The 72,089-nt window shown below is 43.0% G+C and overlaps 3 protein-coding genes and 1 long non-coding RNA gene across 4 annotated transcripts; 1 reads left to right on the top strand and 3 right to left on the bottom strand.

The window, feature by feature from the left end:
* Positions 1 to 8,073: 8,073 nt before the first annotated feature.
* Positions 8,074 to 8,784, bottom strand: LOC137838004 (uncharacterized). The gene has a single exon (XM_068647205.1). The coding sequence runs from the start codon at positions 8,782 to 8,784 to the stop codon at positions 8,074 to 8,076; it is 711 nt and encodes a 236-aa protein (XP_068503306.1).
* A 20,091-nt stretch (positions 8,785 to 28,875) lies between these two features.
* On the top strand, positions 28,876 to 29,484 carry LOC137830966 (protein DMP7). The gene has a single exon (XM_068638409.1). The coding sequence runs from the start codon at positions 28,876 to 28,878 to the stop codon at positions 29,482 to 29,484; it is 609 nt and encodes a 202-aa protein (XP_068494510.1).
* Positions 29,485 to 55,867: 26,383 nt separating this feature from the next.
* Positions 55,868 to 56,566, bottom strand: LOC137837988 (uncharacterized). The gene has a single exon (XM_068647184.1). It carries the CDS (start codon positions 56,564 to 56,566, stop codon positions 55,868 to 55,870), a length of 699 nt encoding a protein of 232 aa, XP_068503285.1.
* Positions 56,567 to 63,300: 6,734 nt separating this feature from the next.
* Positions 63,301 to 63,730, bottom strand: LOC137823072 (uncharacterized). The gene is made up of 2 exons (XR_011083055.1): positions 63,617 to 63,730; positions 63,301 to 63,517 (listed from the first exon to the last, which is right to left on the bottom strand). It is a non-coding gene; the product is annotated as an uncharacterized lncRNA (long non-coding RNA).
* Between the last annotated feature and the right edge of the window lie 8,359 nt (positions 63,731 to 72,089).

Raw genomic sequence — 72,089 nt, 5'->3', positions numbered from 1 at the left:
CAAAACCTTCTTTATTGGGTGGCCTCATTAAAAAAACCCTCTTCGGGAAAAAGAGTGCCCCCTTGAAAATGTTTTAATTGTAATAAAACTTGAGATGGGTGGCGTTCCAAGTGCGGGGAATCGCCCCTCCTTCCAGTGTCTCTAGGCGGTAAGCGCCGTTTCCGAGTGCTTCGGTTATTCTTAATGGTCCTGTCCACTTGGGCGACAGCTTATTCTGCATCTCGTACTGGTGGGCCTTCCTCATCACCAGGTCGCCATCTCTGAATTGCCTCGATTTCATCCTGGAGTTGTACTTACGTTCAACTCTTCTTTTTACTGCTTCGGCCTTTACCCTTGCCTCCTCCCTGACCTCGTCCAGCAAATCCAAATTCATTCTCCTTTCGGCGTTTGAGTCTTCTGCCACGAAGTTCTGGAAGCTTGGCGAGCTTTATTGGATTTCGACTGGGATCATCGCATCGCACCCATACACCAAGCTGAACGGGGTTTCGTGAGTTCCCGATTGTTAGGTGGTATGATATGCCCATATTATGCGGGGGACTTCCTCAGCCCAAGACCCCTTGGCTTTCTCCAACCTCCTCTTCAGTCCTCTCAGCAAAACCCGATTGGCCGACTCTACTTGCCCATTCGTTTGTGGGTGCTCTACAGAAGCAAACACTTGTTGCGTCCCAATATCCTCGCACAGCTTCTTCAATAGGTGACTTGCAAACTGGGTCCCATTATCTGATACCAAACGCTTGGGCACGCCAAAACGACACACAATGTTCTTCCATACGAAACTCTGAATCTTGTGTGCGGTGATCTGGGCTACTGGTTCCACTTCAATCCATTTCGTGAAGTACTCGATCGCTACAACCAAGTACTTCATTTGCCTGATCGCCAATGGAAAAGGTCCCAGAATATCGATTCCCCACGTATGAAATGGCCAGGGGCTGTAGATTGACTTTAGCTCTTCTGGGGGCGCTTTGTGCCAATCGGCGTGTTGCTGGCTTTGTTTGCAACGCTGTGCGTATTCCTTGCAATCTTCCCTCATGGTTGGCCAATAATAGCCCGCGCGGAGAGTTCTTGTTGCCAGGGCTCGACCTCCGATGTGGCTCCCGCAAATCCCCTCGTGGAGCTCAGTCGTAACTCTTACGCACTTCTCTCCATGCACACATACTAACAGGGGGTGTGTGAATCCGAACCTATACAGCTCTCCATCGATTAAGGTGAACTTGTTGGAGCTTTTCTTTATCTTTCTGGCCTCTGTCGGATCTACTGGAGGACGCTGTCTGCTATGTACTGCTGGTATGGTGTTATCCATGTATCTGGTTGGTAAACGGCGCAAACCCGCGTTGTCTTCGCTTCCTCTACTGGGTGCGCCCTAACTCTCGGTGCTCTCAAGGTTTCTTGAGTTAACGATCGATGACTCCTTGCTGATGGAGATCAAGCTCAAGAGGACATGGAGGCCAATCAACAAGATCAAGACGAGGTGGAGGCACAAATAGAAGACGCCCATGGAGGTCAAAGTCCACCTCAAAGGATTACAAGAAGCATGTTCAAAACTTTGGGAGCTAGAGGACATTTATTTTCTCTTTTTGTAATTTCTTTAGTTGAAGGTGCTTAGAGGGAAACATTAGAAACCTCTTTTGTTTTAGCATCTTGTAGGCTTTAGTTAGGAGCTTTGGGGGGGTGTATTAGTAGATAGGTGTAGAAGTAGAATAGGAGGTGCCAAAGTGAAGGAAAGGGTCACACCTTCCTCATGCATAGAATAGGCGCCGGTTCTAGAATGATTTGGGAGGGAATTTTGAATTGTTTTAGCTTTCATTTTCAGCACCTTAGGCTATAAATAGAGGTGCTCTCTTTGTAAAATTCAGATTGGAATTAATCTAAGAAAACTCTACTCAAATTTTGAGTGACCTTTGGAGAGCTTTTGGAGCCTTCTTCTCTAGTCTTATCTTCATGGATCAATGGAGTCCTCAAGTGGCGGCATCACTCTCATCTAGGAGCATTCCACACTTCTAGTGGCGAGATCATCCATCCTCCTTCCATCTTCATGAGCATTCTCTTCTCCTTCCTTTCTTCTTCTTCAATTGTTCATGTTGCCTTGTGTTCTTGAGTGGTTTAGTTTCGGTTTTTCTATTTTCCAGCACTATGTTCTGTTTTGTTTTTAATTCTGTTCGGTTCATATGATTAGTTGCTTAATTCTGTTCGGTCATTCTAGCTTTCATTCTCTTTGTTGATTCAATTTGACAATATTTGGTTCATCCAAATGAGTTTGGGATTTGGTACTAGTTTTTGGTGAGTTCTTGTCTTAGAACAATGATCCAACTCTAAGAAAAGTGCCTCTATATTTTCCAGCTCAAGGTGATTCCTAAGAATGTCAAGAATCATTCTCTATATGGCTAGTGGAATCACATCATGTGGTATCATGAGTCTTAGGTTCTTCTTGTTTAATTGTTGAGTTGTGTGCACTTTAATTTCAAGAGCTCTTTAATTTTTTTCTTGCAATTTAAGTTTCTGTTTTAGAATTTTAATTGAGTATTCTTGCTGTTTTTCTTTTACACCAAGTGCTTGTGAAAAGGTTTATGGCACTCATAATTCTTATGAGTATGGTTGCTCTTTTGGAATGGCATTATCCTTCCTAGAGTTTACCTTAAGCTTCCTTTCACTTGTTAAAATTTGTGATGTGTCTTTTAATTTTGTAATCATGTCAAGTTTTGTCTTAGTCATGTTATTCCATATATGTCATTACTTCTAGTAGTACTTTTATTGCTTTGATTGTTTCTTGCTTTGGTGTCATATAATTTTCTGAATTGATGTTGATCCTTTGTGCATTTTCTTTTTAGAATTGAGTTCATACTTGTATTCTAGACCTATACAAGTTCCAATACATCATTTTCTATTATGTCTTTGCTAGTTCATCATTCTGTTTTTTATTCCTATTAGGATTCCTCTGTTTCTGAAAAAAAAGTGCTTACTGTTTTTTCTTATTGCAATTGATTTACGTACTGTAAAATCTGAAATTCTGAATTTGAGATATTCAAAGTGTTAGAAAAAAATAGAAAAAAGAATCATTCAAAAATATGAAGTACACAAAAAATGATAAATAAAATAAAAAAAGTGTACATTCCTGCCAAAAAAAATACGGTAATCTGGCAGCGATTTTGAAAAATTTATTTCTCTCAATTGGCTTACTGTTTTTAATTGATTCCAGTGCCATTATTGAGTGAACATCTTGAAGTTTCTGTGGTATAAATTTCATAATCCAGTTCGCTCTACAACGTTCCAGTTAAATCAGTGAATATCAAGCACAGTTTGCATTAAAAAAAAAAAAATTTCCAGTAGCTAAATTTTTGTTTTCTTCATCTACTCTAGTGCTTTTCCTTATGTATTCTTTTGTGTGCCTACTTTTCTCATTGAGTTCTTTATTTTCTTGATTGTATTTCATTCTTACTCTTTGAGTTTGTCTTGCATATAGTATTCCTTTTGCAATTACCTTTCCTTGCTTATACCTTTTCTTGTTTGTCTTTATTGTTTCTTTGGTTTTGTGGTGGTTTGCTCTTAAGATTGGTGTGCTTGCTTTGACATATTTCATTTGAGGATTCCAAGGCCTCAAGATCAGATTGGTGCAAGAACATTATTTCTTTGAGAGTGATCTCTTTTTTTTCAGCCTCTTTTCACTTCGGCAGTTTCATTGCCAAAAGCTCACTGTTTTTGCTACTTTTTAACTTGTTTGCTGTTTTTGTGTGTTTGCTGTTTTTAATTACAAATGGCTGGATTTTCAAGTGATGCATCCTACAAGCAGAATTCTCCTTCCAAAGCTTCAATTCTTGGTGAATTACATGAAGCTCAAAGAACAATTAGACGGTTGGAGGAGAAAATGCAAAAGATGGAGGTCCACCAAGCTAGACCATCTCCTTCTATCCATGATGGACATCATTCTCATAGACCATCTTCAAGAGCTTCTTCAAATGATGTTGGCCGTGAAGATGAGCATAGGAGAAGGAGACCTCCACCCCAAGTCCATCGACAAAGACATCATCACCAAGGGGAAAGAATTCACTACGGCAATGGCTTCTACCATGATGCAAAGTCCAAGCTTCCTTCGGTCAAGCTACCTTGTTTTAATGGTTCTAGTGATCCAAATGTATATTTAGATTGGGAGGCTAAGTGTGAACAAATTTTTGAGATCCATGAGATCCAAGATGAGCATAAGCTCAAGCTAGCCACCCTAGAGTTTAGTGATTATGCCATGAAATGGTGGCATGGAATTGTAAAGGACATTATCTATCACAAGGGTCCTCCCGTGGACTCTTGGAACTCTTTAAAGGATCATATGCGTGCTAGGTTTGTGCCCCCACATTTTAGGAAAGACCTCATGTTGAGACTCCAACGGTTTCAACAAGGCACGCTAAATGTGGATGAATATTATAAGGAGCTTGAGACGCTTGTGCTTAAAATTGAATTAGAAGAAAGTGAAGAAGCCATGGTTGCTAGGTTTGTGAGTGGTCTTAGGAAGGATATTCAAGACATTGTTGAGTTACAAGAGTATTCATCATTGGGCTCTTTAGTTCATCTTGCAATGAAGGTTGAAGCTCAACTTGCTAAGAAAAACTCTTTTAAAAATGCTTCCAATGATGGATACTACTCCAAGTCTTGGAGGAACAAAACTTCTTTTTCTAAACATCCTTCCAAAGATTCTTCTTTCAAACCCAAGGAATCTAAGCCATCTACTTCTAGACCTAAGTCTCCCACTAGAACATCTAACACTAAATGCTTTAAATGTATGGGTTATGGTCATATTGCTGCAAATTGTCCTTCCAAACGAAGTATGTACATGCATGAGGGCATTGTAGTTAGTGAGCATGATTCGGATTCTCCAAAGCATTCATTGCATTCTCATGCATCTAGTGAGGAAGAGAGCGAATGTCCACTTGAAGGGGACTTGTTAGTTGTGAGAAGACTTCTTGGACAAGTTTCACAACCTTTTGATGAAAGTCAAAGGGAAAATATTTTCCATACAAGATGTCTTATTCAAAACAACATTTGTTCCTTGATAGTGGATGGGGGTAGTTGTGCAAATGTGGCTAGTACAAGAGTAGTAGATAAGCTTGGATTGCCTACTATCTCTCATACAAAGCCCTACAAATTACAATGGCTTAGTGAAGTAGGAGAAATAATTGTTAATAAACAAGTCCTCATCCATTTCTCCATTGGAAAATACAAAGATGAGGTATTATGTGATGTTGTGCCCATGGAAGCCACTCATGTTCTTTTGGGAGGCCTTGGCAATTTGATAGAAAAGTTTTACATGATGGCTTTACCAACAAACTATCTTTTGAATTCCATGGTCACAAGGTTACTTTAAAATCTCTCTCTCCAAGAGAAGTCCATGAGGACCAAGTTATCATGAAGAAAAAGAGGGAGAGTGAAAAAGATAAAAAAGATAAGAGTTCTAAGCCTACACTCCTTGTGTCTAGGCGTGACATTGAAAGGGAAATAGTGGCTCATCATCCTCTTTTCTTAGCCATCCCTAGAACTCTTAGAGTAGAATCACTTGTTGATAGTCCTCATTGCTTGGAAAATTTGGTAGAAGAGTTCAAAGATGTGTTTCAAGATCCTCCAAATGGACTTCCACCTTTGAGAGGGATTGAGCACCAAATTGATTTGATACCGGGCTCTTCTTTACCAAATCGTCCAGCATATAGGACCAATCCAAGTGAAACCAAGGAAATTCGCCAACAAGTTGAGGCTTTGATTGAGAAAGGGTGGGTGCAAGATAACATGAGTCCTTGTGCTATGCCTATCATCTTAGTGCCAAAAAAGGATGGCACATGGCGAATGTGTTCGGATTGTAGGGCCATAAATAACATAACCATTAAGTATAGGCATCCCATACCTAGACTAGATGATTTGTTGGATGAATTACATGGTTCTAAAATCTTTTCAAAGATTGATCTTAAAAGCGGCTACAATCAAATCCGTATCAAACCGGGTGATGAATGGAAGACGGCTTTTAAGACCAACTTTGGTTTATACGAGTGGTTAGTTATGCCTTTTGGTTTAACTAATGCACCAAGTACCTTCATGCGCCTCATGCATCATGTTCTTAGACCTTTCATTGGTAAGTTTGTTGTGGTTTACTTTGATGACATTCTCATTTATAGCTTATCTTTGAATGACCATAGGTTGCATGTTAGGCAAGTTTTAGAAACCCTTAGGAAGGAACATTTGTATGCTAACCTTGCTAAATGTATGTTTGCTCTTGATCATATAGAATTCCTAGGGTTTGTTGTGAGTTGTAAAGGGGTCCATGTGGACAAAACAAAGGTGGTGGCCATTCAAAATTGGCCTACACCGAAATCTTTGAATGAGGTCCGAAGTTTTCATGGACTAGCTTCTTTCTATAGAAGATTTGTCCCAAACTTTGGTACCATTGCCGCACCACTCAATGACATAGTGAAAAAGGATGTGGTCTTTCATTGGGGAGAAGCACAACAAAATGCTTTTGATACTTTGAAAGCAAAATTGACTAATGCTCCCATCTTGGCCCTTCCTAATTTCACTAAGACATTTGAGATTGAGTGTGATGCTTCAAGTATAGGTATTGGGGCTGTTCTTCTTCAAGAGGGCCACCCCATAGCCTATTTTAGTGAGAAATTGAAGGGAAGTCATCTCAACTACTCCACCTATGATAAGGAATTATATGCACTTGTTAGGGCTTTGTTTACTTGGCAACACTATCTTTTTCCCAAAGAGTTTGTGATACATAGTGATCATGAATCTCTTAAATATTTGAAAAGCCAAAACAAACTTAACAAGAGGCATGCTAAGTGGGTGGAATTCATTGAGCAATTTCCTTATGTGATCAAACACAAACAAGGCAAAATAAATATTGTGGCGGATGCTCTTTCTAGAAGATACACCTTGCTAAATCTTTTAACCTCTCAATATCTTGGTTTTGATCACATTAAGGAACTCTATCATGATGACCTTGATTTTTCTCTCATCTATCAAGAGTGTCTTAAAGGAGGACACAAAGACTTTTTTATTCAAGATGGCTTTCTTTTTAAAGGAAAACGTCTTTGTGTTCCCCAATGCTCTATTAGATTATCTCTTGTTAGAGAAGCTCATGAGGGGGGTTTAATGGGACATTTTGGGGTTGCTAAAACTTTGGATGTGTTGCATGAACATTTCTTTTGGCCTCATATGCATAAACATGTTCATAGTTTGTGTGATAAATGCATAGCTTGCCGCAAAGCTAAGTCTAAAATGCATCCCCATGGTCTTTATACTCCTCTTCCTATCCCTTCAATGCCTTGGGTAGATATATCTATGGATTTCATCTTAGGCTTACCCAAGACATCAAAGGGAAAGGACTCCATTTTTGTGGTAGTGGATCGTTTTTCAAAGATGGCTCACTTTATTCCTTGCCACAAAGTGGATGATGCATGCCACATTGCAAACCTCTTCTTCCAAGAAGTGGTTCGCTTGCATGGGATTCCTAGGTCTATAGTGTCCGATAGAGATCCTAAGTTCTTGAGTCACTTTTGGAAGACCTTGTGGGGCAAGCTTGGAACTAAGCTTTTATTTTCTACCACTTGCCACCCACAAACTGATGGTCAAACCGAGGTGGTGAATAGAACTTTGGGACAACTATTGAGATGCTTTATTTCGGGGAATCCTAGAGTGTGGGAGAATTTACTACCCCATGTTGAGTTTGCATATAACCGAGTAGTAAATTCTACCACCTCCCATTCTCCTTTTGAGGTGGTCTATGGGTTTAATCCCCTAACACCTCTTGATCTTCTTCCTATTCCCCTTCTTGGAGATGTCTTGTGCAAAGATGGGGACGAAAAGGCTTCTTTTGTGAAAACTTTGCATAAAGACATCAAGAAGAGAATTGAGAAGAAGGTTGGCAAGTATGCTGAACTTGCCAATAAAAGGAGAAAAGCATTGTTGTTTGATGAGGGCGATTGGGTTTGGCTTCACTTGAGGAAGGATCGTTTTCCTACTCAAAGGAAGTCCAAACTAATGCCTCGAGGGGATGGACCTTTCCAAATCCTCAAGAGGATTAATGACAATGCTTATGAGTTAGATATGAGTTAACGATCGATGACTCCTTGCTATCCCTTCTGTCGACTTGCAAACTTGAAGAACCTGGTGGTCTGCTGCGAACGCCCGAGGTGTCTTTAGAGTTTCTTGTATAACAGTCCTCTGCCTGCCCCCCTTGCCTGAACTGGCGAGCTTGGCAAGCAAGTCAGCTCGGGCATTCTGCTCCCTTGGTACGTGCACCACTTCAAACAAGGCGAAAGAGCTTCTCAGCTCCTGTACATACTCTAGGTAAGCCGCCATTTGTGGATCCTTGGCCTGGAATTCGCCGGTCACCTGCCCAGTGATCAGCAAAGAGTCGCTCTTGGCCATCAGTACCTTCGCTCCCATTTCCTTTGCCAAAAGGATACCGACAATCAATGCCTCGTATTCCGCCTGATTATTGCTGGCTTTGAAGGCAAACCTCAGGGATTGTTCTATTAACACACCGTTGGGTCCTTCCAAAATAACTCCAGCCCTACTACCTAGGTGGTTGGACGACCCATCAACCGAGAGTACCCAACGATCATCACTTCCGGCATTATGCGTCGTTTCAGCGGACAACTCGACCACAAAGTCGGCGAAGATTTGCCCTTTAATCGGTCCTCGGGGTTCGTACTTGACGTCGAACTCTGACAACTCCACCGCCCATTTTACCATCCTTCCAGCTACATCCGGTTTCTTTAGAACCTTTTGGATGGGCAAGTCAGTCATCACCCATACCTCGAAGCTCTGGAAGTAATGTCATAGCCTTCTCGCTAAAAACACGACCGCCAGCGCCGCTTTCTCCAAGGCTTGGTATCTCACTTTCGGACCTTGTAACACCTTACTGACAAAATAGATAGGTTTCTGAATTTGATCTTGTTCTTGTACGAGCACCGCGCTCAACGCCCTTTCGGTAACGGCGAAGTATAACTTGAGGGGCGTTCCCACTTGGGGTTTGCACAGAACCGGCGGGCTCGCCAAGTACTCCTTGAGTTTTACAAAAGCCTCTTCACATTCTCTCGTCCAGACAAACCTGTTATTTCTATTCAAACACTGGAAATACAGGTGGCCCCTCTCCCCACTAGCAGATACGAACCGTGACAGAGCGGCCATCCGGCCTGTAAGCTGTTGTACCTCCTTGACAGTGGCAGGGCTTCTCATTGCCAGGATGGCAGCACTCTTATCAGGATTCGCCTCGATTCCTCTTTCAGTTAGGAGGAAACCCAAGAATTTTCCCGCTTCTACGCAGAAAATGCACTTCTCGGGGTTTAGCTTCAGCCTGTACTTGGCTATTGTAGCGAATAGTTCCTCTAGATTGGCAACGTGCCAATTCTTTTTCGGGGATGTCACGACCATGTCGTCGACATAAGCTTGTACGTTCCTTCCTAGCATGGGCGCGAGCACTTTATCCATTAGCCTCTGATACGTGGCTCCCACGTTCTTCAGCCCAAAGGGCATCACCCTGTAACAATAGCACGACCTTTCCGTCATGAAGGCATTTTTTTCCTCATCCATGGGGTGCATCTTTATCTGGTTGTACCCCGAGAAGGCATCTAGGAAACTTAACAGTTTGCACCCTGCTGCATTGTCTACCAGGGCATCTATGTTGGGCAAAGGGTAGGAATCCTTTGGACACGCCTTGTTCAGATCTGTGAAATCGAGCACATTCGCCATCTCCCGTTGCTCTTCTTTACCAACACAACATTAGCAAGCCACTCTGGATACTGCACTTCCTTGATGTGGCCTGCGGATAGGAGTTTCTGTGTTTCCTCCCTAATCGCCTGCCTTCTTTCTTCATTGAACTTCCTCCTTCTTTGACGGACTGGCTTGACTTGGGGGTCCATTGCCAAACGATGGGACAAGAGGTCGGGATCAATCCCCGGCATATCTGAGGCGGACCATGCGAACGCATCCAGATGTCTACTTATTACCTTGGCGATTTGGTCCCGCGTTTCGTCATCTAGGGTTTTTCCCAACTTGAATGTCTTTCCGCCGATCTCCTTCTCGAGCCACTCCTTGACCGGCTGGGGCCTCCTTTCACTGGCGATGACCACCCTTGCGATTCCCGACTCCCTGGTGGCCTCCGGGCGGTCGCCTTCTTCCTCTATCTCTGCGATGCTCGCCATATCTGGCAGCGCCGCATTCCCCTCAGCGATTACTTGAAGTGTTGTGCCTACTCGCTGGTCCTCCTGGCCGGGACCTGCACCAGGGGGTGGCGTTGTGCTTACATTGCACACTGATCGCCTGTTTCTGAGGCTGTTTTCATAGCACTTCTTTGCCTCCTTTTGATCAGAGCGGATGGTGATGACCACCCCTTCCATCGAAGGTAGTTTGACCTTCATATGCCTAGTGGAGGGCACAACTCCTATCCTGTTGAGCGTTGGCCTTCCTAACAGGACGTTGTATGCTGAGGGGGCATTCACGACCAGGTACCTGATCTTCTCTGTTCGCGACACCGCCCCATCTGTGAATGTCGTTCTTAACTCAATGTACCCCCTGACCTCCACTTGGTCACCAGCGAAGCCGTATAGGCAGCCTCCATACGGCCTCGGATGGTCTGGGGAACCTTGTAACTTTTCGAAAGTTTGCCAGAACATCACATCTGCCGAGCTCCCTTGATCAACCAGTGCTCGATGAACCATCCTTCCCGCCGTGACGAGTGAGATCACGATGGGATCGTTGTCGTGGGGCACAACGTCCCTGAGGTCTTCTTTGGTGAACGTGATGTCCACGTCGGGCGAATGATCCTCAAAAGCCTCTACTGACATTATGGACCTAGCATACTTCTTGCGCTGTGACGCAGTACACCCACCGCCCGAGAACCCACCCGCTATGGTATGGACCTCGCCGTGGATGGGCACCTCGTGCTGCTGTCCCTCGCCACTCGCCGGCTGTGAAACTGACGGTTCTCCGGTCTGCTTTTCCACCAAGTAGTCCTTCAGGAAGCCATTCTTTACGAGTTCATCCAATTGATGACCCAGCGCCAAGCAATTGTTAATATGATGCCCAAATGCCTCGTGGAATTCGCACCATGATTCCTTGTGGGGTCCCAGTGCCTTGTCAGACTTCATCGGTGGCCTCAACCTGTCGGCTATGTTGGGCACCGCGATCAGATCTTTAAGTTCCATCACAAAGTTGTGCCTCGGTGGCCTGTTTCCTTCTCTCCTTTCCTCTGCTCGACCCCTAGGTTGGGTCCTCCTTGGCTCGTAGGCGCGCTTCCTTTCTGAGTGTTTTCTCTCTGTGGCGGCTTGGTGAACCCGAACAGGTTGCGTACGTATCTGTGCCTTGGGCCATGCGGGCGTAGCGGTCATGCACTTCTCGTATGTCTCACCTTCTGAGGCAATATGCTCTATCGCTCGTCGCCTTATTTCGGCGAAAGTTTTGGGGCGACTGTAGTTAAGTGTTCTACTGAAAGATCCGGGACGTACCCCCTTCCTGAACGCATACACAATCATGGGCTCCTCCGTGGTGCCTACTTTCACCACTTGCGCCCCAAAACGACTTATGTATTCCTTTAGGGTTTCGCCTTAGAGCTGCTTGACGTCGAAAAGGTCGTACGAGACTGGGGCGGGAGTTCTGTTGGCTAGATACTGCTCTCTAAACAGTTGTGAAAGTTGGGCAAAGGACGTGACGTGGCCCTCTGGGAGGCTGATGAACCAATCCATAGCCATCCCCGTCAAGGTGCTCATGAAAAGCTTGCACTTCACGGCGTCTGAACCGCCTACCAGCAACATCTGTGTGTGGAACGCCGTGAGGTGTGCCTCGGGATCCTCTACCCCTGTGAAGGTCGCTTTGGGTCCTGTGAACGTATTGGGAATCGCTGTCTCCAGAATTTCCTGTGAAAACGCTGTTGTGAATTCCCTGGGTGGGGATGCAGCCTCAGGCTCGTCTCTGCCACGCCATCCACAGCGTAATTCCTCATTGGCGTGGTGGAGCTCGTCGTTTCTTGCTTGAGAGGCTGCCAAATCCGCCTGCATGCGCTCCTGCTCCACCTTTGAGGCTGCCATTGCGTCCTGCATGCGCTCCTGTTCCACCTTTGAGGCTGCCACTGCGTCCTGCAGCCCTTGCACCATACCCATGAGTTGTTGCAGGGTCATCTCTTCACTCCTGGCGCGTGCTGGTCAGTTGGTCATGGCTCTCTGGAGATCCTCTCGATTTATCTAGGTTTCGAAAACTGGAATTGAAAACTTGTGTGGTGGAACCGATGTTTATTTCGACCCCACGGTGGGCGCCTGATGTTCTAGCCGGTTGACCTGGGTCGTCTTTATGCGTGGCTTGTCCTAGCGAGCTAGGGCACCTTCGTTCTGCCTCGTCCGTGAGTACCTGAAAAAGAAGAACAAAGGGGCGCCCTCGCGGCCGTTTGCACTCCGACGATCAAGTCAGCTAGCGAGAAACACCAAAGTGACTAGAAACTGTATGATAATCTCAATGACTGGAACTGTGTGGCTAAAACTGTGTAACTGAAAAAACGTACCTTACTAGGGTTCTTCGTGCCCTTTATATAGGTGAAAACTAGGGTTTACCTTTGCGCTGCTGCTATTACCTAGGGTTCCTTGGAGAAGATCCTTGCGCCGCTATCCCTCGGCCCATGGACTTCCCTTATCTGGAGTGCCATGAATAACCTTGTGGCCGCTTGGGTTCTAACTTGAGCGCCGTATCTCTCGCGCCATCATACTTCGTGGGTGCCCTAATTAATCACGTGTCATGCATGCAGCCTTCCTTGGAGATCTTTAATGAGCACGTGGGCATTGTCACGTGCCCCTTTGACTTGATCGTTTATTTTATGCGGAGGGTCCCACAGCACCGCCACCCAACTTAGGGTTATTCCATCGTGTGGGCCCTCTTCTCTGCGAAATGCTTCTGTCACGCGGATTGACTCTTCGGGCGATGTCTTACTTGGGCGACGTCTCGCTTGGGCGACGTCTTGCTTAGGCGATGTCCTTCTCTTGGGCGATGACTCATCTTAGCGGTGACACATCTCGGCGATAACCGATTATGTATACTGCAAAACGCCGCTTCTACATACGGCGACTATGGATGCAGAAGAAACGCATGGAGGTGCAGAAAATAATTCTCACTATCAAAGAGGAAATGAGCCCAAAGATTATGACACCCTGAGGCAGCCCAGCATAAGAAGGGAATTTTGCACCTGAAAATGGGAACATGTAAGGGCCCAATTAAGTTGATTTAGCATGAAAGTGAAGCTGAACATGTTTTTTGCAATTAGGCTACAGTGTGCGTGTTGAATGGGAGACATGCATGGTATATAATTGTTATTTACACCTCTCAATTTTATTACTATATTTTTATATATTTTTTACAAATACTCCTTCATAAAGTGATTATTGTTAAAAATTTTATAATTTTTTCTGATCCTGCCTGTTGACCAGAACGTTGGAACCTGCCTCGTCAAAGGATCGACTTGTGCACCGCTTCGAACCTCCGTCCTTCTTCAAGATCCACCTCAAGAACCTGCAAAAGAACAGATCGGCGCCGCTGCGGCCGATCGCACTCCAACGCCCAAGTCAGTGACCGAACCACCAAATACCAAGAGCAAGAACACTCAAGAAATCTCAAGGAACCGTGCAATGTTCTCTCTCACAGTCAGCTCTAGAACTCGCAAGCGTAAAGAGTATAATCTGAACGTGCGTACCTCAGAAAGTTCGTTGAGAACTCTTATATACCTGGTCACTTTCTCTCTCCTGGCAGTTACAGGCCTGGACACGTGGCTCGCATCCAGTCGTACACGTGCCATCATCTGGAGCCTCCTTGACTTGGGCGCTGCTCCTGACTCTCTTTTTGGCTAAGTTATTTATGCATGGTACTGCCCAGTCCATAGCTAACTTGGGAGTGCAATCTCTACTGGAACTGGCGAGTTAGGGTGCTCTCGTACACCTTCCCTGTGGTCTCGCCGGCCGCCTTCATAATCTGCGCCACCTTCATCTCTGGCGATGTGCTTGCTCTGGCGATCTCCAATCACTTGGTCGCCTGGGTTTACATCTGACGACTTCATCTTTAACCCGGTGATCGCTGGTTCTGGTATGCTGGAGATCGGAACACGCCAACTTAATAACTGGCGACTTCACGAGCCCCCCGACTTCTTTCCCTTCTGCCAACCTGGCGCCTTGTCTACATGCCTATACTGTAGCTGGATGCCACGTCACAACCTTCTTCTGCAAAAAAGCTCTCGACGTTCTTCAACTTCCCGAATCACCAACATTCTTCATCGCCTTTCTGATCATAAAAAGGTACTTCCTTTCCTTCTTCTGCTGGTTTTTCCTGCATTTTAACTGATTCGCATCTTCCTGTAACCGTCTGGTGCATACGTTGTGGGTTGCTTTTTCCATTTCTCCTTCTACGTAACTTAGGGTTTCGTCAATCGTCGTAGCGAACCTATGTTCGTTCGTTTTTCACCCTTCTCCCATGATCGAGTCAACCTCTGCGAGCCCTGATCATTTTTCCTTTTCTTCTTCCTTTGCAGCTTCCATCATGGCTCGCTCCAAGATTACCCCGAATCCTCCTCCTTCATCGCGAAACCCTCCTTCTCAAGCACTCAACCCACCGCGAGCACGCGGTGCTTCATCTTCCCAGGCTGAGAGGCCTGCACCTTCCTGCCCCAACCTTGCCCAGGCTACTCCGCCTGTCGCCGGAGGAGCCTCTGTCCCGCCACCAGACTTCAAAAAACTGTATCCCTGGGCCAACTCGACCCTGTTGAGGGAAACGTCTTCTGTGAACACTGCTGGAGCAGTTCTGCGGTTGACGAAGGGGGATGAACCTCATCAATCATTCCACAAGGAGCACGATGAGAAGATGACAGTGCTACCTTGCCCCTCCGATTTGCCAGTTTGCGCCGACGACAAGGCGAGCAACGATGGGCCCTTCTGCTTTGTCTACACAACTGATGTGAATGTAACTACAAGAACACATGATTCTTGACATTCTTAGGAACAACTTGAGCTGGATTTGAAAGGCACTTTACTTTAGAATTGGATCAATGTTCTAAATTCAAGAACTCACCAAAACTAAGCACCAACCATGACTCATATGGAAGTCCATGTATTGTCAAATTGAATCAAAACAAAAGGAAAGAAGAACAAGAATTAAAACTGGACAGAATTTAAAAGATAGCTACTGAACCAAAACAGAATTAAGAACACAATGCTGGAAACACAAAATTAAACGGTAGAAAAAGAAGTAAACTCTAGGAATCAAAACTACCAAATGGAAAATTGAAGAAAAGGGAAGAAGAACACTTATAGAATAAGATGCTTGCTGGATTTTGAGAATTGGAAGAAGCCATTCACGCCACTTGGAACCTTGAACCAAGATAAGTGATGGAGTGCCGCCACTTGAAGCTCACCATAGCTCACAAGATAAGGCAAAGGAAAAAGAAAACTCAAGACTCACAATTTCTCTCCAAATTTGAGTATAGTCTCTCTACCATAAAATTCCAATCTCAAAATTACAAAGGAAAGCACCTTATTTATAGCCTAGAGGTGCTGAAAAATAGGTGGGAAATTTCAAATAAAACTCATTTGAAATTCCCACCAAAAACAAGTCACATGGGAGGTGTGACCTTTTTCTACTATGACACCTCCTAAAAGACTACACCTACACCCCCTACTAAGTCACATGGACAATGTGACTCTCTCTAATACATTCACACCTATTTATTTAATATCCACACCTCCTACAAGAGTCATTCAAATGATGCTCTTTTATTTAATGCTTGGCCTTGCCCCTCATGGTTTGGACTTGGGCTTCTTGGACTTGGGCCTTCTTGGGCTTGGGCTTTGGGCTTGGGCCTCATCTTTTGCAAAGACTAATAAGAAGAACTTTAAATGCTTTGGCCCTTGTCCATTTCTTCTATTGATAACATCTTTCTGATTCTCATCAACAACTTTATTCAAAAAGGTGAAACTCAGGTTTCCCTTCACCCGCTTTGAGAGGGAGCTTCTTACTGAGCTCAACATCGCCGCCGCCCAGCTTCATCCCAACAGCTGGGCGTTCGTGCGAGCGTTCCAAGTGATGTGCGACCATCTGGGGTTGCCAGCATCTGTAGATGTATTTTTGTTTCTCTTCGAAGCCAAGCACCCAGAAGACCGCCTGTGGGTAAGCTTGAATGGGATTGCTGGGAGATCAATCCTCTCCATCTTCCAGCAATCCTATAAAGACTGGAAGGGAAAGTTCGTCCAAGTGCGCCCCAACGACAAGGACACTTCCCTACTCGACGGCTTCCCCTTGTACTGGGTGAACAAGGGGAGCAAAGAGTCCAAGAGCTGCTTCAGGAGACCCAGAAGTCCTGATAGCATGGGCGCATTGGATCGAGATCTCTGCTTCTTTTGGAAGAGTGTGGCAGATGCCAACATCACCTTTCTCACCACCACACTCATATGCTTCGAGTTCTTCGAGGACCAGCTCGAAATTCGAATAGGTTAGAACATTCAAGTTCTTCCTCTAACACTGCTTCTGTTAACTGTTTCTGGGCGTCTTGCGCGTTGCGCGCAAGACTTTGGTTTTATTTTTCTGCACTATTTGTCTGCTTTGTTGCATACTGTCTTATGCATTTATCTTCTTTCTTGGCTAACCCATGCATTTTGGCTCTATGCAGATAACATGTTGGGCCAGGGCAAACTTGCTGAATTAAGGACGCTCGCCCGACTCCACGGGTTCGCAGCGGGTTCCCAAACAGTGCCAAATTCTGTGGTGGAGATCGCCGCCGCACAGGGCCGATCGCCACCCAAGGGCCCAGCTCCTTCCGATGTCCAACCTGCCGCCCAACGCAAAAAACTTGTCCTCAAAAGGCCCAAGAGGAAGGCCCCCCAGGTGATTCACGAGGAGCCACCTGCACCACCCCCTCTTCCCACATCAACGCCGCCATCTACGCCTGCTCCACCTCCATCATCACCACCCCCACAAGCTCCTGTTTCGCCAGTCCAAGCCATTCCATTGGCAACTGCACCACCTACGGTTGAGGCCGCCGAAACCAATTTCTTGGAGGACCCCCCGAGCGCCTCCACACCGTATGTATCAGCTGGAGGGGGTCCTCCTTCAAATACCTCAGCCGCAGACATCGCTCCAATCGGGGATGAGGTTGCCCATACTTCTCCAATCCTGATTACCGAATCCCCGACGTCGCCACCACGCCCAGAAGTGCCTACTGAAGAGCCAACTAAAGAAGGTGGCGACGAAAACCAGCAACAGGCCCACCCAGCGCCTCTACAAGCAGCAAACCTCCCTCTCGAGGTCACGAGGATGTGGGAGCCTTTATCTGCTAAGCTAAAGACGATAGCAGAAGACATCCCTGCCATCATAACCAGAGCTGTGGAGAGCTCCACCAGGAAGCTCCAGGACGACCTCTTGATGAGAATCAACTAAAGGTGGCTTTTTATAATGAAGAACAAGATCATTCGCCTTCACATTTAAAGTTTTTCTTGTTAATCTTTGCAAAAGATAAAGCCCAAGCCCAAGCCCAAGCCCAAGCCCAAGAAGGCCAAAGCCCACAAAAGCCCAAAGACCATCCCATGAAGGGCAAGGCCAAGTTTTAAATAAATATTGTTTAGAAAGGTGCTTAGAGGGAAACATTAGAAACCTCTATTGTTAAAGCATCTTTTAGTCTTTAGTTAAGAGTCTTATGGGGGGTGTATTAGTAGATAGGTGTAGGAGTAAATAAGGAGGTGCCAAAGTGAGAGAAAGGATCACACCTTCCTCATGCCTTGTTTTAGGCGCAAATTCTAGAAGCTTTTTGGGAGGGAGTTTTTTTGAATTTGTGTAGCTTACATTTCAGCACCTTAGGCTATAAATAGAGGTTCTCTCTTTGTAAAATTCAGATTGGAATTAATCTAAGAAAACTCTACTCAAATTTTGAGTGACCTTTGGAGAGCTTTTGGAGCCTTCTTCTCTAGTCTTATCTTGATGGATCAATGGAGTCCTCAAGTGGCGGCATCACTCTCATCTAGGAGCATTCCACACTTCTAGTGGCGAGATCATCCATCCTCCTTCCATCTTCATGAGCATTCTCTTCTCCTTCCTTTCTTCTTCTTCAATTGTTCATGTTGCCTTGTGTTCTTGAGTTGTTTAGTTTCGGTTTTTCTATTTTCCAGCACTATGTTCTGTTTTTGTTTTTAATTTCTGTTTTGGTTCGGTTCATTTGTTCAATTGTTCAATTCTGTTCGATCAATTCCAGTTTTAATCTCTTTGTTGATTCAATTTGACAATATTTGGTTCATCCAAATGAGTTTGGGATTTGGTACTAGTTATTGGTGAGTTCTTGTCTTAGAACAATGATCCAACTCTAAGAAAAGTGCCTCTATATTTTCCAGCTCAAGGTGATTCCTAAGAATGTCAAGAATCTTGTTCTATGTGGCTATTGGAATCACATCACCTCTTCAACCTTAAAACTGAGAACAGCACCATGAGGGTTGAGGTGGAGAAGTTGTCCTTCAATCTGACACTGGCGGAGATTGAGCACTCCCGAGTAGAAGATGCGATGAGCACCGAGCTCCGGTTGGCGCGCAAGGAGGCCACTGAACTCCGCCATAAGGTGCAGCAACTGGCTCAAGAAAAGATCGAACTAGAGAGCAAGATTGTGCCTTATCGGGTTAAGGTGGCTGACCTAGAAGCCTTGATAAAAACTGACGCCGCCAAAGTGAAGAAACTGGAGCAGAGGTCCGCTGATCGGGAGATCTTCCTGGGTAAGGTGGAGAAGGCGAGGGATGACACCATGGCTGAGCTTGTCGAGGCCAACAAAGAGAAGGGGAAGATCGCTGCCGAACTGGGCCAAGTGCAAGCGAAATCCAAGAAGGTTGCAGAAGACCTTCTCCAGGCTCAAGAGATCAACGAAAAACTCAAAAAGCAAGTCGAGGAGCTGGAGCAGCAGAATAAGGGGCTGAAGGAACAAACTGAAGAACTCCAGAAACAGATTGAAGCACTTAACATGAGTTCTGCCCAAATTCTGGCTGCTGGATTCGCGGCTGCACGGGAACAGTTTGCATGCTTGTTCCCCGATCTGGATCTCAGCATGGTGTCCCTAAACAACGAGGTGGTGGATGGGAAGGTGGTTCCCGTCGAAGACTGATCAATTTCCCCTCATCCACCATCTTTATGCCTTTCCTTTGCATTTTGTAATAGACTTCATATTTTCCTGTACATGCTCTTTGAACTGTCATTTACTTTAATGAAATTGCCTCTGTATTTCTTTCTGTAACTTCCTTGCCTGCTTCAACTTCCTTTGCGCGATTTTCTCCAGAGAAATGACTTAGTGATTTCGTAGGCACGATCTCGTACTTAACTGTTTCGAACCATTTCGACTTCAAATAATAATCACTTTAACGACTTGTAATCTTAAAGTAATTAACCTTAGCACGAAATCACTCTTCAAGCAACGAACTTTAACTCAACCCCTGGCTTAAAACATTTCTTCACCCGATCTGCTTCATCAAAACGGGTCTTTAACTTTCTCGCCACTGTTTGAACTTTTCGTGGTCGCCAAAGGCTCTTGGCGATATCAGCTTCTTCCTGTCTCCATGCCTTGGCCATTGTGCTTTTATCTGGGGGGTAGAGGCGCCTTTGGGATCCTTCTCTACCTTCCTGAACTTCAGAACAAAAGACCGGGTGGCTGGGCGTTCTCTTCGAACCTACCTTAGCCACCTTCCCAACTTCGTCCACCCTTAACACCATACCTGAACTCGTTCGAGACGAGAAGGATTTTACCTTGCCTGAACTCGCTCATAGGCGAGAAGGTCTTTTACTTGCCTGAACTCGCTCATAGGCGAGAAGGTCTTTTTCTTGCCTCTACATTGCCCCGGGGGTTACATCTTCTCGTCCCCAGAAACACTGAGGACTTTTCACTGGTGCCTCTACATTGCTCCAGGGGTTACATCTCCTCGCCCCCAGAAACACTGAGGACTTTTCGCTCTTCCTCGCCTGCACTCGCTCGACGGCGAGGAGGTCTTTAACTCGCCTCAGGACGCGCGAGGGCGTTGAGGCCTTTTAGCTGGTGCCTCCGATCGCTGAAAGACGATGAGGGCTTAAAACTTTAACTGGTGCCTCCGATCGCCGAAAGACGATGAGGACTTAAAACTTTAACTGGTGCCTCCGATCGCCGAAAGACGATGAGGACTTAAAACTTTAACTGGTGCCTCCGATCGCCGAAAGACGATGAGGACTTAAAACTTTAACTGGTGCCTCCGATCGCCAAAAGACGATGAGGACTTAAAACTTTTTAGAAAGCATGCAATATATCTTTAACTTGCCTTAAGCCACATACAAGTGACAAGGTCTTTCTTCAAAACTTTCTGAAAACAACAGGCACGCAATCTCAAACAACTTGTACTCTGAAAACTTCTCTTTATTGGGTGGCCTCATTAAAAGCCCTCCTTAGGGAAAAAAGAGTGCCCCCTTCAAACTGTTTTAACAGAGACATTGTAATATAACTTCGTGTTTGTCTTTACTTACAAGGCTTCTTAACTGTAATACAACTTCAAGTGCGTGGCGTTCCAAGTACGAGGAATCGCCCCTCCTTCCAATGTCTCTAAGCGGTAGGCGTCGTTCCCGAGCGCCTCGGTTATTCTGAACGGCCCTGTCCACTTGGGCGACAGTTTATTCTCCATCTCGTACTGGTGGGCTTTCCTCATCACCAGGTCGCCTTCTCTAAACTGTCTCGGCATCACCTTCGAGTTGTATCTTCGTTCAATCCTTCTCTTCACCGCCTCAGCCTTCAGTCTCGCCTCTTCCCTGACCTCATCCAGTAGATCCAGGTTCAGCCTTCTCTCTTCGTTCGAGTCTTCCTCTAGAAAGTTCTGGAATCTCGGCGAGCTCTCCTGGATTTCTACTGGAATCATTGCATCACACCCGTAGACCAAGCTGAACGGGGTCTCATGGGTTCCTGACTGCTCAGTGGTGTGGTACGCCCAGACTATACGGGGTACCTCCTCAGCCCAGCTTCCTTTGGCTTTCTCTAGCCTTCTCTTCAAACCTCTCAGCAGCACCCGATTAGCCGACTCCACCTGGCCATTCGTCTGAGGGTGCTCGACGGATGCAAACACTTGTTGAATTCCCACCCCCTCGCACAGCTTCTTCAACAAGTGGCTTGCAAACTGAGTCCCATTGTCTGACACTAGGCGCTTGGGCACCCCAAACCGGCACACAATATTCTTCCACACGAAACCTTCGATCTTGTGTGCGGTGATCTGGGCCACTGGCTCTGCTTCGATCCACTTGGTGAAATACTCAATCGCCACCACCAAGTACTTCATCTGCCTGATCGCTAGCGGGAATGGTCCCAGGATGTCGATTCCCCAGGTATGAAACGGCCAAGGGCTGTAGATCGACTTCAACTCCTCGGGAGGCGCCTTGTGCCAATCGGCGTGCTGTTGGCATTGTTTGCAACATTGGGCATACTTCTTGCAATCTTCTCTCATCGATGGCCAGTAGTACCCTGCACGGAGAGTCCTTGCGGCCAGAGCTCGACCCCCGACGTGGCTTCCGCATATACCTTCGTGGAGCTCTGCCATGATTCTCGTGCACTTCTCGCCGTGTACGCATTCCAGGAGTGGGTGAGTGAACACAAACCTGTACAGATCGCCATCAATCAATGTGTACTTGCTAGAATTCTTCTTTACCTTTCTAGCCTCTGTCGAATCCATTGGGAGAAGGCCATCTGCCAGGCACCTTGTATTGTGTTATCCAAGTGTCTGGCTCATGGATAGCGCAGACCTGCGTCATGTTCACCTTCTCTCCTCGACATGCTCTAATTCTCGGCGATCTCAATGTTTCTTGCGTCAGGGACTTATGACTTCTCGCTGCTTTCTCCGTCGACTTGCTTATTTGAAGGACCAGGTGATCTGCTACAAATGTTCTCAGCGTCTTCAGAGTTTCTTGAATTACTGTCCTCTGCCTACCCCCCTTGCCTGAACTGGCGAGCTTAGCTAGCAAGTCAGCTCGGGCATTCTGCTCTCTGGGCACATGCACTACTTCAAAGGAGGCAAAGGAACTCTTCAATTCCTGCACATACTCCAAGTAAGCCGCCATTTGTGGATCCTTAGCCTGGAACTCACCTGTTACTTGCCCTGTGACTAGCAGCGAGTCACTCTTAGCCATTAACACCCTGGCTCCCATCTCTTTGGCCAGCAAAATCCCGGCGATCAGCGCCTCATATTCTGCTTGATTGTTGCTGGCTTTGAAGGCAAATCTCAAAGATTGTTCGATCAGCACGCCGTTGGGTCCTTCCAAAATGACTCCAGCACCGCTACCCTGCTGGTTCGACGATCCATCCACCGAGAGTACCCAACGGAAGTCGTCCCCTCCAACTCGTGTCGCCTCAGATGAGAGCTCGACCACGAAATCCGCGAAGATTTGCCCCTTGATCGGGCCTCGGGGCTCATACTTAATATCAAACTCTGACAATTCTACTGCCCACTTCACCATCCTTCCTGCAACGTCAGGCTTCTTCAAGACCTTCTGGATGGGCAGGTCAGTCATCACCAGGATGGTGAAGCTATGGAAATAGTGGCGCAACCTCATCGCCGAAAATACCACAGCCAACGCAGCCTTTTCCAGGGCCTGGTATCTCGTTTCGGGGCCCTGCAACACCTTACTCACAAAATAAATAGGCTTCTGGGCCTGATCTTGATCCTGGGCGAGCACCGCACTCACCGCCCTCTCAGTTACAGCAAAATACAACCTGAGAGGGGTTCCTACCAGCGGTTTACACAAAACCGGCGGGCTCGCCAGATATTCCTTCAGCTTGACGAAGGCTTCCTCGCACTCCTTCGTCCAAGCAAACTTGTTATTGCGCCTCAAGCACTGAAAATAGGGATGGCCCTTTTCTCCGCTAGCTGACACGAAGCGAGACAGGGCTGCCATCCGACCTGTTAGCTGTTGAACTTCCTTCACCGTAGCTGGGCTCCTCATCGCCAAGATGGCGGCACACTTATCAGGGTTGGCCTCTATGCCTCTTTCAGTTAAGAGGAAACCCAAAAACTTTCCAGCCTCAATGCATTTCTCTGGATTCAGCTTTAGTCTGAACTTGGCGATCGTCGTGAACAATTCTTCCAAGTCTGCAACGTGCTTGCTCTTTTCTGGCGAGGTCACGACCATGTCATCGACATACGCTTGCACGTTCCTTCCCAGCATTGGTGCAAGTACTCGATCCATCAGCCTCTGGTACGTGGCCCCCGCGTTCTTCAGCCCAAACGGCATCACCTTATAGCAATAGCACGATCTCTCCGTCATGAAGGCTGTCTTCTCTTCATCCATGGGATGCATCTTGATCTGATTATACCCCGAGAAGGCATCCAGGAAGCTCAGCAACTTACACCCTGCAGCGCTATCTACCAGGGCGTCTATGCTTGGTAAAGGATACGAATCCTTTGGGCAAGCTTTGTTCAGGTCAGTGAAATCGACGCACATGCGCCATTTCCCGTTACTCTTCTTCACCAGCACGACATTTGCCAGCCATTCAGGGTACTGGACTTCCCTGATGTGGCCTGCAGCGAGGAGTTTCTGTGTTTCGTCCCTGATCGCCTGCCTCCTCTCTTCGTTGAACTTTCTTCTTCTTTGTCGCACTGGTCTCACCAAGTTGTCCATCGCCAGATGATGGCACAAGAAGTCGGGATCAATCCCGGGCATGTCCGAAGCGGACCATGCAAACGCGTCCAGATGCCGCTCAATCACCTTGGCGATCTGGTCCTAGAGCTCAACCTCCAGGGATCTTCCCAGCTTGAAGATCTTTCCCCCGATTTCTCTCTCAAGCCACTGCTCGATGGGTTTTGGTCTGGTTTCTCTGGCGATCACCGCCCTGGCAATTCCCAGCTCTCTCGCTTCCTCAGGGCGATTCCTTGCCTCTTCCTCCTCCAGACCAGCGTTCCCCTCCCCCAGCTCAGCGTCCACCATCTCCACGTCCCTTCCGGCGATTTCTTCTGTTACCGTCGATCTGGGCTTCACACCAGGAGGCGGGGTGGTTGTTACATAACTCACCGATCTCTTGTTTTTCAGGCTATTCTCATAGCACTTCTTCGCTTCCTTCTGATCGGACTTGATGGTGATGACCACCCCCTCCATAGACGGCAACTTCACCTTCATGTGTCGGGTCGACGGTATGGCACCTATCCTGTTGAGCGTGGGTCTTCCCAACAGGATGTTGTATGCTGAAGGAGCGTTCACAACGAGGTATTTCATTTTCTCTGTTCTTGAACCCGCCACGTCTGTAAACGTTGTCCTCAATTCTATGTACCCCCTGACCTCCACTTGGTCACCAGCGAAACCATACAAACACCCTCCTTAGGGCCTCAGCTGGTCAAGGGGCAACTCCAACTGCGTGAAAGTCGGCCAAAACATCACGTCAACGAAATTACTATGGGATAGTTGTCATGAGGCACAACATCCCGGAGATCTTGCTTGGTGAATGTAATATCCACTTCTGGCGAGTGGTCTTCAAACATATCCACCGTCATCACAGACCTTGCGTACTTCTTCCTCTGTGACGCGGTGCATCCACCTCCTGAGAAACCCCCTGCAATGGTGTGGATTTCTCTGTGCGTGGGCATCTCGTGCTGCTGAGCCTCAGCACCTGCTGGTTGGGAGCTCGACGCGCCCCCCGTCCTTCTGTCCAGCAAATAGTCATTTAGGAACCCGCTCTTTACCAGATCGTCGAGCTGGTATCCTAATGCTAAGCACGAGTCCACTGTATGGCCAAAGCCCTGGAGAAACTCACACCAGGCGTCTGGCTTTGGTCCCAGCACCTTGTCGCCCACCTTCTCTGGCGCCTTCAACCTAGCGGATATGTTGGGAATGGCGATCAGATCCGCCAATCCCATGACAAACTTGTGTTTAGGCGGGCGAATGTATTCCCGGCGTGCTGGTTGCTGGCGTCCTTGGCCCCTACCCTGGTTCTTCCTCGGATCGTAAGGGTGGCGAGTCCTCTGATCCCTTCTGGCCGTCGCTGCCTCCAGCACCCTCTGTGGCTGGATCCTGGTCTGGGCGCGTGGCCTAGCGGGAGCCACGCTTCCCCTCTTCTCGGCGACTTCGCTCTCATCGGCGATGTGGGCCACCGCAAGTCGCCTAACCTCAGCAAACGTGGCGGGGTGTGCCCTGATCAACGCCTCGCAGAATGGTCCCGGCAACACGCCCTTCTTAAATGCATAGACTAGCATTTCTTCATCTTTGGCCGGCGACCTGACCATCTGCGCCCCAAAGCGATTCAGGTAGTCTCGGAGGGACTCTCCCTGATACTGCCTTATATCAAACAAATCATAAGACACCCTGGGCGGTGCCTTATTCACAATATACTACTCGACGAAAATCTTCGAGAACTGTTGGAAACTGGTTATGTGACCGTTAGGCAGGCTCACAAACCATTCCAGCGCCGTTCCCTGGAGCGTGCTCACGAACATCTTGCAATACACGGCGTCTGATCCCCCTGACAGCATCATCTGCGTATGGAACGTGGTGAGGTGAGCTTCAGGATCCTCCACATCGGTGAAAACAGCCTTAACCGGAACCACGCTCGCAGGAATAGGCGTGTCCGTAATCGCCTGAACAAAAGGCATAGGAAAAACACGAGGTGGCGACGACGGCGCAACCTCTTCAGCAGTAGAACGCCCTTGCTGCTCCTGAAGGGCTTAACGCAGCTCCTCAGTCACCTTGCTGAGCTCATCATTCCTGGCGCGAGAGGCGACCAGGTCCTCATGCATTCTCGCCTGTTCTATGCGCGAGGCTTCCACAGTTGCCTGCAACGAACGCATCATCTCTGCCATCTGCGCCATGGTCATGGCGGCGGCGCCTTCAGCAGCGACGGGCGCAACCGGACTTGAACGATTGCTTCTCATTTTTCTCATGAAACTTAGCGAATCACAGAATGCAGTGAACAACACTTACTTCAGCTACGATCGATTCAACGATCAATCGGAAAAAGCTGCGCGAAACTCTTCAAGAAACTCAAGAACACCGCGAACCTCCAAAGAAACCTGCAACTCCACCAGAAACCACCGCTTCTCTCACAGATAACCAAACGAGCGAAGGAACTCAAACTCCACCGAACAAGTCGTGCGTAAACAACAGAAAACCTCACTTCACCGAACAAAAATCCAAACGAACGGCGCGAAACGCGAAAACACCGACAAATCTCAAGCGAACAGCAAACTACGGTTTCACCAGCACACAACCACACAGAAAATCACGAAAACCTCCAAGAACTCACGCTGTGGATGGGAACAGGTTTTACACGGCCCCACGGTGGGCGCCTGATGATCCTGCCTGTTGACCAGAACGTTGGAACCTGCCTCGTCAAAGGATCGACTTGTGCACCGCTTTGAACCTCCGTCCTTCTTCAAGATCCACCTCAAGAACCTGCAAAAGAACAGATCGGCGCCGCTGCGGCCGATCGCACTCCAACGCCCAAGTCAGTGACCGAACCACCAAATACCAAGAGCAAGAACACTCAAGAAATCTCAAGGAACCGTGCAATGTTCTCTCTCACAGTCAGCTCTAGAACTCGCAAGCGTAAAGAGTATAATCTGAACGTGCGTACCTCAGAAAGTTCGTTGAGAACTCTTATATACCTGGTCACTTTCTCTCTCCTGGCAGTTACAGGCCTGGACACGTGGCTCGCATCCAGTCGTACACGTGCCATCATCTGGAGCCTCCTTGACTTGGGCGCTGCTCCTGACTCTCTTTTTGGCTAAGTTATTTATGCATGGTACTGCCCAGTGCATAGCTAACTTGGGAGTGCAATCTCTACTGGAACTGGCGAGTTAGGGTGCTCTCGTACACCTTCCCTGTGGTCTCGCCGGCCGCCTTCATAATCTACGCCACCTTCATCTCTGGCGATGTGCTTGCTCTGGCGATCTCCAATCACTTGGTCGCCTGGGTTTACATCTGGCGACTTCATCTTTAACCCGGTGATCGCCGGTTCTGGTATGCTGGAGATCGGAACACGCCAACTTAATAACTGGCGACTTCACGAGCCCCCCGACTTCTTTCCCTTCTGCCAACCTGGCGCCTTGTCTACACGCCTATACTGTAGCTGGATGCCACGTCACACGCCTATACTGTAGCTGGATGCCACGTCATCACTTCCGACTACCAGGGCGGTACATTTTCTATTAGTGCTAAATACAGCTCGGAAGTAATTTTTAAAAATATATATCAATTAATAAAAAAATGTTTAAATTCGTCCATGTGGTGGTGGATATATTTATTTTTCTCATATTCCAATTTTTGTTTTTGGTGAAATCACTATTAGGTTGAAAAGTAAAATTTCCAATGAATGCAAAAAGTTAAGTGTATTTATTTCGAAGATGGAAATGAGTAAACATACTGTTTATAAAGAATTAAAGAGAAAGTTTCCAGAACCAGATAGAATAAATATGTAAAATTAAAAAAATATTACTTTGCAAACTTTCTATTAAAAATTGAGAAGATTTAAAGAAAAAATAAGCATACAATCAATTAGGTTAATATTATATATTTAATATTTATTAATAATTACATTAATCAGATAAGTAATTAAAATAAAAAAATACTTAAATAATAAATAAAATAAAATAAAATAATTTAAATTTTAATAATTTGTGAAGTAAATTATTTTAATATATTATTATTTTAAGTTATCATTTTTATTTGTTAAATTCTATAATAATTTTATAATATAAATTTTATTTTAATTCTAATTTATAATTATTTAAAATTATTTTTACATCAAAATATTTTTAAAATTTATTTTTTATGAAAAAATATTTTTAATTTTCTTTTTAAGCTTATTAATAGAAAAAATATTTTATTACATTAGTTAAAACAACTACAATCTCTTTACCACTCAACGTTTCACTTTCTTTTTCTTAAATAATCCAAACAACACATCTTACACTCTCTCTTTTTTCCTTTACTTCATTTTCCTCTCTCCTCTATTCCAACCAAAACTTATATAGATTTTTATTTATTAATTGCTTATATATAACATATTTTCCAGAAAATGTGTTCCAACTCCAGCATTTTAAAAAGCACTTTCCAGAGTTTTAAAATATTTAACATCTAAAAAATTTCGTCAAGAAGTATTAAAAATTTAACGCATTCCATATTTTTAATAATGTTTTGAAATTTGAAGATATTGGAAAGTAAAAGTGGTATTTTTAGAAGAATAAATATAAAAATACATATACCGGTAAAAATAAGAAATGTGAATAGCAATTATCCCATTGTATCAATTTCGTGGAAGCCTGTTGAGTAATCAATTTAGTAATTTACACATTCTAATTTTCTTTGCTTTTATTTGGTTAAAGTTAGTTACGCGTATGCTAAAAATAGTAATTTATTTTTTTGTATCTTAGCATTATGGAATTCAAATAAGAAAGAAAATAACAAATTAACCGTTTTCAAGTATATGTGAAAATCCTTACCAGAACAATTTCACTATACAAATGAAAGGGAACCTGTAAACACTTCCAATAAAAGAAAATCCATTTCACCAAAACGAAACAAAACCATATATAAGCTTCTTAATTACTTATTTATATAACCTCTTCTTTCATGGGAAAACATATAACCTATTTCTTCACCATAAATAGCACAATAATAACAATATAACATCTAGTTCCATGTACCAGTTACTGAACCAAAGATACATCCAAAAAGTGTATCAGTTCAGGTTGTAACAAACCACGTTGCCACAACCTCAGACGAAACTGAACCAACATTTTCCATTGGTCACGTAAATGTTTTTCTGTTTCTTGCTTGGGGCTGCATGCACTTATATTTAACAAAGGCAAATTTCAATCCTAAACTGACAAACACTTTGAACTAGGTTCAAGAAAAACCAAAGAGATGGATTTTGATGTGAGTACTCTACAACCACTTTTGGAAAACGTACTACCACACAAAACAACCAAAACCCCAGCACAAAAAACCATGAGAAAGGCTTTCAAAGGCACAGCACATTTGTCCAAGCTTCTTCCAACTGGAACAGTGCTAATATTCCAAACCCTATCACCCCTTCTCACACACCAAGGCCAATGCCAAACCATAACAAACAAAGCCATGACCATTGGCCTCTTGACCCTTTGCAGCATCTCATGCTTTCTTCTCTCCTTCACTGACAGCTTCAGGGATGAGAGGGGGAAGGTGAGATATGGGGTGGCATCAATGAATGGAATCTGGGTTATGGATGCATCAGTGAGGCTTCCTGCCGATGAGGCAGAAAAGTATAGGCTAAGGTTCATTGATTTCATCCATGCATTCATGTCAATATTGGTTTTCATGGCAATTGCACTCTTTGATGGAAGTGTGGTGAGTTGTTTTGTTCCAAAGCCTTCTGAGGACGCCAAGGAGCTTCTCATGGTTTTGCCTGTTGGGATTGGCCTTGTCTGTAGCCTTCTTTTTGTTGCATTCCCTGGCCAAAGACATGGGATTGGCTTTCCTCTCTCTCGTGATTAGTACCATGTTCTTTATTCTTTATACCATGCTTTTTCTGTATTTCTGACACAATGTTCTGACAATAACAGTAACAAAATTTCTCTCTTCAGTTACAAGAATCACTTAATGTGTAATTGATGACTTAAAACCCAAAATAAATAGAGTTTAAATCAATGGAAGCACATGTGGAGTCACGAATGATTCAAGCATTGAAATAGTTAGGCATCTTAGTTGTTGACCAAGAACATGTCTGAACTCTTGTTTAGGGTGTTGTGAACTCAATTTGAAAAATAGATTTAGTTCTATTGCTTATATTTTTCTAATTAGAGTTATTAAAACAGCAAGAAAATATATATTTTTTATTGGTAAAAAATGAATTAAATAAAATAGATTCGAAAGATACTTCAACCCTATACAATAACACAATAAGTTTGAGACTGAATCTGTCATAACCTCCAATACTAACTAAAAACTACAACCTGCACAACGAACCAAACGTATCTTTGTGTAGCATGTATACATATTCTAGAAAACCACAACGTATCTTTGTGTAGCATGTATACATATTCTAGAAAACTTTTGAGGTTGGGGGTTTTTACTAGTACAAACCTGCTCCCTACTATGCTCAGGTGTGTTGCTGATGTCCTCCTCTAATGGATCTGTAAAGGGTTGGGACACCCTTAAGTGTCCCCTCATAATTTTATTAATTCATTGCTGTTCAAAAAAAAAAAAAAAAAAAAAAAAACATATTCTAGAAAACCACAACGTATCTTTGTGTAGCATGTATGCATATTCTAGTAGGAGAGTAATTTACCTTATTAGAAGTTGCATGCTTAGCTTAACTTACCTCCACTCCAATTGCCGGTGGTTTATGTTTTTGTTTTTATTTCCCTCTTAATATTCACTAGGAGTCTCTTTGACTTATTTCTAGAGACAATTAAACTTTCTATTTCTATTAGACTTCATTATTTTTGTAGTTTTCTTTTCTATTGGGCTTGATTTTTTTTTTACTTTTTAGGCCCTTTTTACTTAGGCTTCTTTCTTTACAAATAGCCCTTTGTATTTCTTTTCCAGCACATGAATAATAAATTAAAAATTGTTCTTCTTTCTCTGTTCTGTTTATCGTTTGTTCCTCTTGGTGCGTGTCTCTTGGTCTTCCCCTGTCTTCTGCACACCATGGACGAATGACAACATGGTATTAGAGCGGGTTGATCCGCTTTGTTCTTCTTTCATATTTTTTTTTTATTTCTTTCTTTATCCTTTTTGTTATATTTTTTTTCCTCTTTGTGGTCTTTTTTCTCTCAAGATTCATGGATCCATCACAAAATCTATCTAGCCTGTATTATTTGCATCCTGGAGAGAATCTAGGAATGATTCTTGTTACAGCTATTTTAGATGGTGTTAACTATCCTACCTGGAGTCGTGGAATGGAACATGCTTTACTATCAAAGAATAAAATAAAATTCATCAATAGAGATTACATGCTTCATACAAATGTTAAAACTCAAATATTACATGAAACCATTGTCTAACATTAATAAAGTTTTTTCTCTTGTACAACAACAAGAACGACAACCTAATGGAAATAATCCAGTAGAATCCAAGGGTTTCATCAACAATAGCAACACATAAGAATGGAAGTTTCAGAATGGAATTGGCAATTACCAGAATAATAGTTGGAAAATGCAAGGAAGTGGAAGATCAAGAAATCAATTGAAGCAGTGTAGTTACTAACACAAGATGAATCACATGGTAGATGTGTGTTACTCGAAACATAGATTTCCTCCATGGATGAAGCAAAGATACGAGAACAATGTTAATCAAATGGAATCAGAAAATCAATCTCAATTTACTATGGAAGAGGGACAACTAAATCATGTTGAGAATTAGCAAGTTGTTGAGTCGTTAACTTCATAATAGATACAACAATTGCTGAAAATTTTACAAAATTCATAAAGCAAAATTCAACAGATTAACTCCCTTTGTGAGTCATCTACTGTACAACCGAATGAAAAAGGTAAAAATTCTTCTTGAATTCTTGATACGGGTGCCACATATCATGTAACATGCATGAAAAATATTTGCAGGTACATACGTCTTTGCAAATTATGCAGGTACTGTCCAGATAACAAAATGACTTACCATTTATAATGTTCTATACATTCCCGAATTCACATTAAACATCATTTTTGTTCAAAATCTTATTTCTTGTTCTAGTTTGCAATGTCTTTTTGCCCATCAAAATTGTCAGATACAGGATACCCATACGTCCTCACGGTAGGGAAAGTTAATATCATTGATGGCTTATATCATATTGCTTCTGACATGGATTTTATCAGTTCTCATAAGAATCATATCAATAATGTTACCAACTTTGAAACTCAGAATTTTGATATTTGTCATTTCAAACTTGGCCACCCTTCTAATAAAATCTTAGACCATATTTGTAAATACAACTATGATGTTCAGTACAACAATAAAAATATATGTGATTCATGTTATTTTGCCAAACAACACAGGCTTAGCTTTCTTGATAGTAAATATGTTACTTCTGATGTGTTTGATCTTATCCACATAGATATTCGGGGTCCCTTTGGCATAACTTCTATACACGGACATATGTATTTTCTTACTATTGTTGATGATTTCTCTAGACCATATTTGTAAATACAACTATGATGTTCAGTACAACAATAAAAATATATGTGATTCATGTTATTTTGCCAAACAACACAGGCTTAGCTTTCTTGATAGTAAATATGTTACTTCTGATGTGTTTGATCTTATCCACATAGATATTCGGGGTCCCTTTGGCATAACTTCTATACACGGACATATGTATTTTCTTACTATTGTTGATGATTTCTCTAGACATACTTGGATATACCTAATGAAAAATAAAAGTGAAACTAGATCTCTTCTTAATACTTTTGTTATGTATGCTCAAAATCAGTTTAATAAATGCATCAAGATTATAAGAATTGATAATAGTTTGGAATTTGATTACAAAACTTTTTATGATGATTTTGGCATATTACATCAAACCTCTTGTGTTGAAACCCCCTTAGCAAAATGTTGTAGTGGAAAGGAAACATCAACATATCCTTAATGTGGCTAGAAGCATCATGTTTCATTCTAATTTACCGAAGTAGTTTGGTCTTATGCTATATGTCATGTTGTGTATATAAATTAGGGTTTAGGGTTTAATACCTTCTTCTATTATTGATTTTAGAATTCCTCATGAATTACTTTACAAATGTATCCATGTTTTATCTGTCTTAAGAGTTTTTGGATGTTTGTGCTTTTCCTCTACCATAACAAATAACAGAGACAAATTTGACTTTAGAAGTAGAAAATGTACTTTTTTTTGGGGTTTAAATCTAGTGTTAAAGGCTACATTGTTATTGATATTAAGATCAGGGAGATATTCATTTTCAGAGATGTTTCTTTTCATGAAGAAACTTTTATTCATCTATGTAATAATAATACCAAACAATCTTATGGAAACTCTCAGGAAATTTCTTTCAATTTACAAAGCTTTCCTGCATATGAATGTGTCAATGAGAATACGCAGTTGGAGGAGCATGTTGGAAATATTCAAGAGGATGGCAATTTGAGAAGATCCACCACAACTCGTAAGGCACCAATATAATTACAGGATTTACCATCATCAAATATCTCAACCTTCTCAAAATGATTATGATAACAATCAAGTTAAGTTTCTTATAAGCTTTGTTCTTCCATACAATTTTCTATCTCAAACGTTTTATTTCTTTTGTTTCATCTCACACTAAGCCTCGTAATTTTTAGGAAGCTATCAATATACCAGAATGGAGGGATGCCTTGAATGTCGAGATTGATGCCTTAAAAGCCAATCAGACTTGCTTCATCACTGATCTTTCTGCAAGAAAAACTCCCATAGGTTGCAAATGGATCTATAAGTTGAAGAATAATTAAAACAATAAGTTTTGTCATATATTGGTTGTTAGTTAAACATATATATTAATAGATAAGTGTATGCGTCAAGATATTTGTAATTGTTAACTGAATAAACATATGCATAAAGCTATTAAATGAAAAGATAAAGTTGTAAATAAATAGAGAGCACCCGAGAATAAAGATGCAGAAGATTCTTTTCTGTTGTAGCACAATGAGTGAAGGTGCCCATGAATAGAATGTTTTTTTGTTACGTATGCTTTCGGTTGAGATTAGATTCTCATGAATGAAAGTTGTTAAATGAATAAGCTATAAAAGGGGCTTGAGACCCCAGGTAAAAGGACATTGTTTCTGAATATTAGACTAAAACTAAATACTTATCTATTTTAGTAAACTTTCACTGACTTGATCGTGGGAGTGTGATCAATAGGTAGAGCCCCTTATGTCCCAACCGAGCCACGTTCCAGAGACGAGAAGACGCAAAACAGAATCTAAAGGAGACAGGTTAGAAGCAGAACTTTCCACTCAAGTCAACCGGCAAGAAAGTCAACCGGTGAGAACATTTGGCGCCTACCGTGGGGCCCGATAAAACTCAATCCCCCCACATTCATGTTTAAAGCCTCCCAACATGATGAAGAACACTAGACATGGACCGTTGGGATCCGAAGGAAGTGACACCCCCATTTTACAGCAACTCATGTCGACCATGAGGGCTCTCCAGGAAGCCAATGAGTAGTACAAACGAGAGTCATAATGGATCGCGAAAGCTGAAGTCGCCAACAAAAGGTGACCTAGACTTGTTGGTGAGGTTCAGGAATGGGAGATAGAAGGAAAGAAGTTCAAGCTCGACACCTCAATATGCAAGGAGTTGCAAGATAAGATAGTCGAGGTCATATCAAAGCACATAGATGCTTTCGCGTGGTCATCCACGGACATGCCTTGGATAGACCCAGACTCTTTATGCCATAGGCTTACTATGGATGAAAAGGTGAGGCCAGTGGTTCATAGGAGGAGAAAGTTCAACGAGGATAAGCGCTTCATCATTAGAAAAGAGACTCAAAAGCTCCTAAAGGCTGACCACATAAGGGAAATCCAATACCTTGAGTGGTTGGCAAATGTCGTGTTGGTGCAGAATGCCAACAGGAAGTGAAGGATGTGCATCAACTTCGCCGACCTGAACAAAGCTTGTCCGAAGGATTCTTATCCGCTTCCAAGCATAGACTCCTTAGTGTACAATGTCTCGGGTTGTCGGTTGTTGAGCTTCCTAGATGCATTCTTGGGGTATAACCAGATTCGTATGCACGCGAGGGGCGAGAGGAAGACTGCCCTTATGACTGAGTTCACCAGCTACTGTTACTGTTGAACCAAGTTCTGTTCAAGCTTTGAAGAATCCAAACCCTTTGAAGGATGTTGAAGGCTTGACTGTGCTTGTTGTTGCTGAGCTGTCTTAGATAGGATCTGGGATAGATTGTTTATGTAATCCACTCTTGATTGAATCCAAAGCATAAACATTCTCAATCTTTTTAATAGAAAAATGTTTTTCAAACTAAGTGAAAAACAACCGATTGTTTTGTCGAAATAACCTATTGTTTTATACTTAGGAGTTTTCAGAAAAGGTTGAAAACTGTTTTTCAAATGGTTGAGCTGTTAAAAACAAAACTACCGATTGATTCGTGGAAATAACTAATTGTTTGTTTTGGTACCATAACAGAAAAATGGTTTACTCTTTGACTGAGCATTAAATGTTTTTCTAATTGTTTACGCTTCAGTCTTTAATGCTTTGACCAATCCTTCAATGTAATGAATAAAGTTTGTTAAGATTTGATAACAAGCAACATCTTTGAATATATTCAGAAAAACAGATTTGAATTAAGAAGTTTTTTTTCACACAAGTGTTTTGAGTTTTTCAAAGAGTTGAGATTGCTTAGAGATTGAGATTGATCAAAGAGTGTGAGATAGGATTTTTGCTTGTATTGATTTCAGATTTGCTTATGTAACAAGTGTAATCCTTGTATTTTGTTGAACAAGAATCTTTGTGTGTTTGCTGAGAAGTGTTGTGTGTTCTTGAGGGGATCAAGATCAACATTCTTAGTGTTGGTGTGTTGGCCAAGAGAAGTGTGTGTCTTGAGGGGATCAAGGTTACTTTCTTGGTTGTGTTGTAAGTGATCTAGGTTTGATTGCTTAGTGGTGTTCGTCAGTGGTTTCTGAGAAGACTGGATGTAGCTCTGGGTTTAGAGTGAACCAGTATAAACATCTGTGTGCATTCTCTCTCTCCCTAATCTCTTTAAATTCAGTTTTGATATTTGCAAACTGGTATAAACAACCGATTGTTTTTGCGAAACAACCGATTGTTTTTCTGGTGCTGTTGCTTTTATTTTAAGTTTTTGGCAAACTGAATTCTTTATCATTTGTTTCTTGAGATAATTTCATTCTTGACTTAAAAGTTTGCGAAAACCCTCTTTAAACAATTCATCCCCCCCTCTAGTTTAAAACCATCCTTTCTAAAAATTGACATTAAGAGCTTGGTTCTTGAAAGTTATTCAAGTGTGATCCTAAAAATTGTTTTTGATGGCTGATAGACTACCTTTTGGGGAAGGTGCTTCAATCAACAGACCACCTTTGTTTTGTGTTTTGAACTACCAATTTTGGAAAGTGAGAATGAAAATCTTTATGGAATCACTTGACAAAGGAATTTGGGATGCAATTGAAAATGGTCCTTTTGTCCCAAAGTTTGAAAAAGATGGATCTTTTATTGAAAAGCCTTGGACTCAATGGACTGATTTAGAAAGCAAGACACTACAAAAAAAAATGTATATTGTGGCGGTTATTTTCGTATAAACTGGCGTTTATAACCGCCACAATATACGCTTGTGGCGGTTTCCCAAACTGCCATAGAACTGGCCGCCACAAAGTGTAATGTGGCGGTTTTACGTTACCCACCGCAACACCCGCCACTTTAAACATAGTGTAAGTAGTGTCAGTTATAACTGTCGCAATTTACATTCATTGAAGAAGATTCTGGCGCCACAATATACGTAAGTAGTGTCAGTTATAACTGTCGCAATTTGCATTCATTGAAGAAGATTATGGTGCCATAATATACGTAAGTAGTGTCAGTTATAACTGTCGCAATTTACATTCATTGAAGAAGATTCTGACGCCATAATATGTATAAGTAGTGACGTTTTTAACTGACGTAATTTCAATTCTGAATAAATAAAATTTAACCACCACTTTTTTATAATTTGTTTTATACAATTATAAAATTTAACCACCACTTTTTCATAATAAAATAAAATAATGTATAAAGTTATAATCACCCATTCATTTCATTGAAAATTAAAACACACGTAATAATGTTCAAAAGTTTATATGTAATTGAAAATTAAAACACATAAAAAGTTCATTCATCCCTAATCAAGTTTGAAATTACAACACATAATTGTTCAAAAGTTCATACATCCTTAATCTAGTTTAAAATTAAAACACATATCCCTAATAACTTTTGCTTCTAGCACTTGATCTTATTACTTGGTTAGGTGATGGAGCACCACTTCCATAATCTAATACCTGAAATAAATAATTTAAAAAGTGTTAATAATCCAAAAATTGTAATCATATATAGGATTTACACATTCACACAAAAGTTGTAGAAAGAGGAAGATGAAAAAAATCTGGGATGTTATTTTGGATATGCTTAAAATACTGCGAATCAACCTTCTTTTTATTTAAGCTATGAGATCTCTTTCTAAGAGAGAGATTTCAAATAGAGACCATTTTCTCTTATTGAAAAGTGCACTATAAGAATTAAAAAAATAGTTAGTAATATTAAAATTGTTATACATTTTATTTTCAAACTTAATTATCCTTAACATTAGCTAATCATACACTTTTGTGTATTGTTTCAATTTTATTACTTTTTAAATGTCTTTATTAATGTAAGAGATATTATAGTTTGGCTTTTAGTAAAAAGACCAAATCAAACCTCTAATTAATCTAAGTAAAAAGAATTTGTTGCTACGCATACCTTGGTATAAATAAAGCTTTTCAACTGTCGTGTTGGCATCACCATATTGCATCACATGTGAACCCATCTCATAATCTTTAAGATTTGAAGTTCGTTGTTTTACCTGCACAAGAAAAACTATGTTTTCAATTTTTGTTTTCCCCAATCCTAATATTGAAAATACAAAGCATTGCAATTCATTCAAATTTTCTTACCGATTGGTATTGTTGTTCCTAAAATAAAATTAAAAATCACATCCCATCAAAGTGTCAAATTCAATTAACAGAGTAGCACAAAAGAAGCAATTTTCTAATACTATAGGTAAAAAATACTTTTCTATTTACACAAAAAACAATAACAACAGGTAACAATTTGTTTTCTAATTCTCACTATAATGACTAATTTGTTTCGACAATGGAGCCAGTACCTTATGAAATGACCATTAAAATATCATCAGTACGAAGCGAAACACTTTACACATCTAATTTCTATCAACAACCCAATGATTGTGTTTACCAGTGTTCTCTCCTAATTTATCAAATCATTTGTTCTAATTTACTCTAAAGACTAATACAACACTATTTCATAGAGGGGGAAAAAAGACCAACATAACACTATCTGAAGAATATGTACAAGCTGCATCCATCCTTCTCGATAATCTATCCTTAAAACAAGACCAAAGAATAAAAATGAATGTATTTGGAAGCATTTATATCCCCTCTCTCAACTAATGCTATATCACGAAGTCTATCTTCACTACTACTATGGCAATAAGTTCATTGAAATAACACTACACTTTAAATAACCAAGTTGGTAGTTTATGCTGACCAAACCGCTAAAGAAATCATACAGAAATGGAACACGGGCTAGAATCAGATACCTTGAGATACATGCTGATAGCTTTTGCCATTTGGAAACATGTTGGGAAGAACTACATTTCTATGAAACTTGGGAACATCTTTGCTAGAGATAAAACCACTTGCCTTTGTCGCATACTTGTAGATCCAAACTATCTTTAGATGCATTTCAATGCATACAGTTGCATAACAACCTTAAATCCTTCTATTCTAGACTACTGCACTTGAATTAAATACACATTAATCAAACATCTTCTGCTAGAAATGCAAGCTTCATTTGGAAAAACATAATAATTTTCTATTCAGAAAGTTTGAAATTTAATGTTTTACCAGGAATGTGAACATGGGTACTAGTTCATGGGACATCCCAATAATCAATTACAGAGAATTAACAACCAAAACACAATTAAAAAATAAGTTAACCAGAACAATAACGGCCCATGACACAACACCATTGAAATAGTTGAATTCATAATCATTCTTGGAAAGATTTGTAGTAATAACAAAAGACTGGACATCAATTAGAAAACAAGAGGAATGAACCCCGTGCCAACAGAAGATACGTGTGATACGAGTGAACTATTAATAAGATAAGCTAGATAACACAGCTGGCACCAAATATAATTTCAGAGATTTCAGGATTGATTACCTCTTCAACAATCGCTTCATTCTTAATAGGATTCATTGAGCAGGTTGAATAAACACTCTTCCACCAACTTTAAGTAAAGATACACCTAATAACATTATAGAGTGATTGAGTTTGCGAAAATCGTCTCGGTATGCGGAAAAAAAAGATTAAACCAGAGCTGAAATGAAACCAAAGCTGAAATGAAACCAGAGCATCAATGTAACTTGGAACTGAAACGAATGAGTCTAGATTCAAACTTAAATGTGCGTGAAGTTGCTTGCGGAAGTCGGCGCAAATCTGAACCACCACGACCGCAACAGGAGTCTCGCGGCGTTGCACATGACGGTGGGGTACGTGAGGCTCGGCGTGACGAAGTTGCTGCTGGATCTTGGTGTGGATCTTGAGGTGGCGGATGACCATGGAAGAACAACTTTAGATCTCGTGCGAGAGATTCTAAAGACGACGCTGAAGGGGAATCGTCTCGGTTGGGGTTTAAGAAGTGGAGGTGTAGGAGATTCTTGAACGAAGAGGTTTGTAGAGAGAGAGAAGAGTGGTAGAGTTTTTGTGAATGTATGTGAGAGAGAAGGAGGGAAGAGAGGTTTTTCAAAAAAATTGGAAATATGAGGAATGGTGAATGGAGCGAAGGGGAACACGAGATTCTATTTTGAATGAAAATTGTGACAGTTCAAAATGACACATTTTGAACGATAATTGCGATGTTTCTTAAAATGTCGTATTATACGAAAATTTGTGATGATTATTAATAATTGCCGTATTAAAACCGCCACTTTTTACATGATTTTTTGTAGTGAGAAGGCCAAATTCTTTGTTCAGTATAACTTCTTTGTTTGGCAAGCTTAGGGAACATGAGTTAGAGATGAATCAACTCAATGTTCAAGAAAGCGAAGACAAGCACGTAAGGAGCATAGCCTTAAAAGCTTCCAAGCACAAAGGCAAACAAGAATCCAGTGATGAGAAAAACCTTAGCTTGCTGTTAAGAAAGTTTAGCAAATTCTTGAAGAGGAACCGTGTACCGATCGGGTAGTCGGAAGTGATGACGTGGCAGCAAGCGATAACATAGGCGTGTTGAGCGGAACACCTGGCTGACAGAAGGGAAGCACATCGGGAAGTCTATGTAGTCGCCAAATTGTTAACTTGGCATTCTCCGATCTCTAGTATGTATAACCGGCGATCACCAAGCTTTTGTCATAGTCGCCGTATGTGAGTCCTAGGAGATCAGATGGTTAGGGACCGCCGAGTGAGGCACATCGCCGTGAGATCAGGAAGGCTTGCTTAAGGCTTTCAAGAGGTACAGGCACGAAGGATGAGGTTATCAGATGATCATTCCCTAGCCAGAGGTCGAGGCAAGGGAACAGTTTCCCAGAACATGCATGATGCGCAAGTGAAGCAGATCGTGATAGCGGCAGGCGAGACCACAGAGAAGGTGTGCATGGTGACACCCCGTACTCGCCACTTAGAAGAGATCGCGCTCCAAGGAAGCTACGCACCGAGTTACTCCTTGCATGGGTAACTTAGTCAAATAGCTTGAAGAGTAGAGGTGACGCTCAAGTAGAAGGGGGCTCCAGATGGTGACACGTGTACAACTGGATGCGAGCCACGTGTCCAGAGGTGTAACCGTCAGGAGAGAGAAAGTGCTTAGGTATATAAGGAACTCTAACGAACTTCTGAGGTACGCGCATTTAGAACACTTCTTTACGCTTTTGAGAACACTTGAGTACGCTTAGAGAATACTTGCACGGTTCCTTGAGTTTAGCTTTTCTCTCTTAGTATTTGGTGATTCCGTCACTGACTTGAGCGTCGGAGCGCGATCGGCCGTAGCGGCGCCATTCTGTGTCTTTGTTTTCTTCAGGTTCTTGAGAGGATTTGAGACGTGGAGATCGAAGGCTAGCATGGTGCGAAGCTGATTGAGGGAAAATACCTTTGACGTGGCAAGACTCTTGCACTCGAGTCAACCGACAAGATCATCAGGCGCCCACCGTGGGGCCGTGTAAAGCGTGTTTCCCATCCACAGCATGAGTTCTTGAAGTTTCTGAGATTCTTGTGTGGTTGTGTGCTGGTGCAACCATTTTCGGCGTTTTCCACCGTTCGTTCGAGTTTTCATTCGGTGTATCGGCGTTTTTCACCGTTCGTTCGAAGTTTTGATCGGTAGTTTGAAGTTTTCCACCGCTTGTTTGAGCTTTCGATCGGTGGATTGAGGTTTCTTACCGCTTGCGTGAGTTTCAATCGGTGAATTGAAGTTTTTACCGTTCGTTCGTCTTTCTGACCGGTGAATCGGGAGTTCTGGAGGAGAAGCGGTAGTTTCGTGTCAAGGTTGCAAGTTTCTGTGGAGGTTTTTGCTGTTGTGGTTGCGTTCTTGGAAGTTCTTTGGAGTTTGAGAGTTTTGGACCGATTGATTGCTGGATCGATCGTTTCGCTGGTGAAGGTTTTGTTCGCTGGAGCTTGATCTGTTGATTTTTCATGAGAAAGATGAGAAGTACGCGTTCCAGTCCCGTTGTGCCAACTGCTGCAGAAGGCGCCATGACCATGGCGCAAATGATGGAGATCATGCGCGCGTTGCAAGAAAATGTGGAGGCATCGCGCATAGAGCAGGCGAAGATGCATGAAGACCTGGTCGCCTCTCAGGCCAGGAATGAGGAGCTCAGCAAGGTCACGGAGGAATTGCGTCAAGCTCTTCAGTAGCAGAGAGGACGCACAATTGTTGAAGAAGTTGCGCCGTCATCGCCACCGCGCGTTTTCCCAATGCCGTTTGCTCAGGCGATCACAGACACGCCGATCCCTGCGAGCGTGGTACCTGTGAAAGCCTCTTTCTCCAGCGTGGAGGATCCTAAAGCACATCTCACTACGTTCCACACGCAGATGATGCTGTCAGGAGGCTCAGATGTTGTATATTGCAAGATGTTTGTGAGCACGCTCCAGGGAACAACGCTGGAATAGTTTGTTAGCCTGCATACAGGTCACATAACCAATTTCCAGCAGTTTTCGAAGCTTTTCGTCGACTAGTACATTGTGAACAAGGCGCCACCTAGGGTGTCTCAGGATTTGTTCGACGTAAGGCAGTATCAGGGAGAGTCCCTCAGGGACTATCTGAATCGTTTTGGGGCACAGATGGTCCGCTCGCCTGCCGAAGACGAAGAGATGTTGGTATACGCCTTCAAAAAGGGCGTGCTGCCAGGACCTTTCTGTGAGGCGCTGATTAGGGCCCACCCCGCCACGTTTGCTGAGGTTCGGCGACTTGCTGTGGCCCACATCGCCGACGAGAGTGAGGTCGCCGAGAAGAGAGGGAGCGTGGCTCCTGCTAGGCCACGAGCCCATACTAGAATCCAGCCGCAGAGGGTGCTGGAGACGGCGGCAGCTAAGAAGAATCAGAGTACTCGCCATCCTTATGATCCAAAGGAAAATAAGGGAAGGGGCCCAGGGCGCCCCAGGGAGTTCAATCGCCCACCAAGGTATAAGTTTTCATGGGGTTGGCGGATCTAATCGCCATTCCCAACATAGCAGCCAGGCTTAAGGCGCTTGAGAAAGTTGGTGACAAGGTGTTAGGACCAAAGCCAAACGCCTGGTGTGAGTTCCACCAGAGTCTTGGTCACACCCTTGATTCGTGTTTGGCCCTGGGTTACCAGCTCGACGACCTGGTCAAGAGCGGCTTCTTGAATGATTACCTGCTGGACAAGAGGACGGGGGGTGCGCCGAGCTCTCAGCCGGCGAGTGGTGAGGGTCAGCAGCATGAGATGCCCACTCATGGCGAGATCCACACCATCGCCAGAGGTTTCTCAGGTGGTGGGTGCACTGCATCACAGCGGAAGAAGTATGCAAGGTCTGTGATGGCAGTAGATGTGTTTGAAGATCACTCGCCAGATGTGGACATTACGTTCACAAAGGAGGATCTCAGGGACGTTGTGCCTCACGACAACGATCCCATAGTTGTCTCGCTAGTCACGGCGGGAAGGAAGGTCCATCGGGTGCTGGTGGACCAAGGAAGCTCGGCAGATGTGATGTTCTGGCCGACTTTCACCAAGTTGCAACTACCAATTGGATCATGATGGAAGAGGGCCAAGCACATCTAACCATGAAAGCCAAAGCCCAACACTAGACCATGAAGAGCGTCTAGACCATGATGAGCGTCTAGCTAGAAGGATGGAGCGTCTAGGACGTGAAGAGGAAAAGCTACCCATGGAGCGTCTAGGAGGAGACCTAGACCGTCTAGGACCTATCACAAGGTCAATGGCTAAGCATATTCAAGCCCAATTGAATGAAGCCACGGATGGAAGAGAGAATAGCAGATTCAAAGCAATTAAAGATACCCAAAATGTCGCACTGGTGCCTTTTTAGTTTTAGTTTGAGTTCATATTGTGTTTAGATCCTACACAATTCTATTTCACAAATTTCCATTGTGTTTAAACTTTGGTATCTTGCTGTTTTTGTTTCCAGTTTCCAGAATCCCCTGTTTCAAATTTTCTGTGCTGGCTGTTTTGATCCAGAAAAATATTTTCACTCATAGGAAAATTTTGATTCTCTAGAATTTGCAAGTTTGAAGTGTTATAGAAAGGAAAAAAAAAAGAATTAGTCCAAAAGAATCAACAGAAAAAAAAGATAAATCTTTTAAAATCAGTGTGCAAATCTGAGGCGCTACAGCTGGCGTAACTGAACACCAAAATTGCAAAATTTATTAAAAAAAATTGGTGCATGCGTTTTGAGTGATTCCAAAGCCAGAATTTAGCTAAGATCTTGAATATCTTGCATATCAAATTTCAGAATCATATCTTAAAAACACAGCTCAGCATAAATTGGGGAAAAAACACGTTTCTGGCCCACAACATTTTCCAGTGGTGCTGTTTTTTTATTTGGTCATCTAATTCTAGTGCCATTCTTAGGATTCTTTTGTGTGCCTACCTTTATTTTGGTACCTTTTATTTGCTTGCTTAATATTTCTTGGACCTCTTTCTAGTTGTCATAATCTAACTCCTATTGGTGGTACTGTTTTATTCAATTAAATTGTTTCTTGCTTTTGTTCTTTGACCTCTAATTTGGTGCTGGAATTTATTTCTCCTTTGGTGCTTAATTGAATGGAAACTTGTCTTGGGTAAGGTCTAGTCTTTTGATAGGTGCTGGAATTGGAGAATTAAAACCTTCATTCTAAGGGGAAACAAAGCCAAGGTCGAAACAAGCATTCTTGAAAAGCACTACAAACACTTGGAGGATCAACAAGCAAAGACAACAAGGAAGTGCACTTAGCAAAAAGAGGATCAACAAAGGGAGTTTTTCTTAATTTCCTTACAACTTAATTTGTGTTAATTACCTCTTAATTACGTTTTAGACGGTGAGTGTGTCTTCAAGGGCTCAAAGTGTCCAAGAAGCCTCACCTAGGGCCGACTAGTATAGAATTCTTAATTAGCAATTGTTAATTGTTTGTAATTGTCTCTCTTTTTGCTTAGTAGTGACGGTTTGCATGCTTATTTTTGTGTAAACCGACTAGCTTTGTTAAATTAGTAGCATACATTTGTTTTCTTATTGCATTTGTTTTCTCAACTTACTTGTGTTCTAAGTGCTTTACTAAGAGAAAGTTTTGTGTAAAGACATTGGGGGATAGTTTTTGGCAAGGAAAAGGCTTGGTACTTAAGTGGTCCTTTGTGACTCACCTCCCTTACCTGGAAAACTACCTTCTTTAACTTTCCTAAACTTTCTCAAGGTCAAACACCTATATACACAAAGTTTTAGCCATGTCTTCTTCTTCTCACTCTCCAAAGTCTATTGAAAGTGAAGTAAAATCTTTGAAAACTCTTTTGAAAGAAGTATCACAAGCGGTACAATTGATTTCTTTTAGACAATTGGAGAATGAAAACAAAATCAATGAGATGGCTAAAGCTCAAGAAGAGAAATCACAAAAATCACAAAAAAAAAAAAAAACTCATACTCATGCATCTAGGAGTAATGAGTCTCTAGGGGAGGGAAGCCTTAGAATTAATGACTACTACCAACCACCCCCTAGAAGGAATAGGCAAAGGGAGCAAGAGGTGCCAAGGGAAACTAGAGTAGACCTACCTCATTTTCATGGCAAGGAAAATGTAGAAATTTATCTAGATTGGGAGATGAAGGTAGAACAACTCTTTGCTTGCCATAGGGTAAGTGAGGAACGTAAAGTACCCTTAGCCGCCCTTAGCTTCCAAGGGAACGCCATGTATTGGTGGACCTCTCTCGAAAGAGAAAGGCGTCTTCATAGGGAACTTCCCATTACATATTGGAATGACCTTAAGGGAGCCCTAAGACGTCGACACATACCTTCCTACTACCATAGGGAGTTGATGGACAAGCTCCAATGACTCCAACAAAAAAACATGAGTGTGGAAGAGTATAGACAAAAAATGGAGCTCTACATGATGAGAGCCTCCATTAGAGAAGAGGAGGATACCACAATAGTTAGGTTCCTTAGTGGCCTATCACTTGAGATAAGAGATAGAGTGGAGCTCTTACCTTACCAAGACTTGAATGATTTGGTTCAACTTTGCATTAAAGTTGAGCAACAAATTTTACGCAAAACATCAAGTCAAAAGGTGAGCCCTTACTCTAACTTTTATCTCAAGAAAGAGTTTAGAAGGGAGGGTAGTACATCAAAAGAAAAACCAAAAGAACCTACCAAACCTTTTACCAAAGAAACCTCCACCCCACCCATCCGAGCTAGAGATGTCAAGTGTTTCAAGTGCTATGGTAGAGGGCATGTGCAAGCACAATGTCCAAACCAAAGGACTTTGTTTCTTAAGGGTGTAGACGAGTACACTAGTGGCGAGGATGAGCCTAGTGAGAGAGAAGAGGGGGGAGAGGATGAGAGGGTAGCTCCACTAGAGGGAGAATTGCTTATGATTAGGAGAACCCTCAACAATCACCCTAGCACATCCATTGAAACACAAAGAGAGAACATATTTCATACAAGATGCAATGTTTTAGAAAACATATGCTCTCTCATTGTGGATAGTGGATCTAGTTGCAATTGTTGTAGTGCTAGGATGGTGGAGAAGCTTAAGCTACAAGTAGTTCCTCACCCAAAACCTTATAAACTTCAATGGCTTAATGAAAATGGGGAACTACATGTAGACAAGCAAGTGGAAATCAAGTTTTCCATAGGGAACTACAAAGATAAGGTTTTATGTGATGTAGTACCTATGGAAGCTTGTCATATTTTATTAGGGAGACCATGGCAATTTGATAAGAAAACCTTGCATGATGGTCTCACTAACGAAATTTCCTTCACCCACAAGTATAAAAAGTTTGTACTTAGTCCTTTACCACATTCTCAAGTGGTAAAAGACCAAATACAAATGAAGCAAAAGAGGGATGAGGAAAAAAAAAAAAAAAAAGAGCGCTAGAAAAAGAGAAAATCCTTAGGGATAGGAAGGCGTGGGAAAAGAGTGTTCCTTCCCACAAGGTTGGTCAACAAGAAAAGCCTCTTGAAAACGTTTTTGAAAACTTGCTTCTTGTTGAACAACCAAGCCTTATCTTTTGTAAAGGAGCACTTACATGCACTGCCACAAGTAGTGAACTTATGAATTTACCTCCTCAAATAGAAAATCTTTTAAGTGAATTTGAAGATCTATTCTCCCATGAGGGGCCCATTGGGCTTCCTCCTCTTAGGGGGATAGAACATCAAATTGACTTCATTCCGGGGGCAAGCCTACCAAATAGGCCTGCTTATAGAACCAACCCCGAGGAAACAAAGGAGATAGAGTCACAAGTTCAAGACTTGTTGGAGAAGGGTTGGGTTCAAAAGAGCCTAAGCCCTTGTGCTGTACCTGTCTTGTTGGTGCCCAAAAAGGATGGAAAATTGCGCATGTGTTGTGATTGTCGAGCAATCAACAACATCACCATCAAGTATAGGCATCCAATCCCAAGGCTTGACGATATGCTTGATGAATTGCATGGGTCAACTCTATTCTCCAAAATTGACCTTAAAAGTGGATATCACCAAATTCGAATCAAGGAGGGTGATGAGTGGAAAACCGCTTTTAAGACCAAATTTGGATTATATGAGTGGTTGGTGATGCCCTTTGGGCTTACTAATGCCCCAAGTACATTCATGAGGCTTATGAATCACACCTTGAGGGATTGTATAGGTAAATATGTAGTAGTTTATTTTGATGATATCTTAGTATATAGTAAAACCCTAGAAGACCATCTAAGTCACCTTAGGGAAGTTCTTCTAGTGCTTAGGAAAAATAGTCTTTTTGCAAATAGGGATAAGTGTACCTTTTGTGTAGATAGTGTAGTTTTCTTAGGCTTCATAGTAAACAAAAAGGGGGTGCATGAAGATCCCGAGAAAATCAAAGCCATCCGCGAGTGGCCAACTCCACAAAATGTAAGTGATGTAAGAAGTTTTCATGGGTTAGCTAGCTTCTATAGAAGGTTTGTGCCTAATTTTTCTAGTCTAGCTTCTCCTTTGAATGAACTTGTTAAAAAAGATGTTGCATTTTGTTGGAATGAAAAGCATGAGCAAGCCTTTCAAAGGCTAAAAGCTCAACTCACCAATGCACCCATTCTATCTCTCCCAAATTTTTCCAAAACTTTTGAGATAGAGTGTGATGCATCAGGGGTAGGCATAGGTGCGGTTTTGTTGCAAGGTGGACACCCCATTGCTTATTTTAGTGAAAAACTCCATGGTGCCACCCTCAACTACCCCACCTTTGACAAAGAGCTCTATGCTCTTGTGCGAGCCCTAAAGACTTGGGAACACTACCTTGTGTCCAAAGAATTTGTCATCCATAGTGATCACGAGTCTTTAAAATATTTAAAGGGCCAACACAAGCTCAACAAGAGACATGCTAAATGGATGGAATTTCTTGAACAATTTCCTTATGTAATCAAATACAAGAAAGGAAGCACCAATATAGTGGCCGATGCTCTTTCAAGACGGCATACACTCTTTTCAAAATTGGGTGCTCAAATTCTTGGATTTGACCACATAAGAGAACTTTACCAAGAAGATCAAGAACTCTCCTCCATCTATGCCCAATGTCTACATAGAGCGCAAGGAGGTTACTATGTGTCCGAGGGATATCTTTTTAAAGAAGGAAAACTTTGCATTCCCCAAGGAACACATAGGAAACTCCTTGTCAAAGAATCACATGAGGGGGGACTCATGGGCCATTTTGGAGTTGATAAGACTCTAGATCTTTTAAAAGCAAAATTTTGTTGGCCACCCATGAGGAAAGATGTCCAACGACATTGTTCTAGATGCATCTCATGTTTAAAAGCAAAGTCTAGAACAATGCCGCATGGACTCTACACCCCTTTGCTGATTGCAAATGCTCCTTGGGAAGACATTAGCATGGATTTCATTTTAGGACTTCCTAGGACTGCAAGAGGCCATGACTCTATCTTTGTGGTAGTGGACCGTTTTAGCAAAATGTCCCATTTTATTCCATGCCACAAAGTAGATGATGCTCAAAATATTTCTAAACTCTTCTTTAGAGAAGTGGTGAGACTCCATGGTCTCCCTAGAAGTATAGTGTCCGATAGAGATCCCAAGTTTATAAACCACTTTTGGAAAACTCTTTGGGGTAAACTTGGAACAAGACTACAATTTTCAACTTCTTGTTATCCTCAAACGGATGGGCAAACCGAGGTAGTCAATAGATCTCTTGGAACTATGCTTAGGGCTATCATGAAGGGCAGCCACAAATCTTGGGATGAGTATCTTCCCCACATTGAATTTGCTTACAATCGAGTGGTTCACAAGACTACTAATGCTTCTCCTTTTGAAGTAGTATATGGTTTTAATCCTCTCACACCCATGGATTTGATACCTCTTCCTAATCCACAAGATTTTGTGCATAAGGAAGGAGTAATCAAAGCTGACTTTGTAAAGAAAATGCATGAGAAGATTAAACTCCAAATACAACACCAAAATGAGAAGTACACAAAATACAACAATAAAGGGAAGAGAGAAATAATTTTTGAGGAAGGAGACTTAGTTTGGCTTCACCTTCGCAAAGATAGATTTCCAACTCAAAGGAAGTCCAAACTAAGTCCCCGAGGTGATGGACCCTTTCAAGTCCTCAAGCGAGTCAATAACAATGCATATAAATTGGACCTACCTCTTGAATATGGAGTACATGACACTTTTAATGTAATTGACCTTTCTCCATTTGTAGGTACCAATGACAATGACGAGCTGGATTTGAGGACAAATCCTTTCCAAGGGGGAGGGGATGATGGAAGAGGGCCAAGCACATCTAACCATGGAAGCCAAAGCCCAACACTAGACCATGATGAGCGTCTAGCTAGAAGGATGGAGCGTCTAGAACGTGAAGAGGAAAAACTACCCATGGAGCGTCTAGGAGGAGACCTAGACCGTCTAGGACCTATCACAAGGTCAATGGCTAAGCATATTCAAGCCCAATTGAATGAAGCCACGGATGGAAGAGAGAATAGCAGATTCAAAGCAATTAAAGATACCCAAAATCAAGAAACAATCAAGCCAAATAAAGGACTACTAAGAATTGTTGACATTGTGGATGAACATGACTTGACAAAACATATAAGATTCAGAAATTAAGACTCAAAAGCATAATATGAATCAAATAAGAAAGCAATAAAGACTCAAAAGCCTAAAAGAAAATAGAAACTCAAAGGTGTATGGAATCCTATCACAATTTGCACAAGAACTTGTTCAAGATCAATTGAACAAAAGTGCTTCGGTTGGATCTTCCACAAAGCACACCAAAACAAATTAAAATGCAAAAAACAGCAAGACAATTATGGAAAATATAAACAACATGAAATAAAAGAAGAACTAGAAATGAAAAGACCAAAAGCAACTCATCTTGAAGAACCCAAGCTCATGATACCAAATGATGGCATTTCATGAAGGTCTTCTTGAATCATGTAAGAAAAAGTGGTGCGGAAGCTATGAAGGTGTGTGAGCAAGATCCTCCTAAGAGTGGTGTTGATCTTGAAGGTGCATGATGTGTATGAAGCTAGGGAGGTTCGGCCAACCCAAGGAGAGGTGAAGGAGATGAAGTTTAGAGCCTAGAATTCTAGGGAGAAGCAAAGCTTGGCACAAAATGGCAGCATAACTTTACTCACAATAAACTTGAAAATACAAGGTGTAGGCTCCTCCTTTTATAGGCTAAGGAGGACCATAATGCAACCCTAATGCTAGCCAAATGAAATGTAAATGTGAAACACATGGGTGCACATGGCACATGGGTGCACAAATGAGCACATAGGGAGGGGTGTGTCTAGTTTTTATGCTCACCCCCTCCATGGGCTTTCTAGACCGGCCTTGGTAAATTTAGAGGTTTTTTTAGAAACTCTAAGTTTACCTAGGTTGGTGTTTTAGGTGCCAAAATTAATTCTAAGAAAATTACAAATAAAGTTCCTATGCTAATTTTGACAAGAAATTAAAGTCTACTCTACACTAGAGTTTATGGCATTTGAACATGTAAAAGAACGTCTTCTTGGATCCTCTTGGCCATAACTCTATGGGTGGCCCAAATCTACCCTTTGGTGGGCTTGCATGTGGGCTTGTGCTTGGGCCTCTTCCATCACCTTGACCAGCTAAGACCCTATGGAGGATGCTTATATGGGTTCGCTGGCGATAAGGTGAAGGTCGGGGGTACATTGAGCTGAGAACAACGTTCACGGATGAGGTGGCCTCGAGGACGGAGAAGATCAAGTACCTCGTTGTGAACGCCCCCTCAGCGTATAACATTCTGTTGGGAAGGCCAACCCTCAACAGAATAGGAGTTGTGCCCTCAACCAGGCACATGAAGTTCAAGTTACCATCAATGGAGGGGGTGGTGATCACCATCAGATCTGACCAGAAGTGCTATGAAAATAGCCTTAAGAATAAAAGGTCAGTAAGTTACATCACCACGACGCCGCCTCCCGGTGTGAAGCCCAGGTCAACAGAATGGCGAGTTGTTGATGCGGCGATGGAAGTGGCCGCCGGAGGCGATGTCACCATGATAGACGCTGAGGTTGAGGGAAAGAGCGTCGGACGGGAAGAAGAAGCGAGAAACCGCCCAGAGGAAGCGAGGGAGTCGGGAATCGCCAGGGTGGTGATCGCCAGGGAAACCAGACCCAAACCCGTCGAGGAGTGGCTCGAGAGGGAGATCGGGGGCAAGGTCTTCAAGTTGGGAAGATCTTTGGAAGGTGAGCTCCAAGACCAGATCGCCAAGGTGATAGAACAGCATCTGGATGCTTTTGCATGGTCTGCTTCAGACATGCCGGGAATTGACCCCGACTTCTTGTGTCACCATTTGGCAATGGACACACAGGTCAGACCAGTGCGACAGAGAAGAAGGAAGTTTAATGAGGAGAGGAGGCAGGTGATTAGGGATGAAACGCAGAAGCTCCTCGCCGTAGGCCATATCAGAGAGGTCCAGTACCCTGAATGGTTAGCGAATGTCGTACTGGTGAAGAAGAGCAACGGGAAGTGGCGCATGTGCGTCGACTTCACCGACCTGAACAAGGCTTGTCCAAAGGATTCATACCCTTTGCCAAGCATAGATGCCCTGGTCGATAGCGCAGCAGGGTGCAAGTTGCTGAGTTTTCTGGACGCCTTCTTGGGGTACAATCAGATAAAGATGCATCACATGGATGAAGAGAAGACCGCCTTCATGACTGAGAGATCGTGCTACTGCTACAAGGTGATGCCCTTCGGGCTGAAGAACGCGGGGGCCACGTACCAAAGGTTGATGGATAAGGTACTTGCACTGATGCTGGGAAGGAATGTGCAAGCGTACGTAGATGATATGGTCGTGACCTCGTTAGAGAAAAGCAAGCACGTCTCAGATCTGGAGGAGCTGTTTACCACGATTGCCAAGTTCAGATTAAAGCTAAACCCCGAGAAGTGCATTTTTGGCGTGGAGGCGGGGAAGTTCTTGGGTTTCCTTTTAATTGAAAGAGGAATAGTGGCAAATCCTGATAAGTGTGCTGCCATCTTGGCGATGAGGAGCCCGGCTACCGTGAAGGAGGTGCAGCAGCTTACAGGTCGGATGGCCACCCTGTCTCGTTTCGTGTCAGCTAGTGGAGAGAAGGGCCATCTGTATTTCCAATGCCTGAGGCGAAACAACAAGTTTGTCTGGTCGAAGGAATGCGAAGAAGCTTTCGTAAAGCTTAAAGAGTACCTGGTGAGCCCGCCGTTTTTGTGCAAACCTTTGGTGGGAACCCCTCTCAGGTTGTATTTTGCTGTAACTGAGAGGGCGGTGAGTGCGGTGCTCGCCCAAGATCAAGATCAAGCCCAGAAGCCTATTTATTTCGTCAGCAAGGTGTTGCAAGGCCCAGAAGTAAGGTATCAGGCCTTGGAGAAAGCTGCGCTGGCTGTAGTATTTTTGGCGAGGAGGTTGCGCCACTATTTCCACAGTTTTACAGTCCTGGTGATGACCGACCTGCCCATCCAGAAACTCTTGAAGAAGCCTGATGTAGCTGGGAGAATGGTGAAGTGGGCAGTGGAGCTGTCGGAGTTCGACATCAAATATGAGCCCCGAGGACCGATCAAGGGGCAGATTTTCGCTGATTTCGTGGTCGAGCTCTCGTCGGAAGCGGCGCGAGTTGAGGGAGACGATTTTCGCTGGGTGCTTTCGGTGGACGGATCGTCTAACCAGCAGGGTGGCGGTGCTGGAGTCATTCTAGAAGGGCCCAACGGCGTGCTGATAGAACAGTCCTTGAGGTTTGCCTTTAAAGCTAGCAACAATCAAGCAGAATATGAGGCGTTGATCGCCGGAATCTTGTTGGCTAAGGAGATGGGGGCTAGGGTGTTGATGGCCAAGAGTGATTCATTGTTAGTCACGGGACAAGTAACAGGCGAGTTCCAGGCCAAGGATCCACAAATGGCGGCTTACTTAGAGTATGTGCAGGAGTTGAAGAGTTCCTTTGTCTCATTTGAAGTAGTGCATGTGCCCAGAGAGCAAAATGCCCGAGCTGACTTGCTAGCCAAGCTCGCCAGTTCAGGCAAGGGGGGTAGGCAGAGGACAGTTATCCAAGAAACTCTGAAGACGCCTAGAGCGTTTGTGGCAGACCACCTGGTTCTTCAGATAAGCAAGTCGACGGAGAAAGCGGCGAGGAGTCACAGGTCCTTGACCCAGGAGACCTTGAGATCACCGAGAATAAGAGCATGTCGGGGGGAGAGGGTGAGCATGACGAAGGTCTGTGCTACGCATAAGCCAGACACATGGATAACGCAATACCAGCGCTGCCTGGCAAATGGCCTTCTCCCGCTGGATCCGACGGAGGCTAGGAAGATAAAGAAGAACTCCAGCAAGTTCACCATGATCGATGGCGAGTTGTACAGGTTTGGGTTTACACACCCACTCCTAGAATGTGTGCACGGAGAAAAATGCACTAGAATTATGGCCGAGCTCCATGAAGGTATATGTGGGAGTCACGTTGGGGGACGAGCTCTGGCTGCAAAAACTCTCCGTGCAGGTTATTACTGGCCAACGATGAGGGAGGACTGCAAGAAGTATGCACAGTGTTGCAAACAATGTCAGCAGCACACCGATTGACACAAGGCGCCTCCAGAAGAGCTGAAGTCAATTTACAGCCCTTGGCCGTTTCATACTTGGGGAATTGACATTCTGGGACCTTTCCCATTGGCGGTCAGGCAAATGAAGTACTTGGTGGTGGCGATTGAATACTTCACCAAGTGGATCGAAGCGGAGCCAGTGGCCCAGATCACCGCACATAAGATCAAAGGTTTTGTGTGGAAGAATCTCGTGTGCCGGTTTGGTGTGCCTAAGCGCCTGGTGTCGGACAATGGAACTCAGTTTGCAAGTCACCTGTTGAAGAAGCTGTGCGAAGAGGTGGGAATACAACAGGTGTTTGCATCTGTCGAGCACCCACAGACAAATGGCCAAGTAGAGTCTGCCAATCGGGTGTTGCTGAGGGGTTTAAAGAAGAGACTAGAGAAAGCTAAGGGATCGTAGCCTGAAGAGGTACCCCGCATAGTTTGGGCGTACCATACCACTGAGCAGTCAGGAACCCACGAGACCCCGTTTAGCTTGGTTTATGGATGTGACGTAATGATTCCAGTTGAAATCCAGGAGAGCTCGCCGAGATTCCAGAACTTTGTGGCGGAAGACTCGAATGAAGAAAGAAGGTTGAATCTGGATTTACTGGATGAGGTCAGGGAGGAAGCAAGAGTAAAAGCCGAGGCAGTAAAAAGGAGGATTCAGCGAAGATACAACTCCAGGGTAATGCCAAGGCAGTTCAGAGAAGGCGACCTGGTGATGAGGAAGGCCCATCAGTACGAGATGGAGAACAAGTTATCGCCTAAGTGGACGGGACCGTTCAGAATAACCGAGGTGCTCGGAACGGCGCCTACCGCTTAAAGACGTTAGAAGGAGGGGCGATTCCTCGCACCTGGAACACCACACACCTCAAGTTATATTACAGTTAAAGCTTTGTAAGTAAAAACGAACATGAAGAGATTTACAAGCTTTCTGTTAAAACAGTTTTGAAGGGGGCACTCTTTTTTCCCTGAGGAGGGTTTTTAATGAGGCCACCCAATAAAGAAGAGTTTCCAAGCTTAAGTTTCTGAGTTTGCATGCCTTTTATGTTGAAAGTTTTTAGAATCGAAAAAAGACCTTATCACTCGTGCGTGATTTAAGGCAAGTTCAAAAATTATATCGCGTGCTCTCAGTTAAAAGTTTTAAAGTCCCCATCGTTTTTCGGCGATTGGCGGCATCAGTTAAAAGTTTTAAAGTCCCCATCGTTTTTTGGCGATTGGCGGCATCAGTTAAAGTTTTAAAGTCCTCATCGTCTTTCGGCGATCGGAGGCACCAGTGATAATGAAAGACCTCCTCGCCCTCGAGCGAGTGCAGGCGAGAAAGAGAAAAAAGACCTCCTCGCCCTTGAGCGAGTGCAGGCGAGAAGAGAAAAAGTCCTCCTCGAATTTGAGCGAGTGCAGGCAAGAGAAAGTCCTCCTCGACTTTGAGCGAGTGCAGGCAAGAAAAAGTCCTCCTCGACTTTGAGCAAGAAAAAGTCCTCCTCGCCTTTGAGCGAGTGCAGGCAAGAACAGATTGAAAGACCTCTCTGCACCAGCAGATAGAGGCAAGATTAAAAGTCCTCAGTGCATCCAGGGGGGGGGGGGAGATGTACACCCTGGGCAAGTTGAGGCACCAGAAAAAGTCCTTCTCACCTCAGAGTGAGTTCAGGCAAGATGAACTGAAAAGTCAGGGGTGTTCGTGACCTTAAACGGTGGGGAAGGAAGGAAAACGCCTTTCCCCCTTTAAGTGAAACATCAATATTGACCTAGTAAGACCAGAGAAAGCTTCCACGCTTGTAGGCAGTGCGAAGACAGATAAAATCCTTCTCGTCTTGAACGAGTTCAGGTACGGCGTGAAGGGTGAAAGAAGTTAAAAAGATAGCTAAGGTAGGTTCAAAGAGAACACCTCACTATGCAGCTCATTACTCTGAAACTCAGGGAGGTAGAGAAGGATCCGAGAGGCGCCTCTACCCCCCAGATGAGGGAACAATGGTCAAGTTATGAAGGCAAGAGAGTTCACATCGCCAGAACCCTACGGCGATCGGAAGAATTCCAGGTGATGACAGGAATAAGGGCTCACTTTGCTGGGCAGATCAGGTAAATTGTATTGTGATACTAGTTTAAGTTAAAACCTGCTGCCTAGTAAGTAACTTATGTTAAAGTTTGTTGCCTTAAGTTCACAAGTTATATTAAATGTCATCGCTTGAAAGTTAATAGTTGCTCAAGTTTTACTTTGAGTTAACCGTTTGATAAGTTGTTATGAAGTTAACAGTTTATTCAAGTTTGAAGCAGTGTGTGAAAGCAAGTAAAAGTAAGAAGCATTTAAAGAGAAGTATTAGAAAACAACTTTTCAGCATTGAAAGTTATACAAAAGTGGTTGTTCGAGTTTACATACATACATAAACAGTTACATAAATGGAAATTACAAACAAAAGATGAGCGCCAAGTTTCAAAAACAAGGTGATGGAGGGAGGCAGCTAGTCTTTAGAGGGTACGATCTTCCCATCTACCACCTCGTTGCAGATTGACACCATAGAGAGGTCGAGCTCGGGGTATTGGCATGCAACCTGCTCCAGAGCGGCGTCGAACCCGGCGGTGTGGACTTGGGCGGTGCTTTGCTCGAGCTCTTGTGTTTGTTTCTTCAGCTCTTCGGTTTCTTCGCGAGCTCGAGCAAGGTCTTCAGTAGCCTTTTTGCCTTCGTCCCAAGCCTGGGCCAACTCCGCAGCAATCTTCCTGGCCTCCTCTCGAGCTTTGGCGAGCTCAGCAATGGCATCGTCCCTCTCCTTTTCAACCTTCCCAAGGAGCACCTCCCGATCTGCTGACCTTTTCTCAAGGTTTTCCATCTTGGTCGCATCCGCCTTCTTTGCAGCCTCCAAGTCCGCGACCTTGAGCCTGTAAGGGACAAGTTTGCTTTCCAAGTCGATCTTCTCTTGGACTTGGAGGTGCAGTTTCTGGCGCAGGTCGAAGGCCTCCTTGCGCGTGCTTCTTAGCTCCACGTCCATGGAATCCTCCAGCCTTGAGTGCTCGAGCTCGATCATCAGCAGGTTGCACGAAAGCTTTTCAGCCTCAGCCCTTGTAATCAGATTCGCCTCCTTCAGCGCGGAGTTCTCATCTTGGAGCTTCTTGAGTGCGTCCTTCACAGCTTTTGATACTATGGAGGGAAGATCCTCCGCCATCATCTTCAGTTTAGCTGTGAAGGGCCCCAAGATCTCTTCGAGGGAGGTTGGGAGGCTTGAGGTTGTAGCTGGTGGAGGTGCTGGAGGAGTTTGGTGCTGACTTTCACCACCACCCTCTTGAGTTTGAAGGGCAAGGGGGGGTTTCTTGGCGTGGTGGTGAGGTCGGAGATTCTGCTATGAGTATCGGCGAGTTATGGGCGCCCTCATCTCCTCCTAGTGCGGCCCCAGCAATAGACGTGGTAGAAGGAGGACCCTCTCCAACAGATAGAACGGTGTAGAGGCGCTTGGAGGGTTCTCTATGAAGTTGGGGTCGCTGCATTCAACCACGGGGGGTGCGGCGGCCAAGGGTGTTGCTTGGACTGGTTGTGATGGAGCTGGAGGTGAGGGCGGTGTTGGTGTTGGGAGTGCAGGTGGTGAAGAGGGAGCCGCCCTTGTTCTCTTGGTGACGAGGCCATCCTCAGTCCCCTCATCATCCTCTTCTTCCTCTTGCACCACTTGAAGAGCTTTCCTTTTTGGTTTCCTCAAGATCAGCTTTTTCCTTTGAGGGGCGGGTAATACCCCGGAAGAGGTTGCACCTCGGGGAGGAGTTTTGCCTTGAGCGGCGGCGATCGCCACCACCGGGTTGGGCGCAGCCTGGGAGCCCGCCGCTAGCTTGTGGGATCGGGCGATCGCCCTCAGTTCTGCCAATTTCCCTTTTCCCAGCATGTTATCTGCACAAGGTAAAGAATAAGTGTGCAACCAAAACAGAAGCAGAAAATACAAGCATATTTATGTAGAGACAACACAAGCAATACATGGATGAAAGATCAGGGTCAACACAGAATAATGGTATGCCAAAACAGAGTGGTGAAGACGCTAAGTTAGTATTAGCTCAAAGTGAAAGACTTGGTGTGGAGGTAGGAGCTAACCTATGTGTATTTCGAGTTGGCTCTCGAAAAACTCGTAAGGAATGATTGAGGCGGTGGGGAAGGTGATGTTGGCGGCAGCTACACTCTTCCAGAAGAGGCAAAGGTCCTTGTCCAACTCCCCCATGTTGTCAGGGCTCCTTGGTCTTCTCAAGCTGTCTTTAGAGTCCTTGTTCCCCTTGTGTACCCAATACAAGGGGAAGCCGTCGAGCAATGAGGGGTCTTGGTCATTTTGGCACACCCTCACGAACTTCCCCTTCCAGTCTTTGTAAGACTGCTGGAAGATTGAGAAGATGGATCTCCCAGCAATCCCGTTCAAGCTGACCCAGAGGCGATCTCCGGGGTTCTTTGCCTCAAACAGGAAGAGGAAGACGTCGACTGAGGCCGGCAGCAACAGGTGCGCACACAGAATTTGGAACGCCCTTATAAACGCCCAGCTGTTGGGATGAAGCTGGGCGGGGGCGATATCGAGCTCGGTTAGCAGCTCTCTCTCGAAGCGGGTAAAAGGAAGCCTAAGCTTCACTTTCTTGAACAACGTGGTGTAGATGAAGTAGAACAACTCGTCGTTGTTCCCCTTATCATCTGCGCAGATCGGTTCACCCGAGAAGCAGGGCAGCACGGCCACTTTGCTATCATGCTCTTTATGGAAGGAAAGGTCGGGCTGGTCTCCTTTCCTCAATCGGTGCACGCCCAACTCAGTATTTATCGAAGAAGTCTCTTTTAGCAAGGTTGGGGTGGCCCAAGGGTAGAGTTCCTTGTAGTCTTGTGGAGGTAGGGAGGCTCCTCCGGCGACCGGTGGAGTTGCCTGAGTAGGATTGGCATGAGAAGAAGTAGGCCTCTCAGCCTGATTAGAAGGAGCACCAGAGGCTCGTGGTAGGTTGCGCGCTGGTGGAGGATTTGCCCCAGGGACAACCTTACGCGCTTGGGGTGGAGGGTTTCGCGATGAAGGAGGAGGGTTCGCGGTGGACTTCATGTGAGCCATCGCAGGAACTGCAAAGGAAAGAGAAAGGGATGAAATGACGATATAGAGAACGACTCGATTGAGGACGAAGAAGACAAAGCGAACGAATAAGGGTTCCACGCAAGGATAAACGTGATGAAGGACGAAGCCCTAAGTTACGAGAAAAGGAGAAAAGGAAAAAACAACCCACAACTTATGCTTCAGACAGATAATGGATGATGCAAACCGATTAAAATGCAGCAAATATCCATAGAAGGAGTAAAAGGGTTACCTTTTTGTGATCGGATGAGCGTTGAACAAAGTTGGAGATTGAGAGAGACGAGAAGCTTCGTGGTTCGCAGAGAAAACGCTTAGAACGCTTGAGAGTGAAGAAAGATGATGGAACAGTGGAAGCGCAAAGGGTTTAAGGGTTTTTCGAACGTTTTCGGAAGCGCAAACGACAGTTGAAGACGACCGTTGATGAAGCCACGAGTCGAGTGATGGAAAAAGTGGTTGTGGGAGCGTCAGAAAAGCAGAGGGTACGGACGTACGAAAATCCGTACCAGCGCCACAAAGATCGACGATGACGTGACCTCTTAGTCTTTTCGCTGGTCAAGTCTCAACTTAAGACTGGGGGGCTTGTGTACCGATCGGGTAGTCAGAAGTGATGACGTGGCAACAAGCGATAACATAGGCATGTTGAGCGGAACACCTGGCTGACAGAAGGGAAGCACATCGGGAAGTCTATGTAGTCGCCAAATTGTTAACTTGGCGTTCTCCGATCTCTAGTATGTATAACCGGTGGTCACCAAGCTTTTGTCATAGTCGCCGTATGTGAGTCCTAGGAGATCAGATGGTTAGGAACCGCCGAGTGAGGCACATCGCCGTGAGATCAGGAAGGCTTGCTTAAGGCTTTCAAGAGGTACAGGCACGAAGGATGAGGTTATCAGATGATCATTCCCTAGCCAGAGGTCGAGGCAAGGGAACAGTTTCCCAGAACATGCATGATGTGCAAGTGAAGCAGATCGTGATAGCGGCAGGCGAGACCACAGAGAAGGTGTGCATGGTGACACCCCGTACTCGCCACTTAGAAGAGATCGCGCTCCAAGGAAGCTACGCACCGAGTTACTCCTTGCATGGGTAACTTAGTCGAATAGCTTGAAGAGTAGAGGTGACGCTCAAGTAGAAGGGGGCTCCAGATGGTGACACGTGTACAGCTGGATGCGAGCCACGTGTCCAGAGGTGTAACCGTCAGGAGAGAGAAAGTGCTCAGGTATATAAGGAACTCTAACGAACTTCTGAGGTACGCGCGTTTAGAACACTTCTTTACGCTTTTGAGAACACTTGAGTACGCTGAGAGAATACTTGCACGCTTCCTTGAGTTTAGCTTTTCTCTCTTAGTATTTGGTTATTCCGTCACTGACTTGAGCGTCGGAGCGCGATCGGCCGCAGCGGCGCCATTCTGTGTCTTTGTTTTCTTCAGGTTCTTGAGAGGATTTAAGACGTGGAGATCGAAGGCTAGCATGGTGCGAAGCTAATCGAGGGAAGATACCTTTGACGTGGCAAGACTCTTGCACTCGAGTCAACCAACAGGATCAAACCGCAACAAGGACAACAACAAAGATAGGTATGGAAACAAGAAATCTAATGATTTTAATTCAAATAACTATACTTGTTTTGGTTGTGGTGAGCAAGGTCACATAAAGGAAGATTGCCCAAACAAAAGCAAGGAGAAGAAGCCTATCTACAAGGACAAGAAGGGAAAAGCAAAGAGAGCCTACATAGCTTGGGATGAAAATGAGGTATCATCATCAAGTTCTTCATCAAGTGAAGATGAGAAAGTAAACATCTGCTTGATTGTTGAAGAAGATGATGAATCATGTAGCTCAAGTGAGATAAGTTCATGTGCTTCTTTAAATGAACAAAATTATAGTGAATTGCTTGAAGCTTTTCAAGAAACTCACGATGAAGCTAATCGATTGGTGCTTTCAAACAACTGATTGAAAGAACTTAACAGCTGGCTGGAAAAGAGAGTGAAATCACTTGAAGATGAGATTGAAAAATCAAAAAATGATTTCAAAAACCTGGAAAATCATTTCAAAAATGCTTCTTGCAAGTGTGACACTCTCATTTGCGAAAATTGTGAAAATCTTGAGAAAAAGGTGCATTATCTTGTTGACACTGTGGACAAGCTTTCAAAAGGGAAATCTAACTTTGAGAATGTCTTGGCATCTCAAAGCTGTATTTTTGGAAAGGTTGGTTTAGGTTTCAATCCACATAATCAACAAGATAAGTTTTCAAATTGTTTTTAAGAAAGCCAGTAAAACAACCGATTGTTAAATCGAAACAACCGGTTGTTACATGCTTTTATTGCATGAAGAAGGGCCATTTGGTTAGATTCTGCAAAATAAGAAAGTTTTCTGTTCCTAGAGGCTACATGAAATGGATTCCTAAAGGATGTGAGGTTCCAAATGAGAAAAAGAAACCAATTGGACCCACATTTGTGAAGGGACCAAATCTTGTTGCTTGAACTCATGCTTGTGCAGGAAATCTAAAGAAGTGTGAAGGACTGAGTCATCTGATCAAGTTTTTGGAAGGAAAAGACCAACATTGAAGCTGAATCAATGTTATGTATCTATCCAAAAGCCCTCAACAATCAAATTAAGACTTCTTGATCTCAAAGCACATGGCTCATTGAAAGAACAACTCAAAGGATAAGACAATTTCTTATCTCTGTTATTAATTTCTGTTTTAAGTTCTTTTACATGTTTGTATAACCTCTTTAAAGTGTGAAATTTCATCTACTTTGGTTTATTTATGCTCATGCTTAAAAATTCAAAATGAGTTTATTGCTGCAGAAAAACAACCGATTGTTTTCTCGAAACAACCGATTGTTTTGAGTCTGACATCAATGTGAAGAAATCAATTTAATTTCCTTTTTGAATTTCTATCCGTTGCAGATCAAATTAAAGAGAGAATCCTTGGTCTAAGAACCTGTGTTGAAAGCTGAATACGCTCAGAAAGAAGTTACAACAGTCATAAAGGAATATATTCCAAAATCTTGGAAATTCAAGAGCCTTAATGACTAGTCAAAGATCACATGTGAAGACCATGTGATTTTCTGTTTTTTCTGACGTTTTCCGTGCAGGGCAGGGTCAAGTCCTCTCTCTTTGAAAATCTGGTACCCAATAATGTCATTAAATGCTTTATGGTTCTGTTTGTGCTATAAAATCTGTTGCAGCTGAACTTCCACAAGAACAACCAATTGCAACATCTCTTGCAACAACTCTTTCAAAATCTTGAACCTAGAGGATGAAACATCTGAGTTGGTCAAGTCAACTCAAGAGTTGAACAATGGATCTCTCATCAAAATGGGTTTTACCAAAGTAGGTGGCAAATGGATTAGCAAAGATGGTGACTTTGGAGCCTCATCTAGTGTTGCTGCTAATCAAGAACAAGATGAACATGCTGCAGATATGGATTTTCAACATGAAGATCTACCTGAAGCACATCAAGATGTTGGACCTAGTGAAGGTGCTAGAAATCAAGAAGAAAGAATGCAATCCATGTCTTCTTTTGAAGAACTCATAATGACTAGGCTTGATAGCTTTGCGGAGAATCAAAGGAATCTTCATGATCTTTGTGTCAATAATTTCCAGAGGTTTGATAACAGGTTTGACAGCATGGATGCACGTTTCATGACTCTAGATGAACAGATTGAGGCAGTACAGAACCAAATCTTTGATCTTCAATATGCTGATGATGATGATGAATGAAGAAAAACAACCAGTTGATGTATCGAAACAACCGATTGTTTTTTTTTTTGTTGTATCAGTTTTCTATTTTTCTGCTTTTGCTGTTTTTAAATCTGATGTATTGAGAACAATTATCTTGTTTTATCTCTTCGTTTTTGTCTATTTGTGAAGACAAATAGGGGGAGATATATGTTGTGTTTAAAATTCAGTTTTTCATTTTCTGCAAAACAGTTTGGATTAGTGAAACCTTATAGGTTTTTGCTCCTATATGTGTTTGTTGTTTGCTATTTGCTCCGATATTATGTTCTGAACCTCTATATTTGTTTTTGTGCTAACCAAATATTAGAAGTTCTGTGTTTTGTTTAAAAACTGTGCTTTGCAGGAACTGCTTCAGATTCAATCAGGTACAACACAAGCATCAGGGATTTGTCTTCATCAAATAGGGGGAGATTGTTGAACCAAGTGGTGTTCAAGCTTTGAAGAATCCAAACCCTTTGAAGGATGTTGAAGGTTTGGCTGTGCTTGTTGTTGCTGAGCTGTCTTAGATAGGATCTGGGTTAGATTGTTTATGTAATCCACTCTTGATTGAATCCAAAGCATAGGCATTCTCAATCTTTTTAATAGAAAAGTGTTTTTCAAACTAACACTACAAAAAAACATGTATAATGTGGCGGTTATTTTCGTAAAAACTGGCATTTTTAACCGTCGCATTATACGTCTGTGTCGGTACCGTGTACCGCCAGAATTCTTGCCGCCACAAAGTTTAATGTGGCGGTCAATTAAGAACCGTTGTAGCAGACGCCATATTATGCATTGTATAAAGTGGCGGTTTTAAGTGTGTAATTGGCGTCAATTATAAATGTCGTAATTTTAAAACTGGGTACACCAATTCTAACGTAAATAGTGGCAGTTTTAACCGCCACTTAATACAATATAATATAAATTTAATTTAATTTTTAATATTTGTAATAATTTATTTAATTTAATTTTATAATTTGATTTCATAATATTATTTAATTTTATATTATAATTAAATTTCAGTACACAATTAAATTTCATAATATAATTAAATTATAAGATAAATTAATTTTATAATAAAATTATACCTCATAATATAATTAAAATTGATAAATATAATAATAAGAAATGATTTTATTCATTCATTAAGATAACAAAGTTGATAATGTCAAACTAATCCAAAAAACAATTAAACTAAATTGTCAAAATGTAAATTTTATTTGAATATATTACAACTAATGTCATAGTCCTAATTCTAAATTGTCTTGTTGCCTCCACTTGATCCAATAATATTTTGGTTCAGTGATGAAGTACGACTTCCATCATCCGATGCCTGAAATTAATTAAAATATGTTTAGGGTTAATTTTCAAATTTTACAAAATAAATGAAAAAAATATTATATATCCAATGAGTGTGCATGAAAGCCCATACCCTCCTGGCAATGCATATTCAACAGATGATTGTTCACTTATTGGGATGGAAGGTTGAAGGCCGTATTCACTGGTTGCACCAAACTCACTAAGCATTTCTACTAACACATCACCCTCCAGTACTCTTACAACCTAATTAATTCATTAATTCATCTATCATAACTTAAGTTAAACAAAGCTTATTCAAATTATATAAACAACAACAATTAGAAAATAGAGAAAGAGAAAATAACATGTGATAAATTAATGATTTAAAATAGGAGAAAAGTGAAATGAATGTATAGAGATATTATTAATTACCTGACTCATTTTTGGACACCTCTTTGTTGAGTGCCTTATGCTAAATGCAACACAAGTCACCATATAAGGCATTAGTTGCTTGTCATAAATCTCCTTTAAACGTGGATCCACAAGCCCTTCAAAACTTCCATCATCCATTGCCTTTGTAATATGCAGACTTGTAATCTTAAAATTGTTTCTTAAATAATAGTTAAACATTCAATGTATTCCTAATTTAAGTAATCATGAAAAAAAAAATTGTTTAAGGCATGGATACACCAAAAACAACCTAGGAAACAGTTCTTACTCCAAAATTCACTTAAAACAATGATGTGGCATGGATAGTAAAAAGCATATAACTATAAACCAAAATAATTTAGATTCACCTCAAACAAAGATGAACAAAAATAATTGGGCGCTACTTCACCCTTATTCATCTCCATATACAACACATCAATGTGAAAACTAATTGTATGATACTTATAAAGGTTAATCTTTTGGAAAAGAGATGCAAAGAGGCCATACTTGGGTTGTGGAAGAAATCTTGCAAGAGGTAACAGTTTCCTTAGATCAATGTAAAACTTGTCACCAGCTGAATAAGAGGTAGCAACAATCCCTTCCATCATTTTAATCGAGAAGTACTGCAAGTTCACAAAGAAACCACCATAACATCACTACTCCGTTCCAAAAAAAAAAAAGCAACCAACAAGTTAAAAAGGAAAAAGAAAGAAACCCACTGATATATTGATGGGGCTGAATATTTCATCATTTTTCCCAATCTGAATCATGTTTTTGAGATAGATAGGAACACTGAAAAAGGGAATAAGCTTCGTTCCAATCGTTAGTAATGGAAGAAAAACAACCTCGCATTTGGAAGGTGGCCCATCGTCGCAAAAATCGCGCATCCTCCACCGCCATGACCAAATCCACCTCTACCGTGACTGCCATCGTCGCAACCACCCTTGAAATCGCCACCATCGCGGCCACCCCTGAAACCTCCACCGCACCCACCGCCTCTGGGGGTCTCATTGTTTAGTGATGAGAGAATGCAACCACAGAGAGTTGCCAAGACAACGTTTGGAGGTTTTAGGGTTTTGGGGACAACGCTGCCGAAAATAGGATTTTGAAGAGAGATGAATACTTCAATGTTTGGGCCACTATTGGGCTTTCTTGGGACTAAAATGGTGAGTGGGCGGTGAGTTGCAGAGAGAAGATGATGGATGTGGCAAAGAGAAAATGGTGAGTGAGACAATGAGTTGCGAAGAGAAGATGGTGAGTGTGCAGAGAGAAGGCGGAGAGCGGCGGGGAGAAGACAGTGAGTACCAGAGAGAAAATGGTGAGTGGGACAGTGAGTTGCATAGAGAAGATGGTGGATGTGGAAGAGAGAAGAAGAAGAGCGGCGGGGAGAAGACGATTTGTGGCAGAGAGAAGAAGAAAGGGTTTCAAAGAGAAAACGAATTTGAAAGGTTTTAGAGAATAAATTTTGGGAATTATTTCAGAATTACGTGGAGGGAACGAAACGCGGGAGAACACTAATTTAGAAAGATAATTATGGCGGTTCTAAATGTCATATTTTGAAGGATAATTATGGTGGTTGTAAAACTGTCGTATTATACAGATAATAGTGGCGGTTTTTAATAACCGCCATATTATAACCACCACTACATACACGTTCTTTTGTAGTGTAAGTGAAAAACAGCCGATTGTTTTGTCGAAACAACCGAGTGTTTTATACTTAGGAGTTTTTAGAAAAGGTTGAAAATTGTTTTTCAAATGGTTGAGCTGTTAAAACCAAAACAACCGATTGATTCGTGGAAACAACCGATTGTTTGTTTGGTACCATAACAGAAAAATGGTTTACTCTTTGACTGAGCATTAAATGTTTTTCTAACTGTTTACGCTCCAGTCTTTAATGCTTTGACCAATCCTTCAATGTAATGAATAAAGTTTATTAAGATTTGATAATAAACAACATCTTTGAATATATTCAGAAAAACAAATTTGAATTAAGAAGTGTTTTTTCACACAAGTGTTTTGAGTTTTTCAAAGAGTTGAGATTGCTTAGAGATTGAGATTGATCAAAGAGTGTGAGATAGGTTTTTTGCTTGTATTGATTTCAGATTTGCTTCTGTAACAAGTGTAATCCTTGTATTTTGTTGAACAAGAATCTTTGTGTGTTTGCTGAGAAGTGATGTGTGTTCTTGAGGGGGATCAAGATCAGCATTCTTAGTGTTGGTGTGTTGGCCAAGAGAAGTGTGTGTCTTGAGGGGATCAAGGTCACTTTCTTGGTTGTGTTGTAAGTGATCTAGGTTTGATTGCTTAGTGGTGTTCGTCAGTGGTTTCTGAGAAGACTGGATGTAGCTCTGGGTTTAGAGTGAACCCGAATAAACATCTGTGTGCATTCTCTCTCTCCCTAATCTCTTTAAATTCAGTTTTGATATTTGCAAACGGGTATAAACAACCGATTGTTTTTCTGGTGTTGTTGCTTTTATTTTAAGCTTTTGGCACACTGAATTCTTTATCATTTGTTTCTTGAGATAATTTCATTCTTGACTTAAAAGTTTGCGAAAACTCTATTTAAACAATTCACCCCCCTCTAGTTTAAAGTCATCCTTTCTAACAGTTACAAGGTTATGTCCTTTGGCCTTAAGAATGTTGGCGCCACCTACCAGAGGTTGATGGACCGGATCCTCATTTTTAAGCATTAAGTATAACATTTGCATTAGTTTTTTTTTAGGATTTTACATTTAGGGTAGACACTTCAACATGATTACATCATCAATAATAATAAATAAATATTAATTTTTGTTTATAGATTTAACTTTTATGGTGTTGTAGGGTTTAATTTTTTATTTTCTTCATTCTTAAAAATAGTTTAAACTAAACATTTTTAATTTATTATTTATTATTTTTATTTTTGTAAAAAATTATTTCTTTATTCATTAATTATATTTCTAACTATTTTAAACATTAAAAATATTTATTTTTAATGTATTCAAAATTAAAATTATCAATTTTTTTAATTTATTATTTTATTTTATACTTTTTAAATGATGGTAGATAGAGAAATAAAAATAGAAGAGTGTTAGATAGAAAAATAAAAAGAGTGTTAGATGGAAAAATAAAAATATAAATAATGATATATGAGAAATTGAATTACGTTAATTTTGTAAGAATGAAATCCGATTAAGCCATTTACTCCAGGACTTAAACTTCCATAACACACAGGATATCATTTCTATGTATCTGAATAAAATCAAGAACAAGAAAAGATGTGCAAGCACTAGACAGGAATTTATCGCATGGTGAGAGCAACCTCCTCTGTCTCCTTCTTCTCTCACTTCCCACCTCAAGCTTTTGAAAGGCAACTGGACAGTATAATAATCAGAAACCAGAAACTTTATCTCAACAAGCCAAGATATCGGCGTAGCAACACAACCATGCTTGTGCAAGAAGGAAGGATGAAGACCGGTGGTAGATGACTCAATGATATCGAAAGTCAAAGGAAAAGAAACAACTTGAAACCCAAGCAGATTTGGAGGGAAAAGAGCGAACAACGTACCCTAAAGCATTGAAAGGAAGGAGCAAATCCAAAAATCTTGATAGCAGTAGGAAGGGATGAATATTCAAGTAAAGTCAGACAAACCTGAGTGGCTTGAAAGAAGTTGCATTGTTGGGTCCAGAATTCAATCTCTCTAGAAAGTTTAAAGGACAGTTTCATACTAAACAACACGAGTTACATACAATTCAGATACCTGAGAGATAATGCAGTACTTATGACTTGCGAAGGTGATGAAGATATACAACAATCTATCAACCAAAATAGGGAATGATTATCCCCAGTTTTTGACTTAATCACTGATTGGGGGTGAAAACATTATCATCAAATGAATCAGTTGATCAAGAATCGTTTAGACAATCAGCAAGTGAAGACTCTGTCGATCTGCCGAAAAACCTCTACAGTTCGTCGCCTATCGCCGTAACACCACCATTAACGGCTACTTTGGCTATCAACGATACTTTCCATGAAGCTTTGCCGAATTTGGATATAGGACGTTTGACGGAAGAATGGTGCACGAAAAGGAATCAGAGTTATGCTGAAGATAGAAATCCACCTGCCACTCTCTGATAAGCATTCACTCCTCTCATGAGAAAAAGCTGCCCTGGATTATCCAATACAACTCTTTCCAAGTGGGCCTGGCCCATCTCGCACCACTGGATACTAATCCTTATTCTGATCACAATGAAACCATATGCCCTTCTACGGAATTGGCGGTCACCCAACAGATTGTAGGAATAATAGTAGTAGAAACTAATGGAACGAAATAACAAAACTAAAGCTAAGAAAATAACAGAGAACTGATGAACTGATACATTTTATTTGATTTACTTCAACAATATATATAAATAAAATTATAACTATCAGAAGTTATAAAATAGGAGCAATAACTAACCACTAACACAATACTAAGTAATATTGATACAAAAAGATAGGTCCTTATAAACTTTAATTGATAAAATAGTTACAATTCAACTTCAAATTTATAAATGAACAACTCTCCGTCAATGAGAGTGTACTTGGCAGAATTTTTCTTTATTTTCCTGGCCTCTGTAGGTTCCAATGGGAGTACCCTATCAGCTAGGTAGCGCTTGTAGGGTGTCATCCAGGTTTGTCCTCCTTCGACCAGGCAAACCTGCATTGATTCCTCCCCCAGGATTGGATATATGCTTACCTTGAGAGTCTTCAGTGTCTCTTGGGTCAGTGACTGACGACTCCTCACCCCTCCTCTCGTCGTGCTGACCTGGTGCAACCCCACCAAGTTATCTGCGGTGAAAGTTCAAGGTTGTCTTCAGGGTTTCCTGTATGACCGTCCTCTGCCTGCCCCCCTTGCCTGAACTGACGAGCTTAGCTAGCAAGTCAGCTCGGGCATTCTTCTCTCTAGGAACATGCACCAGCTCGAACATCGCAAACGATCCCTTCAGAACCTGAACATACACTAAGTATGCGGCCATCAGAGGGTCTTTGGCCTGGTATTCTCCCTTTACCTGACCTGTGACAAGTAGGGAGTCACTCTTTGCCAACAAACTCTGCGCGCCTATCTCCTTGGCTAATAGCATGCCAACAATGAGGGGGCTTCGTACTCTGACTGGTTGTTGCTGGCCTCGAAGGCGAATTGTAGGGCCTGCACGATCAATAGCCCGTTCGGTCCATCCAATATGACACCTACCCTGCTGCCTTGTTGGTTAGAAGACCTGTCTACAGAGAGCACCCACTAGAAGTTGGCTTCCTCTTGGTGTGCATATGCCGAGGAGAGCTCTACCACAAAATCTGCTGATATGATTCAAATAACAAGATGGAGATATGATATGAACATGTTGTGGATTCAACAAGAGTTGGAATATGATTAGGCACTTTTTAAGAATTGGATCAATGTTCTTAACATTCAAGAGCTCACCAAAACACAAAAACCAAGCCAAACTCACATAGAAACCCATTTTGAACAACAAACCCATGGATATAAACTCAAGAACACAACATATAGTATTTATACCCATGGAGGATGTGACCAAAACAGCAAGAACAACCAATTTGCACCGATTAAAATTGAATATGAGTGCAGCAAATGAAAAAGGACATCATAAGGAAGAGATTGCACTTATTGAAAGTGAAAACAAACAAGTAGAACAAAAATGGGTAATTTGGAATGAAGGGAAAAATGGACTTATTTGGATGAAGCTCTTGGAATATGCACGCCACTTGAAGAATGGTTGGCTTCAAGATGAGTGTTGTTGCCGCCACTTGAGAGCCCAAGAATTCACTCAAGATAAGACTAGAAGAGAAGAAGACACAAGTCTCTCTCAATCACTCACCAATTTGGAAGAGGTTCTTTACTCTCAAAAATCAATCTTATTATTTCAAAGACCTAAGCCTTCCTTTTATAATAGAGAGGGTTGGTCACAAAGTACAAGAGAAGCTTTTGAAAGGTCACCTTCCAACTCCTTCTATTCTAGCGCCTAAAGGAGTTTGAAGAGACAACTTTCTAGTTTCTTCTTAAAAACTAACGCCTAAGGTACTTACAAAAGAGGTGTCTTTTTGGTTTCCCTCTTAGTACTGATCCTGCCTGTTGACCAGAACGTTGGAACCTGCCTCGTCAAAGGATCGACTTGTGCACCGCTTCGAACCTCCGTCCTTCTTCAAGATCCACCTCAAGAACCTGCAAAAGAACAGATCGGCGCCGCTGCGGCCGATCGCACTCCAACGCCCAAGTCAGTGACCGAACCACCAAATACCAAGAGCAAGAACACTCAAGAAATCTCAAGGAACCGTGCAATGTTCTCTCTCACAGTCAGCTCTAGAACTCGCAAGCGTAAAGAGTATAATCTGAACGTGCGTACCTCAGAAAGTTCGTTGAGAACTCTTATATACCTGGTCACTTTCTCTCTCCTGGCAGTTACAGGCCTGGACACGTGGCTCGCATCCAGTCGTACACGTGCCATCATCTGGAGCCTCCTTGACTTGGGCGCTGCTCCTGACTCTCTTTTTGGCTAAGTTATTTATGCATGGTACTGCCCAGTGCATAGCTAACTTGGGAGTGCAATCTCTACTGGAACTGGCGAGTTAGGGTGCTCTCGTACACCTTCCCTGTGGTCTCGCCGGCCGCCTTCATAATCTGCGCCACCTTCATCTCTGGCGATGTGCTTGCTCTGGCGATCTCCAATCACTTGGTCGCCTGGGTTTACCTCTGGCGACTTCATCTTTAACCCGGTGATCGCCGGTTCTGGTATGCTGGAGATCGGAACACGCCAACTTAATAACTGACGACTTCACGAGCCCCCCGAATTCTTTCCCTTCTGCCAACCTGGCGCCTTGTCTACACGCCTATACTGTAGCTGGATGCCACGTCACACGCCTATACTGTAGCTGGATGCCACGTCATCACTTCCGACTACCAGGGCGGTACACAAGCCCCCCAGTCTTAAGCGAAGACTTGTCTAGCGAAAAGACTGAAAGAGTCGCGTCAACACCGACCTACGTGGCACTGACGCAGAATTCCAAGCGGTTTGTACTTTCTGCTTCTCTGACGCTCCACCAAACCCCTCACCCATCGCTCGACACGTGGCTTCATCAACGGTGACCTTCAGTTACCGTTTGCGCTTCCCAAACCCATTTCGAAAAACCCTTAAACCCATTTGCACTCCACTGTTCCATCACTTTTCTTCGTATTCGCGAACGCTCCAACCTTCTTCTGCAAAAAAGCTCTCGACGTTCTTCAACTTCCCGAATCACCAACATTCTTCATTGCCTTTCTGATCATAAAAAGGTACTTCCTTTCCTTCTTCTGCTGGTTTTTCCTGCATTTTAACCGATTCGCATCATCCTGTAACTGTCTGGTGCATACGTTGTGGGTTGCTTTTTCCATTTCTCCTTCTACGTAACTTAGGGCTTCGTCAATCGTCGTAGCGAACCTATGTTCGTTCGTTTTTCACCCTTCTCCCATGATCGAGTCAACCTCTGCGAGCCCTGATCATTTTTCCTTTTCTTCTTCCTTTGCAGCTTCCATCATGGCTCGCTCCAAGATTACCCCGAATCCTCCTCCTTCATCGCGAAACCCTCCTTCTCAAGCACTCAACCCACCGCGAGCACGCGGTGCTTCATCTTCCCAGGCTGAGAGGCCTGCACCTTCCTGCCCCAACCTGGCCCAAGCTACTATGCCTGTCACCGGAGGAGCCTCCGTCCCGCCACCAGACTTCAAAAAACTGTATCCCTGGGCCAACTCGACCCTGTTGAGGGAAACGTCTTCTGTGAACACTGCTGGAGCAGTTCTGCGGTTGACGAAGGGGGATGAACCTCATCAATCATTCCACAAGGAGCACGATGAGAAGATGACAGTGCTACCTTGCCCCTCCGATTTTCCAGTTTGCGCCGACGACAAGGCGAGCAACGATGGGCCCTTCTGCTTTGTCTACACAACTTTATTCAAAAAGGTGAAACTCAGGTTTCCCTTCACCCGCTTTGAGAGGGAGCTTCTTACTGAGCTCAACATCGCCGCCACCCAGCTTCATCCCAACAGCTGGGCATTCGTGCAAGCGTTCCAAGTGATGTGCGACCATCTGGGGTTGCCAGCATCTGTAGATGTATTTTTGTTTCTCTTCGAAGCCAAGCACCCAGGAGACCGCCTGTGGGTAAGCTTGAA

Source organism: Phaseolus vulgaris, chromosome 11 (assembly GCF_000499845.2).
Source record: "Phaseolus vulgaris cultivar G19833 chromosome 11, P. vulgaris v2.0, whole genome shotgun sequence".
In the NCBI taxonomy this organism is placed as follows: Eukaryota; Viridiplantae; Streptophyta; class Magnoliopsida; order Fabales; family Fabaceae; genus Phaseolus; species Phaseolus vulgaris.
Note: the sequence above shows the minus strand (reverse complement) of the source record. Positions and strands in the feature narration are given on the sequence as shown.

Coding starts and splice junctions, on each gene's coding strand:
- LOC137830966 (XM_068638409.1), top strand. CDS start 28,876: ATGGATTTTGATGTGAGTACTCTACAACCACTTTTGGAAAACGTACTA.
- LOC137837988 (XM_068647184.1), bottom strand. CDS start 56,566: ATGGCGGAGGATCTTCCCTCCATAGTATCAAAAGCTGTGAAGGACGCA.
- LOC137838004 (XM_068647205.1), bottom strand. CDS start 8,784: ATGACTGACTTGCCCATCCAAAAGGTTCTAAAGAAACCGGATGTAGCT.